Source organism: Xenopus laevis, chromosome 1L (assembly GCF_017654675.1).
Source record: "Xenopus laevis strain J_2021 chromosome 1L, Xenopus_laevis_v10.1, whole genome shotgun sequence".
NCBI classification, from domain to species: Eukaryota; Metazoa; Chordata; class Amphibia; order Anura; family Pipidae; genus Xenopus; species Xenopus laevis.
In genome coordinates, this window is record NC_054371.1 from 230,252,099 (window position 1) to 230,313,046 (window position 60,948).

At 43.8% G+C, this 60,948-nt stretch overlaps 1 protein-coding gene and 1 pseudogene across 1 annotated transcript; one reads left to right on the top strand and one right to left on the bottom strand.

The window, feature by feature from the left end:
• Positions 1-40,941: 40,941 nt before the first annotated feature.
• LOC108695920 lies at positions 40,942-42,843 on the bottom strand (annotated as a pseudogene).
• Positions 42,844-52,734: 9,891 nt separating this feature from the next.
• LOC108718863 lies at positions 52,735-60,474 on the top strand. Its single transcript, XM_018267367.2, has 6 exons — positions 52,735-53,120; positions 56,391-56,867; positions 57,588-57,731; positions 58,089-58,160; positions 59,467-59,557; positions 59,679-60,474. The coding sequence occupies exons 1-6, from the start codon at positions 53,066-53,068 to the stop codon at positions 59,872-59,874; spliced, it is 1,035 nt and encodes a 344-aa protein (XP_018122856.1). The 5' UTR covers positions 52,735-53,065; the 3' UTR covers positions 59,875-60,474.
• The last annotated feature ends 474 nt before the right edge of the window (positions 60,475-60,948 follow it).

Here is a 60,948-nt window from a genome sequence, read left to right on the forward strand (position 1 = left end):
AGGTCGGTAGCCTATGCAGATGATGTCACGGTAGCAGTCTCTTATCCGGAAGATGCGAGAGTGCTGTCCGAGAAAATCAGAAGTTACTCAGAGGCCTCCGGGTCTCTGGTCAACATGGATAAGTCTCAAGCTTTTTGATCATTAGACGAGGAGCCGGCTTTTCCACTCCAGGAATTTTCAACAGCCCAAACTCAGATTCAAATTTTGGGAATCAAATTTGGGAAGGGAGATGATGGTAGGCAAAACTGGGAAGAAAAGTTGGATGCTGGAAATGTTAAAGTACAGCGTTGGAAGCAGTATATGACATGTATAAGCAGTTCATTTAAACTCCTTCCCATACGCATACTGACCGGTCTGTTCTACACATTCTTCTAAAACAAATACAAGATTCTGTCCATTAAGGAAAGAATTTCGAGGGAAATTTAAAGTGCAATTATTACATCAGCACCTTATTTTATTGTGCTCACATGGACCAACACTTCTCTTTATTCATTGAATTAAAATGCTAAGAGGTAAGAACTATTGGATTGAAAAAACCCACTAAATTCAAGCAGAATGAGTTTTTACCAGTCAAGAAGTACTTGGAAACAACGCCGGGCTCCATTAGCCGTATTGTATTACAGAACAGCCGCAATGTAATTATAAGGGGAAAAAATGATACTATATCTCTGCAAAGACAAGATGCAATAAAGGCAGCCAAACGCTGAACTATATCCAATTTCCTCTAAGCCCGTTAGTCTCAAGCAGACTTGTAGCAGAACTGTATTATTGGAAAATGCATAGTTCGTTTAGCCTGATATATAGGATTTCTAACGTAACGGCTCATCTGCGTGATGTAAAGCCGGGGCCAGATTTAGGGCAAATCAGAAAAAGTACTTTTGCTTTGGCTGTTCGGGGGATGCTGGGAGTAGTAGTTGAACAATAGCTGGATGCCCAGTGTGCATTTTTGTCCCCTAAATCTCTGGATGCCACCCTGGCTTCTTTAATTCAGTTCTGGGTAGAAGCTATGAAAGGCCTCATATTATATATCATATCATTTCAGCCTATGGCACTTGGCAGCTGGTTGGTGCTGGTAGTTGTATTACTACAAATAAAAGGCGGCATGTTGTGCAACATTGATATACAGTGTAGCTGTCGGTATCTTCTGGTGTCCATCTTTTCCTATGTTTTCAACTATTCCAATGTGATCTTGGCTTATTGTCACCATCTTGGCTTATTGTCACCATTTCAGCTTTTTGTCACCCTCTTAGTCTATTGTTACAATATTGGCCAACTGTCACCATCTTACACTTCTACCACTATCTTAGTCTACTGTGACCATTTGCCCTTTTGTCACCATCTTGGCCTACTGTCACTATCTTGGCTTATTGTCACTATGTTGGCCTACTTTCACCTTCTTCACTTATTGTCACCATCTAAACCAACTGTTACAATATTGGCCAACTATCACCATCTTACACTTTTATCACCATCTTAGTCTACCATGACTATTTTGCCCTTTTGTCTAAGCCTACTGTTACAATCTTGGCCAACTGTCACCATCTTGCACTTTTATCACCATCTTAAGGCCCCCATACAGGAGCCGACAAAAGATGCCGACAGACTGAGACTGTGGGTCCATCCGACGGACTTCTCCTTTCGATATCTGGCATAAAGTCGGACAGATCTCGATTGGGCGGGTTTAAAAAATCTATGTGGACGCATCTATGTGTGTATGCGGTCTACTGTGATTTTGGACTACTGTGACCATCTTGACCTTTTGTCATCATCTTGGCTTATTGTCATCATCTTAGCCTAACTGTCACCATCTTGACCAACTGTCACCATCTTTGTAGCCTACTGTTACCATTTTGGCGAACTGCTGCCACCTTGCCCAGCTGTCACCGTCTTACCCTGTTGTCACTGTCTTATACTATTGCTTTCATCTTGCCCTAATGTCACCATTTTGCCACCATGTTGGCCTACTGTTGCCTTCTGGGAGACAATTACCTGCAGTATTAATATTAGTGCTATAGAGAGATGATGTAGTAGATTCTAGCACATACTCTTGCTGCCCATGAATGAAGTATTTATGGCTGTCAGTGGGATGATGAGATGTCTGAGGGTCTGTTGCTGATTTAAATATCCCTGAATGAATATTAAATGCTAAAGTTGGGGGCCCACCCTGGCTGCTGAGTTCCATGTAAAGACAGAATTCATTCCTGGCTGCCATCCAGTGTAGGCAAGGGACGCTGTGCCTGCTTCTGCCACTGTATATTGAGTTGTTGAAGGGGGAATAGGGAAATGTGTAATCAAACAAGGCTTTGCTCTGCTGGAAAATAATTATCACTGAATGTTGCTAAGGAAAAGTGTTGTCCGCAGAGTACAGGGAAATTATGCTGCAAGTATGAAGGGGTCTGGGGGTCTAGCCTTGGGGATATGTAGATGAGACTTAAGCAAAGTCTTGTCATTCCAATCACCAACTAGTCTGAACTTGTGTAAGTAATTGACTGGGGGGGGGTGATAGGGGTGCCAGGGTTTTTAAGTTTTTTATTGAAAACGTTGCAACAAAATATGAACATAATTTAGACTAACATTCCAATAACACGGTATTAGACTCATACAGAACCAAAATCTGGGTGACAAATGTGTGCTCTGCAGGGGCTCCAGGTAAGAGGCATAGCAATGCTAACGCAGAGAATTTGGGTATTGTCTGCACTTTTTATTGAGAAAAAAAAATATTCAGGGGGTAATGTAATAAATGGTCTTTGGCCAGCTGTTTGAAAACCATTGGTTGCCATGGGTTACTAGAATGGGGCAAACATAACACTTTTAATTACATTACCCAAATTCTATCCCATTCCTGTATACTGTACCTACTGCATGTAAACTGCTGGGGCTATGGGTGTAGGTTTTATAAGTCAAATCTCTCCTGTGCAGGACATCTAACTACTCCCCAACACTGGGGGATTTGCTTGTCCCATACGGCCCTGCAGCAGGGGCAGCAACGAGCTACAGACGTTATACGTAATATAATGTAACAGCCAACGTCTTTACTTGGGCTTATTTATAAACAAAAGGGCAACTTAGTGACAGACAGAGGCAGTATCGGGTGGGCACAGGTATTTCTCTGCTGGTGGAGGACCTGCACGCTTGCCCTTAGCCTTAGGTTCTACGGTGGGTAATCGATTACAGCAGGGGTGTAAACATAAATAACTTTTTGTATTTTACTGATTTCTTTCTGCAGAAATTGTAACGGATACTGTCATTAACTCCATCATTTTTTATCTCTTAAAGGGGACCCGTCACCCAAAAAAATTATTCGAAATCCTATTTTATCATATTAGCCAAGAAAAATGAATTTTAATTACACTATATAAATTATTTGCATCTTGTTTCCTTCAGTCTGGGAATTCATAATGATAACAAGCAGGCAGCAGTCATTTTGTGGTCACTGTTATTAAGGCAAGTCTTGTATCATCTCAGAATCTTGTTTGTGCACCAGAATGGGGGACCCAATGTCCATTCCCATGTCCTGGTTACACAATTAAATGGTGAAGAGAACGGGGGAATGTGGGGAGAGCAGTGACATGTAGGAAGTGCTGAATGGAAAGTGAAAGTAATTGCCTAAGGAATAGAGGAGGGGCAGACAATATTTGATTGACAGCTGAGATGTTTAAATGAGCTTACAACAGCTATGAATGCTTTAATAAAAAATAGAAATTGGATTTCATGTTTTATTTGAAAAGGACTTTTATTGTACAGATTTTTGTGTCTGGGTGACAGGTCCCCTTTAATCTCTGCACCACATGGATTTATTAGGGCAAATGTCCTATCACCCAAGTGGGTCAGAACATGGGGAGAGAGAAACTTGGCTCAGCTGTATCTTACGGATCTATATAATCTCTACGCACAATCTCTACGCACGGGCTGCTGGCTCTGCATGTGATTTTCAGGTGAAAGGTGTACAGTCTGTCACATACAGCAGCAGGCAGGGGTCCTGAGGGGGCTCCACTGTGGGATTGGGCTGTTAATGGTTTGTTTGTACCCAGAAGCACTTGCTCAGAAGGCCAGGTACAGAGCTTCCCAGCAGTGGGTTTAGCAGCCTGTACATGGGCATATGATTGTACAGCCGACATGTCTCCCTGGCACGTATATTTGGCACAGAATTCCTCTTGGCAAGGTCTTACAGCAGATGGCATGGCAGAAATATCACTCCTGTTTGGGGGGGCTATGTCTAGGTGGAATGTGCAAAAAAATGTTCCGTATTTCTATGAGACAAACAAACTCATTGATCAGTCAATGTTTATCATGATGTACTGCAGCCCTGCTTGGAGAATGTGTGATTGCATCACGGAGCTTACAATCTAACATACAGGAGAAGTAATGAAACAACATTCTGCCCCATAGTTTTGATTTTCAGCATGTTACAAGCAGAGGGCCTGTAGATGTGGAATAATGGGAATAATAAGGACCTTTCTAAACAGCCAATCCATTTTGTACCTGACATTAAAGGGGTGGCTCACCTTTAAGTTAACTTTTAGCATCTTATAGAATGGCCAATTCATTTAGTTTTCATTATTAATTTTTTATAGTTTTATAATTATTTGCCTCTTTCTTCTGACTCTTTCCAGCCTTCAAAAGGGGGCGTCGCTGACCCCCATCTAAAAAGCAAATGCTCTGTAAGGCTACAAATGCTTTGTTATCATTTCTCATCTTTCTCCTTTTCATAGCCTAGTCTCTTCTTCAAATTACTTCACGGTTGCTATGGCCATTTGAACCCTAGCTACCAGATTGCTTTAAATGCCAATTGAAGAGCCGCTGAATAAAAAAGCTAAATAACGCAAAAACGAAAAATGGAAAATAAAAACCAATTGCAAATTGTCTCAGAATATCCCTCTCTACATCATACTAAAAGTTAATTTAAAGGTGAACAGCCCCTTTTTAACACATTTTGGCCCCTGGAGGCTGACCCATAAACATGTCACTGCTATTAGTGCACTTACAGGTACTGACCCACATTACTGACATCCAAAGACAAAGCCAGACCAATAAAGTGTAAGGATGTAACTGGCAGAGACACGAGCCGTTAATCAAATTACTGCCATTGGTTCATTCAGGGGTTGAGAGGAACTGACCCATTAATGTCGCTCTCATTGGTACAGTACAAGGGGTCTCAGTGGAGTGGACCCATAAAGCTGTCGCAGGGGCTAGCAAGCACTGATCTATGGGTGAGGGGTTCTGGTGTAGTCCAAGCACAGCCGAGGTGAGAGGTAAAGTCCCATGAGCATCTCAGGATGAAGCTTTCACATATGGCAACATCTATCATCACAGGGAAAGTCCGGATTCACATTTCCACACTGCTTTCTGCACAATGAGGAAAACCAAAGCAAATCCCAGATGAGCAGAACAACCTCAGCATTTTTATTAAGGACAAGTACTGCCGGCACTGCTCAAAGCAACAAAATGCAAATCCCATTTGGAACATTGCAGAAACCAGATGGAACGCGCAGTAAATCAGCTCCAACTGGAAGACTCACAAAGAAATGCTCCATGTTAATCCTGCACTGCTGTCCTGCATGTGTTACCTGTCAGCACCCCGACCCGACCCGTCTGCTCCTGAGAGAAAAGCATCGCCAACGAGGGGCATCAGTGTGGGAACGTGCATGGTATACACACACATATATATATATATACTAATATTCACTGAATCTTTCATAAATGATATAGGGAAGTTACATAGAATTCTTCTTTCTCTGCCCTTATTCTTCTCCAACACCCCTTATACTCTATATCTATAGACTGACAGACACACACCTTATGTCTCACTTCCATTTTCTTTTGAGCGGGACTTTCTCCCTATTGTCTTTAACACTATGTTTATAATATTACAATGTGTGTCTGGGTCTCCATTAAGATGTCATTGTACATTGTCTCATTGTTATGTCTTGGGTTTGTGTCACATTACTTTGTAAAGTTCTGCCAGAGATGATGGAGCTGGAAATAATATTAATACCCTGATTGCTGTAGCCTGTATACACTCTAATAGTCTGATTGGCTGCCATTTGGTATAGCCATATATATGTTCTAATACTCGGACTGGCTGCAAGTTGGTCTAGCCCTATATAGACCCTAGTACTCTGATTGGTTGCAAGTTGGTCTAGGCCTATATAGACCCTAGTACTCGGATTGGTTGCAAGTTGGTCTAGCCCTATATAGACCCTAGTACTTTGATTGGTTGCAAGTTGGTCTAGCCCTATATAGACCCTAGTACTCGGATTGGTTGCAAGTTGGTCTAGCCCTATATAGACCCTAGTACTCTGATTGGTTGCAAGTTGGTCTAGCCCTATATAGACCCTAGTACTCTGATTGGTTGCAAGTTGGTCTAGGCCTATATAGACCCTAGTACTCTGATTGGTTGCAAGTTGGTCTAGGCCTATATAGACCCTAGTACTCTGATTGGTTGCAAGTTGGTCTAGGCCTATATAGACCCTAGTACTTTGATTGGTTGAAAGTTGGTCTAGCCTATATAGACCCTAGTACTCTGATTGGTTGCAAGTTGGTGTAGGCCTATATAGACCCTAGTACTCTTGGCTGCAAATTTGTCTAGCTATGTCAACATTCTCATGTTTTGATTGGATGTGGGTTGGCCAAGGGTAAAGTATGGTCTACCCATGTTTAAAAGGCAGTTCTCTGCCTGGCTATAGCTTGACTCAGTCATGTGAATATTCTGTTGGTCTGATTGGCTGCAAGTTGGCCTCACTCTGTGAATATCTGAATGGTCAAAGAAACTGCAATCAATCCGAGCATGATTATGTTCTTGGCCTCAGGTTGACCTGCCCCTGTAGTCTTCTATCACCGATGTCTAGTGGCACCTTCCTTTACGTCGCTGACTTAAATCTGTGGTTCTTCCTGGCTAATTGGAAAATAAGGGATGTGGAACTGAATGAAATTATATAAACCCTTTCTCTCCTCCCCAGCGTCGCTAATTCCCTACAGCTGCCGTTAGAAGTTGAACTTGACAATATTTCTGGATTAAATTATTTTCTCTTCCTTTTCTCTTTCCTGCGGTTGAGGGCTGGAATACATGTAAGGCTTTGCACATAATCCCCCTAGAATGGGCTTTCAAGTTGCCTCTAACTGGGTTATACTGGAAATCACAGCATGACTAATTGGGACAGAAATAGCCTCGAGTCAGAGCCTGAACATGATGTTTCAATGACAGTTCACATGATTTAAACAGGGCGGGATATGTGATCTACAGAGAGCTAAAGGCGCCATGTATATAGGGCGTCTGTATGATGTACGAAGGGGAACTCATTGAGATAAGATCAGAACGTTCAGCCTGGATCCAGAGCTTGAAAGAAAACCCAGCGGGCAACATAAAGAATATGGAGGGGCAATAATTCTGTTGCTAAAGCGCATCCATCTGCTTGGGATAAAAACAATGTCAAATGTTGGGTTGGTTTGGCAGGAGCAACCTCACATGGAAGAAGACATGGGCTCCTAGGCTGTGAATGAGACTCCGTGCAGATAAATGGAAGGTTATACGCAATATGCAGTCTAGTTATTCTCTTAATTGGAGTAAAGCATGCCAAGCCTCAATGGATCTGTTCATATTCACATACTCTAATTGGCAAATCACAAGGCTTTTTATTGGTTTACAGAGGTAACACTGGTATTCCAATTTGGCTTGTGTTGAGTCAACCTGCATCTTAACCAATGACTGCAGAGATAACCTTCTGGGATAGCCATCATTTCTTTGGGACAACTCTGGCTACAGCTGCATTTACCCAATTAAACAAAACAAATTGAAGTTAGGCAGGTCTCATTGGTCCTGGAGTAGAAAACAAGAATAAGCTTGGCTGTACCTAGTCACCGGATCATTGGCCACCACCTCTCTCCCACTCTATATTCAACATTAATGCTATGCTAAAATAACTAGTTTTATAAATATATAATTTATTTTTTCTTAAAGCATGGTTGATAAGAGAGCACACCGTTTCTGCAGCTGATAACAAAACATCTGAGCAAATCCAATACATCCAATGAACAGAAGCAGGTTATGCTTAAATAAAGTCACAATCAGATTTCCATCTAGAGAGTCAGGCCTGGGAAAGAGCTTTGCTGTGTCAGGCGTGAAGTCTCTTTACAGGAGAGGAAAAACCACCGCAAGTCAAGTCTGCAAAATGCTTATACACAGTGCTGGGCAGGACCACCATCAGAAATCACAACAACATTTCTGGGCCCCGCCCACCACCACAGACCCCAAACCAGCACCCCCTCCCCCACACCATAGTAAAAAAAACGCCACACAAACATGGGTGCTAAAACATGAACACTAAAAACCCATTGGTGGCCAGGGTCCCCCCTACAAGTTAAAAAACACAATTGGTGATCAGGGGCTCCCATGAAAGATAAAAAAAAAACTTCATTGTTGGTCAGAGCCTCCCTACAAGTTAATAACCCATTTTTGGCCAGGATGCCCCCTACAATTTAAAAAAAAAACATTGGTGGCCGGGGCTCCGCAGAAAATTGAAAAATAAAACTGGTGGTCAGGAGCCCCATAGAAAAATAAAATTAGTGGTCAGGGGCCCATAGAAAATGTTAAAAAACATTGGTGGCCAGAGGCCCATAGATGATTAAAATAAAACATTGGTGGCCAGAGGTTTAATTAAAAAAAAAACATTGTTCAGTGGAACTTACCTTCTGCGTCCTTGAGTTCCGTTATGGCAGCTTCTTCAGTTCAACTTTCGGATCCTTTTATGGCTTCGGCTCTGTTTGTAGCCTCAGGTCTTCGGCACTTCAGGTGTTTTGGTACATGGGGTCTTTGGCTCTTCAGGTCTTCATCGCTTTGTGTTTGGCTCTTCAGGTTCAGCTAACACGGCTCGCTCGGCTCTTAGGGGGGGGGCGGCTAATATGTAAACTACAGCACAGTCAGGCCCCCCTGTACCCTTAAATTCTGCCAGGCCTGGGGCCAGTAACGTAACTAGAGGGGGACGGGACCTGGTGCGGGATGCACAGCCGGGCCCCCCGCCCCCCACATGATTTTCGGCCCGCATTTCAGTGGCACGCGAGCTGCCGGGAGCCCTGGCCCACTCGCACCCCCTGCTCCCCCGGTAGTTACCACTGCCTGGGGCGACTGTCCCCTCTGTGCTCCCCTGATGGTGGCCCTGGTGCCGGATTACCTACTTTACACCTTAGTCGAGGGTCTGCCAAGTGTTCGAGGCCCAGTCCCAGGGGTTTAAATAAGAACAATGATATGAAGGATGGATGGTACCGAAGGACCCCGTCCGGGTTCTGAAGCGGCTGTAAATTTAGCATATTATTTGGGGGCGTCTCTAAAATGGTGGTCTGATGGAAGGTGGGGGCCCCAAAAGCACTACCTGGTTTAGGGCCCCATTTAGTCTTATTCCAGCTCTGCCAATATAGAGCATTGCCAACTGGAGCGCTGCTTCCTATGTAAACATAATGTACAATCAGGGTCAGACTAGTGGTTGCAGGGCCCACCAGGGCTACCACCAAGGGCCCCAACCTCCAAGGGGCCCCCACTGTGCCCCCACACCCAATCCAGGCAAATCAGCAGCCTGAGGGAGCACCAGCAAGGCCCACAAGGGCTGGAATTCACTGGGGTTTTTCCCAGTGTCCCGCCAGGCCAGTCCGACCCTGTGTACAATGGGAGCCACGAATCAACAGAAATTGCAATGGGCCCCAAAGGATCCCAGGCCTATAACTGCCTGTTATCATATGTCATGAACAAGAAATAAGGTGAGATATTCAGCAGACCCCGGCTCCCCAAAAGAACCACCAAGGGAACAGGTTGGACATACAGTATAGTATAGGGAGCATTGGTATATTGCTAACTACTGAGCAAATTCCATATAGGAAACACCAGGACCTCAGTAACTGGAATATATTACTCTTGGTCTTTACTGCCATCTACTGGCCTGTGTATATACTGAATCATGCATATGCCAAACACTAGAAAGGGTTAAGGACCCTATTAATATACCAGCAGCACAGGAATTCGGTAAAATAAGGTCAAGTTTTCCAATTTTAACTACTTCAACTATTTCTAAAAGTTCTATTTTGATAGAAAATATCGCATTCAACACATTTTCTGACACATTTCAATTCTCTATTGTGTTCTTCCTTCATATAAAGAACTTTGACTCCTTAACACAATTTTTAAATGAAAATCTCATCACCTTTCTCTCCAGCTCAGACACAATGACATCTATTATTTCTGGCTGCTGTAAAGATAATCTTTATTCTGCAGATACTGGTCCATAACAACCCAACCACTGCCCCAGCATATAGAGGGTAGCAGGTATAGTAGGGAGAGATGGTGTCTATAGTAACAGTGGATAATAGTCTCTGGGAAGGGAGTGTGACTGTGGGATAGCAGGTATAGTAGGGAGAGATGGTGCCTATAGTAACAGTGGATAATAGTCTCTGGGAAGGGAGTGTGACTGTGGGATAGCAGGTATAGTAGGGAGAGATGGTGCCTATAGTAACAGTGGATAATAGTCTCTGGGAAGGGAGTGTGACTGTGGGATAGCAGGTATAGTAGGGAGAGATGGTGCCTATAGTAACAGTGGATAATAGTCTCTGGGAAGGGAGTGTGACTGTGGGATAGCAGGTATAGTAGGGAGAGATGGTGCCTATAGTAAACAGTGGGATAATAGTCTCTGGGAAGGGAGTGTGACTGTGGGATAGCAGGTATAGTAGGGAGAGATGGTGCCTATAGTAACAGTGGGATAATAGTCTCTGGGAAGGGAGTGTGACTGTGGGATAGCAGGTATAGTAGGGAGAGATGGCGCCTATAGTAACAGTGGATAATAGTCTCTGGGAAGGGAGTGTGACTGTGGGATAGCAGGTATAGTAGGGAGAGATGGTGCCTATAGTAACAGTGGGATAATAGTCTCTGGGAAGGGAGTGTGACTGTGGGATAGCAGGTATAGTAGGGAGAGATGGTGTCTATAGTAACAGTGGATAATAGTCTCTGGGAAGGGAGTGTGACTGTGTGATAGCAGGTATAGTAGGGAGAGATGGTGTCTATAGTAACAGTGGATAATAGTCTCTGGGAAGGGAGTGTGACTGTGGGATAGCAGGTATAGTAGGGAGAGATGGTGTCTATAGTAACAGTGGATAATAGTCTCTGGGAAGGGAGTGTGATTGAGGGATAGCAGGTATAGTAGGGAGAGATGGTGTCTATAGTAACAGTGGATAATAGTCTCTGGGAAGGGAGTGTGACTGTGGGATAGCAGGTATAGTAGGGAGAGATGGTGCCTATAGTAACAGTGGGATAATAGTCTCTGGGAAGGGAGTGTGACTGTGGGATAGCAGGTATAGTAGGGAGAGATGGTGCCTATAGTAACAGTGGGATAATAGTCTCTGGGAAGGGAGTGTGACTGTGGGATAGCAGGTATAGTAGGGAGAGATGGTGCCTATAGTAACAGTGGATAATAGTCTCTGGGAAGGGAGTGTGACTGTGGGATAGCAGGTATAGTAGGGAGAGATGGTGCCTATAGTAACAGTGGGATAATAGTCTCTGGGAAGGGAGTGTGACTGTGGGATAGCAGGTATAGTAGGGAGAGATTGGTGTCTATAGTAACAGTGGAATAATAGTCTCTGGGAAGGGAGTGTGACTGTGTGATAGCAGGTATAGTAGGGAGAGATGGTGTCTATAGTAACAGTGGATAATAGTCTCTGGGAAGGGAGTGTGACTGTGGGATAGCAGGTATAGTAGGGAGAGATGGTGTCTATAGTAACAGTGGATAATAGTCTCTGGGAAGGGAGTGTGATTGAGGGATAGCAGGTATAGTAGGGAGAGATGGTGTCTATAGTAACAGTGGATAATAGTCTCTGGGAAGGGAGTGTGACTGTGGGATAGCAGGTATAGGTAGGGAGAGATGGTGCCTATAGTAACAGTTGGATAATAGTCCTCTGGGAAGGGAGTGTGACTGTGTGATAGCAGGTATGTAGGGAGAGATGGTGTCTATAGTAACAGTGGATAATAGTCTCTGGGAAGGGAGTGTGACTGTGGGATAGCAGGTATAGTAGGGAGAGATGGTGTCTATAGTAACAGTGGATAATAGTCTCTGGGAAGGGAGTGTGATTGAGGGATAGCAGGTATAGTAGGGAGAGATGGTGTCTATAGTAACAGTGGATAATAGTCTCTGGGAAGGGAGTGTGACTGTGGGATAGCAGGTATAGTAGGGAGAGATGGTGCCTATAGTAACAGTGGATAATAGTCTCTGGGAAGGGAGTGTGACTGTGGGATAGCAGGTATAGTAGGGAGAGATGGTGCCTATAGTAACAGTGGATAATAGTCTCTGGGAAGGGAGTGTGACTGTGGGATAGCAGGTATAGTAGGGAGAGATGGTGCCTATAGTAACAGTGGGATAATAGTCTCTGGGAAGGGAGTGTGACTGTGGGATAGCAGGTATAGTAGGGAGAGATGGTGCCTATAGTAACAGTGGGATAATAGTCTCTGGGAAGGGAGTGTGACTGTGGGATAGCAGGTATAGTAGGGAGAGATGGCGCCTATAGTAACAGTGGATAATAGTCTCTGGGAAGGGAGTGTGACTGTGGGATAGCAGGTATAGTAGGGAGAGATGGTGCCTATAGTAACAGTGGGATAATAGTCTCTGGGAAGGGAGTGTGACTGTGGGATAGCAGGTATAGTAGGGAGAGATGGTGTCTATAGTAACAGTGGATAATAGTCTCTGGGAAGGGAGTATGACTGTGGGATATCAGGTATAGTAGGGAGAGATGGTGTCTATAGTAACAGTGGATAATAGTCTCTGGGAAGGGAGTGTGACTGTGGGATAGCAGGTATAGTAGGGAGAGATGGTGTCTATAGTAACAGTGGATAATAGTCTCTGGGAAGGGAGTATGACTGTGGGATAGCAGGTATAGTAGGGAGAGATGGTGCATATAGAAACAGTGGATAATAGTCTCTGGGAAGGGAGTGTGACTGTGGGATAGCAGGTATAGTAGGGAGAGATGGTGTCTATAGTAACAGTGGATAATAGTCTCTGGGAAGGGAGTGTGACTGTGGGATAGCAGGTATAGTAGGGAGAGATGGTGTCTATAGTAACAGTGGATAATAGTCTCTGGGAAGGGAGTGTGACTGTGGGATAGCAGGTATAGTAGGGAGAGATGGTGTCTATAGTAACACTGGATAATGGACTCTGGGAAGGGAGTGTGACTGTGGGATAGCAGGTATAGTAGGGAGAGATGGTGTCTATAGTAACAGTGGATAATAGTCTCTGGGAAGGGAGTGTGACTGTGGGATAGCAGGTATAGTAAGGATTGATGGTTCCTATAGTAGCAGAGGGATAATAGTCTCTGGGAAGTGTAGGGTTGCTAGCAATTCCTCCAAGTCTTTCATGCATTGCTCCACACGTTGTCATTTACCAATTAGACATGTCCAGACCATTAACTTCATATTAGTGGAAATGATTTTTACAGAAGTGCATTGTGTTAATGGGCAACATGTCTCATAAAGAAGGAATTGAGTAGAACTGGGAGCTCCCTGATGCACAGGCAGAGGGATGAAGCATCTGGACGCGCCTGGTTATCAGATGGACTGGAACTTATATATTAAACATATGTGACACATACAGGACGCAGAAACCCTGCTTTGGGCTGTTTTTGGCAATGGATCAGTCATTTGAAGGGATAGTATTACCTTTTACCAAAATACATATTTTTTTTCCCAAAAACAGACAATTCTGAACTGTTCCTGCTGTACCAGAGGTCCATTTCTGGGAGGTTCTTCTTTCCCAAGTTACTGCTGTTGAAATATTCCTTTGATAACTTTGTCACTTGCAGTTCTTTGTTTCAGTTATTCCAACATGGGTTATAATTTATTATGCAGGTGCTGTGCTGACCCCCATTGGGAAGCCTTTGGTACTAGGAGGCCTAGAGTGAGAATGGGGAGAATGACCATTGGATCTTCTAGATACCTCTGGAAGCCCCAAATAGCAGTTAGGGTGAGATTTGGGCTAAATATGTATTTGCTCCCCTAGAAATTCATAACTATGGCCGAATGACTGATACACCAATATATCCCTATATCTGTTCTCATTTCATGAGCAAAGGGCCCTGATCAAAGGCAGGACCTTCAAGGGGAGCCCTGGCTGGAATTTTAACATCTTCCATGCATTCTTCTTAACTCTTCTTGCTCCATTACATCCCCCCATATTCTTCCTTCAAGGATAACATATACATTAGACATTTCTACACACTCTTCCTTATGTTTCCTTCCCACCACTTTCTATTCACTTTCTTCTTCCCCAACCCTACCCTTCTTTTTCCCCACCCCTACCCTCCTTTTTCCCCAACCCTGCCCTCTTTCTTCCCCAAACCTATCCTCCTTTTTTACCCAACCCTACCTTCCTTCTTCTCAGGTGTCCCCCACCATTATCCTTATTCCTATAATTCTTCTCTTTCTGGCCACTTAAAACTGAAGAAATCTGTCTTCCACCCATACCCTCTGTCTTAAAGGAACAGCAACACCAAAAAATGAAAGAGTTTTAAAGTAATTCACATTTAATACACCCAATCCTACATTCCTTTTCCCCAACCCTACCCTCCTTTATCCCCAACCCTAATTTCTTTCATCCCTAACCCTGCATTCCTTTTTTCCCAACCTTACCCTCCTTTTTCTCCAACCCTACCCTTCTTTTTCCCCAACCTTACCTTCCTTCTTCCCTAACCCTACACTCCTTCGTACCAAACCCTAACTTCCTTCTTCCACAACCCTACCCTCCTTTTTACCTACCCTTCTTCTTCCCAAACCCTACCCTTCTTCTTGCCCTGCCTTACCTTCCTTCTTCCCAAACCCTACCCTCCTTTATTCCCAACATGAACTTCCTTCATCCACAACCATTTCTTTTTTCTTACCCAACCCTACCTTCCTACTTCCCCAACCATACCTACCTGTGTACCAAACCCTAACTTCCTTCTTCCGCAACCCTACCCTCCTAGCAAACCTACTTTCATTTATCCCCAACCCTGCCCTACTTCTTACCAAACCATACCTTCCTTTTTCCCCAACCCTACCCTCCTTTTTCCCCAAACCTAACTTCCTTCTTCTCATGTGTCCTCCAAATGCCATCACTGCTATTTTCCTTTTCCAAGCATTCTTCTCTTTCTGACCCTTCAAAACTGATGAAATCTGTCTTCCACCCATTTCCCTCTTAAAGGAAAAGTAACACTAAAAAAATGAAAGTGTTTTAAAGTTATTTATATATAATACACTGTTAGCATGCCCTGGTAAAACTTCTGTGTTTGCTTCAGAAAGACTACTAGACTACTATAGTTTATATAACAAGCTGCTGTGTAGCCATGGGGGCAGCCATTCAAGCACAGGATACACCGTAGATAACAGATAAGTACTACTATAGTTTATATAAACAAGCTGCTGTGTAGACATGGGGGAAGCCATTCAAGCACAGGATACACAGTAGATAACAGATAAGTACTACTATAGTTTATATAAACAAGCTGCTGTGTAGCCATGGGGGCAGCCATTCAAGCACAGGATACACAGTAGATAACAGATAAGTACTACTATAGTTTATATAAACAAGCTGCTGTGTAGCCATGGGGGCAGCCATTCAAGCACAGGATACACAGTAGATAACAGATAAGTACTACTATAGTTTATATAAACAAGCTGCTGTGTAGCTATGGGGGCAGCCATTCAAGCACAGGATACACAGTAGATAACAGATAAGTACTACTATAGTTTATATAAACAAGCTGCTGTGTAGCCATGGGGGCAGCCATTCAAGCACAGGATACACCGTAGATAACAGATAAGTACTACTATAGTTTATATAAACAAGCTGCTGTGTAGACATGGGGGAAGCCTTTCAAGCACAGGATACACAGTAGATAACAGATAAGTACTACTATAGTTTATATAAACAAGCTGCTGTGTAGCCATGGGGGCAGCCATTCAAGCACAGGATACACAGTAGATAACAGATAAGTACTACTATAGTTTATATAAACAAGCTGCTGTGTAGCCATGGGGGCAGCCATTCAAGCATAGGATACACAGTAGATAACAGATAAGTACTACTATAGTTTATATAAACAAGCTGCTGTGTAGCCATGGGGGCAGCCATTCAAGCACAGGATACACCGTAGATAACAGATAAGTACTACTATAGTTTATATAAACAAGCTGCTGTGTAGCCATGGGGGCAGCCATTCAAGCACAGGATACACAGTAGATAACAGATAAGTACTACTATAGTTTTATATAAACAAGCTGCTGTGTAGCCATGGGGGCAGCCATTCAAGCATAGGATACACAGTAGATAACAGATAAGTACTACTATAGTTTATATAAACAAGCTGCTGTGTAGCCATGGGGGCAGCCATTCAAGCACAGGATACACCGTAGATAACAGATAAGTACTACTATAATTTATATAAACAAGCTGCTGTGTAGACATGGGGGAAGCCTTTCAAGCACAGGATACACAGTAGATAACAGATAAGTACTACTATAGTTTATATAAACAAGCTGCTGTGTAGCCATGGGGGCAGCCATTCAAGCACAGGATACACAGTAGATAACAGATAAGTACTACTATAGTTCATATAAACAAGCTGCTGTGTAGCCATGGGGGGAGCCATTCAAGCACAGGATACACAGTAGATAACAGATAAGTACTACTATAGTTTATATAAACAAGCTGCTGTGTAGCCATGGGGGCAGCCATTCAAGCACAGGATACACCGTAGATAACAGATAAGTACTACTATAGTTTATATAAACAAGCTGCTGTGTAGACGTGGGGGCAGCCATTCAAGCACAGGATACACAGTAGATAACAGATAAGTACTACTATAGTTTATATAAACAAGCTGCTGTGTAGCCATGGGGGCAGCCATTCAAGCATAGGATACACAGTAGATAACAGATAAGTACTACTATAGTTCATATAAACAAGCTGCTGTGTAGCCATGGGGGGAGCCATTCAAGCACAGGATACACAGTAGATAACAGATAAGTACTACTATAGTTTATATAAACAAGCTGCTGTGTAGCCATGGGGGCAGCCATTCAAGCACAGGATACACCGTAGATAACAGATAAGTACTACTATAGTTTATATAAACAAGCTGCTGTGTAGCCATGGGGGGAGCCATTCAAGCACAGGATACACAGTAGATAATACTTGTTTATATAAACTATAGTAGTCTTTCTGAAGCAAACACACAGCTTTTACCAGTGCAGAGCAACAGTATATTATAAATCAATTACTTTGATACATTTTTAGTTTTTGGTGCTACCGTTCCTCTAACAAAGCTTTTCTTCTTCCATAACTACCTTAGCACCATCATTATAAACCGTTCTTGAACCCAAGCTGCTGGGCAACTTTTAACTAAAGCAAAGTTTAGATCTGTAGTATCATATACCTTTATCTCACTTTCCATATGGGTAGGAGCTGCCATGTTGTTTCCTTTAGAGGGTGGGCAGAACATTCCCTATATATATATATATATACACACACACACACACACACACACAGTGGCCTGTCTTACAGTGCTTGGCTTGTTTGCCTCCAAGACTATGCGAGACTGACAAGTCAGTGCTGTGAAACATGTGCCGGGGAGAAGCCTCGTTAAATGTGATTATATTGATGTAACCAAGTAACACGGAACATGAAAAGGCCTCTGTTAGTGTAAATAGAGCCAATGTGCTGCAAACCGCAGGGCTTCCTTTATACTCCCATCCCCTCGACGCGCGGCAGATTAAATCCCTGTTAGTAACGTCTGTGAGCCAGAAGCTCTCGGCTTCCATAGCCCCGCAGGCTGATTTAACGAGACCACCAGAATAAGTGGGAATTGTCTGTGTTTATATACAATTAGCGGCCTAGGCTCCCCGCACCCTCCCGCCTTCCCTACAATAGAAAGGGGATCGGGGGCAACGGCACAAGACACCAAAATTGACAGATCGCTCTTTGGGGGGTGCAGAGAGAATGGAAGACCACCCCAGATCCTGTAATTTGTGAGGGCCCTTCCAAACTCTCCTTGCATGGATGGACAGTTGTACTGGGGATGAACGATGGACGATGTTACTGGGGATGGACGATGTTACTGGGGATGGACGATGTTACTGGGGATGGACGATGTTACTGGGGATGGAAGATGGTACTGGGGATGGACAATGTCACTGGGGATGGACAATGTTACTGGGGATGGACGATGGATGATGTTACTGGGGATGGAAGATGGTACTGGGGATGGACAATGTTACTGGGGATGGACAATGTTACTGGGGATGAACGATGGATGATGTTACTGGGGATGAAGATGGTACTTGGGGATGGACAATGTTACTGGGGATGGACTAATGTTCACTGGGATGGACAATGTTTTACTGGGATGGACAATGGTTACTGGGGATGCGACGATGTTACTTGGGGATGGAGCAAGTGTTACTGGGGATGGCCATGTTACTGGGGATGGCAGGATGTTACTGTGGATGGGACGATGTACTGGGGGATGGACAAGTTACTGGGATGGACAATGTTTACGGGATGGACGATGGTACTGTGGGGATGGACATGGTTACTTGGAGGGGATGGACGATGTTAACTGGGAATGGACAATGTTAACTGGGATGGACATATCCGTCTTGGGGTGAATACGGAACGATGTTACTGGGGATCGAGCGATGTTACTGGGAGATGGACAATGTTAACTGGGGATAGGATGCGATGTTACTTGGGAAGATGGTACATGTTACTGGGGATGGACGATGTTTACTGGGGATGGACCTATGTTACTGGGGTCGGACAATGTTCTTGAGGGATGGTTAAGGCATGTTACTGGGGATTGGGACAAGTTGTTACTGGGGGATGGCACAGTTACTGGGGATGGACACATGTTAGCTCGGGGATGGTACAATGTTAGCTTGGGGATGGACAATGTTTACTGGGGATGGACAATGTCAGCTAGTGGGGATAGGACAATGTTACTCGCGCGGGATGGGACAATGTTACTTGGGATGGACGATAGTTTACTGGGGATGGACAATGTTACTGGGGATGGACAATGTTACTGGGGATGGAAAGATGTTACTGGGGAATGGAGATGGTACTGGGGATGGACATGTTACTGGGGATGGACCGATGTTCTGGGGATGGACGTATGTTACTGGGATGGACAATGTTACTGGTGGATGCGCGGACGATTTACTCTGGGGAGGGACGATGTTACTGGAGATGGACAAATGTTACTGGGATGGATCGAGTTTACTGGAGTGGACAATGTTTACTCCTGGGATGGAGCGATGTTACTGGGGATAGGACTATGTTACTGGGGATGGACAAATGTTAGCTGGGGAGATGGAACGAATGTTACTGGGGATGGACCGATGGTACTAGGTGGGATGGGACAATTGTTTACTGGGGTGGACAATGTTTACTGGGGATTGGCCGATGTTACTTGGGGGATGGACAATGTTACTGGGGATGGAGATGTACTAGGGATGGACTATGTTACTGGGGATGGAGCAATGTTACTGGGGATGGACAATGTACTTGGGGATGGACGATGTTACTGGGGATGGACAATGTTACTGGGGAATGGGAAACAACTGTTACTGGGGATGGGACGATGTTAGCTGGGGGATGGACAATGTTACTGGGGATGGACGATGTTACTGGGGATGGACTATGTTACTGGGGATGGACAATGTTACTGGGGATTGACGATGTTATTGGGGATGGACGATGTTACTGGGGATGGCAAACTCTCCTTGCATGGATGGACAGTTGTACTAGGGATGAACGATGGACGATGGTACTGGGGATGGACAATGTTACTGGGGATGGACAATGTTACTGGGGATGGACGATTGGTTAGCTGGGGGATGGACCAATGTTTACTGGGATGGACGATGTTACTTAGGGGATGGAAGATGGGTACTGGGGATGGACAATGTTACTGGGAATTGGGACGATGTTACTGGGGGATGGTACGATGGTCTGGGGATGGAACAATGTTAACTGGGGATGGACGATGTTACTTCGGGGATGGACAATGTTACTAGGGGATGGACACTGTTACTGGGGTATGGGACGGATGTTTATCTTGGGAGATGGGACAATTTACTGGGAATGGACGTGTTACTGGGATGGACATGTTACTATGGGGATGGACAATGTTACTGGGGATTGACGATGTTTATTGGGGGTGGGACGATGTTACTCTGGGATGGCAACACTCTCCTTGCATGGATGGGACAGTTGTACTAGGGATGAACGATGGACGATGTACTGGGGAATGGACAATGTTACTGGGGATTGGACAATGTTACTTTGGGCGATGGACGTGGTACTCTCCGGGGATGGAGCAATGGTTATCTGTGGGATGGAGCGAGATGTTACTTTTTGGGAGATGGGACATGGTGACTATGGGATGGACAATGTTACTGGGGATTGACGATGTTACTGGGGATGGACGATGGTACTGGGGATGGACAATGTTACTGGGGATTGACGATGTTACTGGGGATGGAACTGATGTGTTACTACGGGGGATGGAACGATGTTACTTGGGGATGGACGAATGGCTATGGGGAATTGACGATGGTACTAGGGGATGGACAATGTTTACTGGGGATGGACAATTTAACTGGGATGGACAATGTTTACTGGGGAATGGAGCAATGTTACTGGGGAGGAAGATTGTTACTGTGGTATGGTCAATGTTACTGGGGATGGACATGTTACTGGGGAATGGACGATGGTACTGGGATGGACAATGTTACTTTGGGATTGACGATGTTACTGGGGGATGGGGAGTGTTACTTGGGGATGGACGATGTTACTGGGATGGACGATGTTTATCTGGGGATTGAACGATGGTACTGGGGATGGACAATGTTAACTGGGGATGGAAAATTTAACTGGGGATGGACATGTTACTGGGGAATGGACAGATGTTCTGGGGAATGTTACTGGGGGTTGGACAATGGTTACTGGGATGGACTAAACTGGGGATGGACATGTTTTATTGGGATGGACAATGTTACTGGGGGATGGACAATGTTACTGTGAATGGACCTGTACTGTGGGATGTGACAATGTTACTGTGGATGGACAATGTTACTGGGGATGGACAATGTTACTGTGGATGGACAATGTTACTGGGGATGGACAATGTTACTGGGGATGGACGATGGTACTGGGGATGGACAATGTTACTGGGGATGGACGATGTTACTGGGGATGGACAATGCTACTGGGGATGGACAATGTTACTGGGGATGGACAATGTTACTGGGGATGGACGATGGTACTGGGGATGGACAATGTTACTGGGGATGGACGATGTTACTGGGGATGGACAATGCTACTGGGGATGGACAATGTTACTGGGGATGGACGATGTTACTGGGGATGGACAATGTTACTGGGGATGGACAATTTTACTGGGGATGGACGATGTTACTGGAGATGGACAATGTTACTGGGGATGGACGATGTTACTGGGGATGGACAATGTTACTGGGGATGGACGATGTTACTGGGGATGGACTATGTTACTGGGGATGGACAATGTTACTGGGGATGGACAATGTTACTGGGGATGGACGATGTTACTAGGGGATGACAATGCCTACTGGGGATGGACATGTTACTGTGGGGATGGACAATGTTCTGGGGATGGACGAATGTTACTCCGGGGATGGACAATGCTACTGGGGATGGAGCAATGTTACTGGGGATGGACATGTTAACTGGGGATGGACGAGTGGTACTGGGTTTGGACAATGTTAGCTGGGGATGGACCGATGTTACTGGGGATGGACAATGCTACTGGGGATGGACAATGTACTGGGATGGAACGATGTTCACTGGTGACAATGTTAGCTGGGGGATGGACAATGTTACTGGGGATGGACAATGTTACTGGGGATGGACGATGTTACTGGGGATGGACAATGTTACTGGGGATGGACTATGTAACTGGGGATGGACAATGTTATTGGGGATGGACAATGTTACTGGGGATGGACAATGTTACTGTGGATGGACAATGTTACTGTGGATGGACAATGTTACTGTGGATGGACAATGTTACTGGGGATGGACAATGTTACTGTGGATGGACAATGTTATGGGGAATGGGACAATGTTACTTGGGTGATGACCGATGGTACTGGGGAATGGACAATGTTACTGGGATGGCGATGTTACTCGAGGGGATGGACAATGCCTACTGGGGATGGACGATGTTAGTGGGGATGGACAATTGTTAGCTGGGGATGGACGATGGTAGCTGGGATTGGACAATGTTACTGGGGCATGGGGACCAAGTGTTACTGGGGTGGACACATGGTAGCTTGGGGATGGTACATGTTACTGGGGATGGACGATGTTACTGGGATGGACAATGTTACTAGGGATGGACAATTTTACTTGGGGATGGACGATGGTTACTTGGGGGATGGACAATGTTAGCTGGGGATGGACGATGTACCGGGGAATGGACAATGTTACTGGGGAATTGGACTGACGTGTTACTGTGGGGATTGGACATGTTAACTGGGGATGGACATGTTACTGGGGCATTATGGACGAATGATTACTGGGGATGGACTATGTTACTGGGGATGGACAATGTTACTGGGGATGGACAATGTTACTGGGGATGGACGATGTTACTGGGGATGGACAATGCTACTGGGGATGGACAATGTTACTGGGGATGGACAATGTTACTGGGGATGGACGATGTTACTGGGGATGGACAATGCTACTGGGGATGGACAATGTTACTGGGGATGGACAATGTTACTGGGGATGGACGATGGTACTGGGGATGGACAATGTTACTGGGGATGGACGATGTTACTGGGGATGGACAATGCTACTGGGGATGGACAATGTTACTGGGGATGGACGATGTTACTGGGGATGGACAATGTTACTGGGGATGGAACAAATTTTACTGGGGATGGACGATGTTACTGGGGATGGACGATGTTACTGGGGATGGACAATTTTACTGGGGATGGACGATGTTACTGGGGATGGACGATGTTACTGGGGATGGACAATTTTACTGGGGATGGACGATGTTACTGGGGATGGACGATGGATGCACTGCTGGTTCTAAGGGTAGAACAACGCGGGTGTTTTGACATCCGATATCTTATGTTCTGACGTGAGGAAGCGCAGGCGTCACGTGGGATGTGCCAAATCTAAGGTAAGTAATAGGAATGCTGACAGTGGTTGCACCATGCATCCGACACTACACGACTGTAGGATATAGACGCAACATACATCCACCGGTCGTGTCCGACATTCCTATTACTTACCTTAGATTTGGCACATCCCACGTGACGCCTGCGCTTCCTCACGTCCGAACATAAGATATCGGATGTCAAAACACCCGCGTTGTTCTACCCTTACTGTTTACGCAATTTAGCAAACCCAACTGATTAACAGACCTGTGAAGAAACATGCGAGGTATTGTGGAGAAACAGAGTCTTTACTGTGTTATTCTATGCTATTTCAAGAGTCACAAGCAGCAGTGCAGAGAATAAAAAGGCAATTATATTCACACATACACTGAACTGTAATGTGGGGAGTTAGGCCCAAAATGCCATTTTACACAATGACTGAAAATGTTAATTGTATATTACTTTCCTATATATATATATATGTATATATATATATATATATATATATATATATATATATATATATTAATACAATTAACATTTTCAGTCATTGTGTATAATGGTATTTTGAGCCTTTAAAACAAGAGTCTGGCCCTGGAGATTCGCCATTTACACTCAATTCTCAGTAAAACCCAGAAATTTGGATGAAAGGGTTTGTGGCGTTTGACGCGGCTTTTGAACAATAATGAATGAACGACCTGCTTTAAGGGATTAATGAATTCCCATCACTGAGGGATCCTCCCCTTTTTACTCGCAGGCGTGCGCTGCCATATTGCTAAACTGCTGCCAAAACACGGAGCCTATTTTTGGTGAGTTACAGACTTTACTGTCTGTGTCATCTGCTGCCAATTGTATCTCTCTCTGACTTTGGGTGGGGGGCTCAGGAAGGAGGGAGAATGATCCCGTTTCTAATTAGTGCATAAAACTGCATCATTAGGGGCTTAACAGCTCATCATTAGCCGGCCTGGTGCTGTGTCCTTGCCCAGGTGCTTGCACTCCTCTCCCTCCCGTGCCGTCAGGTTCCCATTAAGGAGACATTTTTTTAATCTCTGCCCCGATCATAACGATTTCTCAATGAGTCAAAGATGTCTGAGAGAAAGATCCAAGGGGCCGAGGGCCAAATCTTTCATCACTCAGAATTCCGGCAAAGTGTCTGCTGCTCTTCCCTGTGCCAAGTCCAATGTAATAAACCCCCCGTGCCAAAAAGGAGGGTGCCGGGCATGTTGGACACTGTGTGCTCTACACTAACATGATTCCCAATCATTTCAATTCTAATGTGTTCCGTGTGTGCCCTCTGCTGGGGTGACTGCTTTTTGGGGTATAAAATAGATTTTATTACAATTTATAGGGCCAACTATGGATTTCATGCTGTGCAGGGAGAACATTAAAAAGTTATTAATGCTGATTGAATGGCAGAACTGGATAGAAAGACTAGTAACCCCGGGCCCCCAGCATCGCAGTGGCCCCTAAGGGGAAAAACACTCTCCCTACTATACCTGCTATCCTACAGTCACACTCCCTTCCCAGAGACTAATTTATCCACTTTACTACTAGACACCACTCTCCCTACTATTACCCTGCTTATCCTACAGTCAAACTCCCTTCCCAGAGACTATTGAGACCACTGTTACTATAGACACATTCTCTCCCTACGTATCAACCCTGCTCATCCCACAGTCACACTCACCGTTCCCCCAGAGGACTATTATCCACAGCTGTGGTACTAGTATGGCACCAGGTCTCTCCCTACTAATATACCTGGCTACTGACCACAGTCACAACCGTCCCTTCCCAAGAAGACTATGTATCAACCTGTTACTATATGGCACCATCTCTCCCTACTATACCTGCTATCCCACAGTCACACTCCCTTCCCAGAGGGACTATTATCAACTGTTTACTATAGGCACCATCTCTCCCTACTTAACCTGCTATCCCACAGTCACACCCCTTCCCAGAGACTATTATCCACTGTTACTATAGGCACCATCTCTCCCTTACTATACCTGCTATCCTACAGTCACACTCCCTTCCCAGAGACTATTATCCACTGTACTATAGGCAACCATCTCTCCCTACTATACCTGCTATCCTACAGTCAAACTCCCTTCCCAGAGACTATTAAACCACTGTTACTATAGACACATCTCTCCCTACTATACCTGCTATCCCAGTCACACTCCCTTCCCAGAGACTATTATCCCACTGTTACTATAGGCACCAATCTCTCCCTACTATTACCTGCTATCCACAGTCCACACTCCCTTCCCAGAGGACTATTATCAACTGTTACTATAGGCACCATCTCTCCCTACTATACCTGCTATCCCACAGTCACACTCCCCTTTCCCAGAGACTATTATCCACTGTACTATAGGCACCATCTCTCCTACTATACCTGCTATCCCACACGACTCCCTTCCCAGAGGACTATTATCCACTGTTACTATAGGTACCCATCTCTCCCCTACTATACCTGCTATCCCACAGTCACACTCCCTTCCCCAGAGACTATTATCCACTGTTACTATAGGCACCATCTCTCCCTACTATACCTACCATCCCACAGTCACACTCCCTTCCCAGAGACTATTATCCACTGTTACTATAGGCACCATCTCTCCCTACTATACCCGCTATCCCACAGTCACACTCCCTTCCCAGAGACTATTATCAACTGTTACTATAGGCACCATCTCTCCCTACTATACCTGCTATCCCACAGTCACACTCCCTTCCCAGAGACTATTATCCACTGTTACTATAGGCACCATCTCTCCCTACTATACCTGCTATCCTACAGTCACACTCCCTTCCCAGAGACTATTATCCACTGTTACTATAGGCACCATCTCTCCCTACTATACCTGCTATCCTACAGTCAAACTCCCTTCCCAGAGACTATTAACCACTGTTACTATAGACACATCTCTCCCTACTATACCTGCTATCCCACAGTCACACTCCCTTCCCAGAGACTATTATCCCACTGTTACTATAGGCACCATCTCTCCCTACTATACCTGCTATCCCACAGTCACACTCCCTTCCCAGAGACTATTATCAACTGTTACTATAGGCACCATCTCTCCCTACTATACCTGCTATCCCACAGTCACACTCCCTTCCCAGAGACTATTATCCACTGTTACTATAGGCACCATCTCTCCCTACTATACCTGCTATCCTACAGTCACACTCCCTTCCCAGAGACTATTATCCACTGTTACTATAGACACCATCTCTCCCTACTATACCTGCTATCCCACACACTCCCTTCCCAGAGACTATTATCCACTGTTACTATAGGTACCATCTCTCCCTACTATCCTGCTATCCACAGTCACACTCCCTTCCCAGAGACTATTATCACTGTTACTATAGGTACCATCTCTCCCCTACTATACCTGCTATCCCACAGTCACACTCCCTTCCCAGAGACTATTATCCACTGTTACTATAGGCACCATCTCTCCCTACTATACCTGCTATCCACAGTCACACTCCCTTCCCAGAGACTATTATCCACTGTTTACTATAGCACCATCTCTCCCTACTATACGCTGCTATCCCACAGTCACACTCCCTTCCCAGAGACTATTATCCACTGTTACTATAGGCACCATCTCTCCTACTATACCTGCTATCCCAACAGTCACACTCCCTTCCCAGAGACTATTATCCACTGTTACTATAGCACCAATCTCTCCCTACTATACCTGCTATCCCACAGTCACACTCCCTTCCCAGAGACTATTATCCACTGTTATCTATAGCACCATCTCTCCCTACTATACCTGCTATCCCACAGTCACAACTCCATTCCAGAGACTATTATTCCACTGTTATAATAGGCACCATCTCTCCCTACTATACCTGCTATCCCACAGTCACACTCCCTTTCCCAGAGACTATTATTCCACTGTTTTCCTATAGACACCAATCTCTCCTACTATAGCCTGCTATTCCACATTCACACTCCCTTCCGCAAGACTATTATCCCACTTTTACTATAGACACGCATCTCTCCCTACTATACCTGCTAATCCCACAGTCACACTCCTCCAGAGACTATTATCCACTGTTACTATAGACACCATCTCTCCCTACTATACCTGCTATCCCACAGTCACACTCCTTCCCAGAAGACTATTATCCACTGTTACTATAGACACCATCTCTCCCTACTTACCTGCTATCCCACAGTCACACTCCCTTCCCAGAGACTAATTATCCGCACTGTTACTATAGGCCACCATCTCTCCCTACTATAGCCTGTTATCCACAGTCCAACTCACCTTCCCAGAGACTATTATCCCACTGTTACTTAGGCACCATCTCCCCTACTATAGCCTACTATCCCACAGTCACACTCCCTTCCGAGAGACTATTATCACTGTTACTATAGGCACATCTCTCCCTACTATACCTGCTATCCCACAGTCACACTCCCTTCCCAGAGACTATTATCCACTGTTACTATAGGCAACCAATCTCTCCCTACTATACCTGCTATCCCACAGTCACACTCCCTTCCCAGAGACTATTTATCCACTGTTACCTATAGCACCATCTCTCCCTACTATACCCGCTATCCCACAGTCACACTCCCTTCCCAGAGACTATTATCCACTGTTTCTATAGGCACCATCTCTCCCTACTATACACAGCTATCCCACAGTCACACTCCTTTCCAGAGACTATTATCCACTGTTACTATAGCACCATCTCTCCCTACTATACCCGCTATCCACAGTCACACTCCATTTCCAGAGACTATTATCCACTGTTACTATAGAAACCATCTCTCCCTACTATACCTGCTATCCCACAGTCACACTCCCTTCCCAGAGACTATTATCCACTGTTACTATAGACACCATCCTCTCCCTACTATACCTGCTATCCCACATTCACACTCCCTTCCCAGAGACTATTATCCCACTGTTACTATAGACACCATCTCTCCCTACTATACCTGCTATCCCACAGTCACACTCCCTTCCCAGAGACTATTATCCACTGTTACTATAGACACCATCTCTTCCCTACTATACCTGCTATCCCACAGTCACACTCCCTTCCCAGAGACTATTATCCACTGTTACTATAGACACCATCTCTCCCTACTATACCTGCTATCCCACAGTCACACTCCCTTCCCAGAGACTATTATCCACTGTTACTATAGGCACCATCTCTCCCTACTATACCTGTTATCCCACAGTCACACTCCCTTCCAGAGACTATTATCCCACTGTTACTTTAGCACCATCTCTCCCTACTATACCTACTATCCCACAGTCACAATCCCTTCCCAGAGACTATTATCCACTGTTACTATAGGCACCCATCTCTCCCCTACTATACCTGCTATCCCACAGTCACACTCCCTTCCCAGAGACTATTATCCACTGTTACTATAGGCACCATCTCTCCCTACTATACCTGCTATCCCACAGTCACACTCCCTTCCCAGAGACTATTATCCACTGTTACTATAGGCACCATCTCTCCCTACTATACCTGCTATCCCACAGTCACACTCCCTTCCCAGAGACTATTATCCCACTGTTACTATAGACACCATCTCTCCCTACTATACCTGCTATCCCACAGTCACACTCCCTTCCCAGAGACTATTATCCACTGTTACTATAGGCACCATCTCTCCCTACTATACCTGCTATCCCACAGTCACACTCCCTTCCCAGAGACTATTATCCACTGTTACTATAGGCACCATCTCTCCCTACTATACCTGCTATCCCACAGTCACACTCCCTTCCCAGAGACTATTATCCACTGTTACTATAGGACACATCTCTCCCTACTATACCTGCTATCCCACAGTCACACTCCCTTCCCAGAGACTATTATCCACTGTTACTATAGGCACCATCTCTCCCTACTATACCCGCTATCCCACAGTCACACTCCATTTCCAGAGACTATTATCCACTGTTACTATAGAAACCATCTCTCCCTACTATACCTGCTATCCCACAGTCACACTCCCTTCCCAGAGACTATTATCCACTGTTACTATAGACACCATCTCTCCCTACTATACCTGCTATCCCACATTCACACTCCCTTCCCAGAGACTATTATCCCACTGTTACTATAGACACCATCTCTCCCTACTATACCTGCTATCCCACAGTCACACTCCCTTCCCAGAGACTATTATCCACTGTTACTATAGACACCATCTCTCCCTACTATACCTGCTATCCCACAGTCACACTCCCTTCCCAGAGACTATTATCCACTGTTACTATAGACACCATCTCTCCCTACTATACCTGCTATCCACAGTCACACTCCCTTCCCAGAGACTATTATCCACTGTTACTATAGGCACCATCTCTCCCTACTATACCTGTTATCCCACAGTCACACTCCCTTCCCAGAGACTATTATCCCACTGTTACTTTAGGCACCATCTCTCCCTACTATACCTACTATCCCACAGTCACACTCCCTTCCCAGAGACTATTATCCACTGTTACTATAGGCACCATCTCTCCCTACTATACCTGCTATCCCACAGTCACACTCCCTTCCCAGAGACTATTATCCACTGTTACTATAGGCACCATCTCTCCCTACTATACCTGCTATCCCACAGTCACACTCCCTTCCCAGAGACTATTATCCACTGTTACTATAGGCACCATCTCTCCCTACTATACCCGCTATCCACAGTCACACTCCCTTCCCAGAGACTATATCCACTGTTTCTATAGGCACCATCTCTCCCTACTATACATGCTATCCCACAGTCACACTCCATTTCCAGAGACTATTATCCACTGTTACTATAGGCACCATCTCTCCCTACTATACCCGCTATCCCACAGTCACACTCCATTTCCAGAGACTATTATCCACTGTTACTATAGAAACCATCTCTCCCTACTATACCTGCTATCCCACAGTCACACTCCCTTCCCAGAGACTATTATCCACTGTTACTATAGACACCATCTCTCCCTACTATACCTGCTATCCCACATTCACACTCCCTTCCCAGAGACTATTATCCCACTGTTACTATAGACACCATCTCTCCCTACTATAACCTGCTATCCCACAGTCACACTCCCTTCCCAGAGACTATTATCCACTGTTACTATAGACACCATCTCTCCCTACTATACCTGCTATCCCACAGTCACACTCCCTTCCCAGAGACTATTATCCACTGTTACTATAGACACCATCTCTCCCTACTATACCTGCTATCCCACAGTCACACTCCCTTCCCAGAGACTATTATCCACTGTTACTATAGGCACCATCTCTCCCTACTATACCTGTTATCCCACAGTCACACTCCCTTCCCAGAGACTATTATCCCACTGTTACTTTAGGCACCATCTCTCCCTACTATACCTACTATCCCACAGTCACACTCCCTTCCCAGAGACTATTATCCACTGTTACTATAGGCACCATCTCTCCCTACTATACCTGCTATCCCACAGTCACACTCCCTTCCCAGAGACTATTATCCACTGTTACTATAGGCACCATCTCTCCCTACTATACCTGCTATCCCACAGTCACACTCCCTTCCCAGAGACTATTATCCACTGTTACTATAGGCACCATCTCTCCCTACTATACCCGCTATCCCACAGTCACACTCCCTTCCCAGAGACTATTATCCACTGTTTCTATAGGCACCATCTCTCCCTACTATACATGCTATCCCACAGTCACACTCCATTTCCAGAGACTATTATCCACTGTTACTATAGGCACCATCTCTCCCTACTATACCCGCTATCCCACAGTCACACTCCATTTCCAGAGACTATTATCCACTGTTACTATAGAAACCATCTCTCCCTACTATACCTGCTATCCCACAGTCCACACTCCCTTCCCAGAGACTATTATCCACTGTTACTATAGACACCATCTCTCCCTACTATACCTGCTATCCCACATTCACACTCCCTTCCCAGAGACTATTATCCCACTGTTACTATAGACACCATCTCTCCCTACTATACCTGCTATCCCACAGTCACACTCCCTTCCCAGAGACTATTATCCACTGTTACTATAGACACCATCTCTCCCTACTATACCTGCTATCCCACAGTCACACTCCCTTCCCAGAGACTATTATCCACTGTTACTATAGACACCATCTCTCCCTACTATACCTGCTATCCCACAGTCACACTCCCTTCCCAGAGACTATTATCCACTGTTACTATAGGCACCATCTCTCCCTACTATACCTGTTATCCCACAGTCACACTCCCTTCCCAGAGACTATTATCCCACTGTTACTTTAGGCACCATCTCTCCCTACTATACCTACTATCCCACAGTCACAATCCCTTCCCAGAGACTATTATCCACTGTTACTATAGGCACCATCTCTCCCTACTATACCTGCTATCCCACAGTCACACTCCCTTCCCAGAGACTATTATCCACTGTTACTATAGGCACCATCTCTCCCTACTATACCTGCTATCCCACAGTCACACTCCCTTCCCAGAGACTATTATCCCACTGTTACTATAGACACCATCTCTCCCTACTATACCTGCTATCCCACAGTCACACTCCCTTCCCAGAGACTATTATCCACTGTTACTATAGGCACCATCTCTCCCTACTATACCTGCTATCCCACAGTCACCACTCCCTTCCCAGAGACTATTATCCACTGTTACTATAGGCACCATCTCTCCCTACTATACCTGCTATCCCACAGTCACACTCCCTTCCCAGAGACTATTATCCACTGTTACTATAGACACATCTCTCCCTACTATACCTGCTATCCCACAGTCACACTCCCTTCCCAGAGACTATTATCCACTGTTACTATAGGCACCATCTCTCCCTACTATACCTGCTATCCCACAGTCACACTCCCTTCCCAGAGACTATTATCCACTGTTACTATAGGCACCATCTCTCCCTACTATACCTGCTATCCCACAGTCACACTCCCTTCCCAGAGACTATTATCCACTGTTACTATATACATCATCTCTCCATACTTTTACTACTAATACTGGGTATGTTTCTGGGCAATTATTACCTGCATTAATTAGAAACTCTTTACATGTTAGTGTAACACCCCAAACCACCTTTCATCAGGAATGTAGATGAAGCTGAGCACTTATAGCTAATTACAGACATGAGTGTCACTGCAGAGGGTGTGAGTTAAACTGCTGTGTTACTTTAGTACAGATAATAATAGAATGATATATTGCCTATATATGAAAAGATAAGTCTCAGTTTTAACATAAGATTCAATTTATTAAGCATTAAAGTAAAAAAATCTTAAAGGTGAAATCCACTTAGAAAAAGATTTTTCACAATGTAACTGAGGGCAACTTATATTTATATTCAATATATATTTATTCCTTATCTCTTTGTATTCCTTGTGGAACTGGTGATAAAATGCAGCAGTAGCCGGATGATTAACAGAGAAATACTGAATGGAGAGTAAAAGTGAAATAAGAAAATATTAAAAACAGAACTACCGTATATACTCGAGTATAAGCCGACCGGAGTATAAACCGAGGTACCTAATTTTACCTACGAAAATTGGGAAAACTTATTGACTCGAGTATAAGCCTAGACACAACTACAGCCCTGTCTCCCAGCAGCGCACATTCTGCCAAAGCGACCCCCCCCCAGCGATCAACCGGACTTCTTTGCAAAGTTGATGGTGACAGAGAATTGCCAAACGGATTACTGTGTGCATTGTCCCACTGTCCCACTACCATGTGCAGAGGGTGCTGTGTGATATTGCCATTACTGTTAATCCTTCATATAACCAACAGAGGGCGCTGTGTGATATTGCAGTCACTGTTATTCTTTCATATAACCAACAGAGGGCATTGTGGGATATTGCAGTCTCTCCCCAATCGAACTGTTGGTATAGGAATGATTAAAAGTGACTGCAATCTCAGCTACTGCCCACTGACTTGAGTATAAGCCGAGGTAGACTTTTTCAGCACATTTTGGATGCTGAAAAACTCGGTTTGTACTCGAGTATCTACGGTATTTAATGAATGGATGACAATAGTTATTCCTCTGTATATAAACTAAGACTAATTTAAAGATAAACATCGCAGGGGTATATTCTTTGTTTAAACCACGTGGCCATATTGTATCTAGTTTCTATTACTTGAAATGTAGGTTGGCTCATGGAATGTTTGGCCTGACGGAAGTGATATGGGACTGGTAAAGTGGTCAATTGTTTACGTATCGTAGACTTGTGTTTTCAAATCTGATCTTGGATTTTTTGAGTAGTCTCCCCAATATAAAGTAAACGGCACTTCAGTAAGTAAATAACAGAAGATGATTCACAAGGGAAGTGGAGATTGATTGTATATTGTTTGTGTGGATGGTAAAATGCTTCCCCTTTGTTACTGAATTACACCGGGTACAGAACAAACAAGGAAAGGTGCCAAATTTCGGATGTTGTAAAACGTTGGGTACCCTTCTTCTGGGGACTGATATCTGCTTTGACTCGCTGATCACGTATATTCTTACTTCTCTGATAAGCTATAAGAGGAGGTGCTTGGCGTTTTTCATGTTTGACCAATGTCTCAATTGGATTGAGGTCTAGACTTTGACTGGGCCATTCCAACTCGACCACTCGAGTGTTGCAGTTTAGCAGTATACTTCATTGTCCTGCTGGAAGGTGAACCTCCGTCCCAGTCTAAAATCACAGGCAGACTGATACAGGTTTTGCTCAAGAATATCCCTGTATTTAGCACCATCTTTCCTTCAACTCAGACCAGTTTCCCAGTCCCTTCTGTTGAACAACCTTCCCAGCACAGCCTGATGCTGCCCCACCATGTTTCACTGTGGCCGTGGTGTTCTTGGGGTGATGGGATGTGTTGGGTTTGCACCAGATACAGCATTTTCCTTGGTGGCCGAAAAGTTATATTTTAGTCTCATCTGACCAGAGCACCTTCCTCCATACATTTGGGGAGTGGCCCACATGGCAAACTCAAAACGTGCCTTCTTATTTTTAACTTTAATTAATGGCTTTTTTCTGATCACTCTTCCATAAAGCCCAGCTCTACGGAGTGTACGGCTTATTGTGCTCCTATGGACAGATACTCCAGTCTCTGCTGTGGAACTCTGCAACTCCTTCAGGGTTACCTTTGGTCTCTGTGCTTCCTCTCTAATAATTGCCCTCCTTGCCCAGTCTGTTTTGGTGGGCGACCCTCTCTTGGCAGGTTTGTTGTGGTACCATGTCAGAAAAGGTGTGTTTATACTGACAGATCATGTGACACTTGGGGGGCAAAAATCATGAAAAATTCGTGATTTTTTTTTAAATAAAATCAGACTTTTATTTTAAGGAATTTATTAAACCCTGAGGATGGTAAAGTCCGAATCTGAAAATCCGGCATCTCAGACCTGTCGAGGTTGTATATAAGTCAATGGTAGAAGTCCCAATGATTTTTGTATATGCGCTGGGTTTCGTGCAATACCCCGAAGTTTTCAGAGTTTTCGGGTGAAAATTCCAAAAACAATCGTAAAATATGTGAAAATCGGATGATAAAATCGGAAAAAAACACGGTGAAACTTTGATTTTTTCCCGCAAAGCTACTTTTTGGGAAAATGTTATCATAATTATGGGGCACATTTACTATTGGTCGAATACCGAGGGTTAATTAACCCTCGATATTTGACCGTCTAAGTAAAATCTTTCGACTTCGATTATCGAAGTCGAAGGATTTACCGCAATTCCTGCAATCGAACGATCGAAGGAAAAATAGTTCGATCGAACGATTAAATCCTTCGAATCGAACGATTTGAAGGATTTTAATCCATCGATCGAACGATTTTCCTTCGATCAGAAATTGCTAGGAAAGCCTATGGGAACCTTCCCCATAGGCTAACATTGGTGCTCAGTAGGTTTTAGGTGGTGAAGTAGGTGGTCGAAGTTTTTTTTAAAGAGACAGTACTCTCAAATGGTCGAATAGTCGAACGATTCTTAGTTCAAAATGGTCGATTCATAAGTATTCAAAGTATTTTTTATTCTAATCCTTCACTCGAGCGAAGTAAATGTGCCCCCCATGTGTAAAAAAACCGAAGCGGAGTTTGTAGCAGAAAATATTGAGATAAATTCAGACTTTGATAAATAACTCCCTTAGATTACACACAGGTGGACTTCATTTCACTAATTATGTGACTTTTGAAGGTAATTGGCTGCACCAGGATTTTTTAGGGGCTTCACGGCAAAGGGGGTGAATACATATGCACATGCCAATTTTTTTTTTTTATTTCTTTTTTATATATATATTTTTCTTATTTCACTTCACCAACTTAGACAATTTTGTACGGATCCATCACATAAAATGAGATTAAGAAACATTAAATGACAGGTTGGAATATAACAAAATAAATACTTTTACAAGGCAGTGTATGGGGAAGGTCATTTTGAAGTAAGTGCCAGTGTCTCGGCACAATCTTTGACACTTGTCACTTGATGTTGTAAATTTGTTTACGAAAACCATTCTCTCTCCTTCTTTCCTAGTCATACTACTATAGTGTAAATGAAGGTTTCTATCTATATTTTTAACTTTTTCAAAGCCTTCCTCAAGTACTCTATCAGGGTAGCCCCTTTTGTTAAAAACAGTCAGCCAGTTCTTTGAGTCTAGTGTCACATAAAGAATTCTAATACACAAAAGCCATGAATATCTTGGAAATTACATCCTTACAAACGATGAGTAGTGATGTCATCAGTTATAAACAATGAGTAGTGATGTCATCAGTTATAAACGGTGAGTAGTGATGTCATCAGTTATAAGCGGTGAGTAGTGATGTCATCAATTATAAATGGTGACTTGTGATATCATCAGTTATAAACGCTGAGTAGTGATGTCATCAGTTATAAATGGTGAGTAGTGATATCATCAGTTAAAAACGGTGAGTAGTGATGTCATCAGTTATAAACGGTGAGTAGTGATGTCATCAGTTATAAATGGTGAGTAGTGATATCATCAGTTAAAAACGGTGAGTAGTGATGTCATCAGTTATAAACGGTGAGTAGTGATGTCATCAGTTATAAATGGTGAGTAGTGATATCATCAGTTAAAAACGGTGAGTAGTGATGTCATCAGTTATAAACGGTGAGTAGTGATGTCATTTCGGTCACGTGACTCACTAAAACGTGTGTATTATAATAAATAAAGTTCCCCTTGTTGGAAAATATGAGGATATTAGAAGTTACCTCGGAGTTCCATGACCTGTATAAAAACACTCTGCCTTCTGCCTCGTGTTTTCATATGGCCATGAAATTCCTCAGTAACTTATAATATTCTTATATTTTACAATAGGGGGTACTTTATTCACTATATTACTTACAATTCATTTCACCCTTGTATATTGCATTGATGGTAATGATTTCTTTAAAGAGGGTGGATGGAAACTTTAGAAGTGTAATAGGTTATTCTTGTCAGTTTCCTTCCTGAACAAGTCTGACACTAGTTTCGTGGCATTTCTAGATATTTTTTTTTATAAAATCGGGCTTTGAAAAATTCACAAATTTTTTAGAATTTATTAAACCCCGAGGCTTGAAAACTCAGAATCTGAAATCCCAGCATCTCAGACCTGTCGAGATTGCATATATGTCAATGGGAGAAGTCCCAATGAGTTTATTGATGTGCGCTGGGTCTTGTGCCATAACCCGAAGTTTTCAGAGGTTTCGGGCAAAAATCTGAGGTTTCGGGTTTCTAGCAGCCAATATTGAGATAATTTCGAACCTTGATAAATAACCCCCGGAGTGTTTGTCACGGTCGGCACCCAACACCAGAACAAATGCCAAACACCCTGGTCTCGGCTCCTGCTTCCCCTGTAGTGTGACCCCCGTTGGCCTCGGGAGGAGCCTCAGCTACTTGGATGCCATCTGGACTTAACGAGAGATGCAAGACTAGAGGTTCTGGATAGGCAGAGGGGCAAGACGTTTAGCGAGAGTCTTTGGGCAGAAGGTCGAAGTACAAGGTGTTAGGCAATAGAGTAGTCAGATCAGGCCAGGTCAGGGCAGGCAGGGAATAAACGTAGTCAGGCAGGCAAGGGTCAAACCAGGAAGTCAATCAGAGGGTTAAGCAGAAGAGGTAGTTGGTATTCAGGCAGGGGTCAGGATCCAGAAGTTAGAATAGTCAAAGCCAGGCAGGGGTCACAACAGGAATCAAAATCAGTTCAAGAACATGAATAGCAAACGCACAGAAGCACCAGGAACAACTCCTATTATGGCCAAGGTCCTGTGGCTTTAATAGGCTTTTTATACTTTTCAAATTTGGCACCATTGCGCACTGGCGTCATCACGCCAGCGCGCCTGCGCCTTTAAATAACAAGGAGGCGCACGCGCGCCCTTAGTAATCAAAGATGGCGTCCCCGCCGCACCACTGGACCACCAGGGTAAGGATTCACTACAGTGTTGCATCAATATTGTTCATAAAATCTTTAAACATATTCAGACTTTCGGGGTCCCCATTGCACAAGATTAATAGATCATCTATATAACGTAGATATAACAGACAGTACTTTTGAAACAGTGACTTCATATAGATATTTCCTATTTTTACTAAAGGGAACTTAACTTAGCAACTCATAGGAATCTATTGGTCGCTCTCTGACAGCAGAACAACTGACAATGATACAGCTGGGAAAATTCCAAAGGGCTTTCTGGGAAATTTTCAAGGAAATATGGCAAAAAACAGAAAGCAAATGTCTCCATAGATAAAAGGGTAATTCTTATGTTTGGAGGATTTTTCTAAGGGAGATATGATCACTATATATAAATATATAAGTGGATATGATCACTATATATAAATATATAAGGGGATATGATCACTATATATAAATATATAAGGGGATATGATCACTATATATAAATATATAAGTGGATATGATCACTATATATAAATATATAAGGGGATATGATCACTATATATAAATATATAAGTGGATATGATCACTATATATAAATATATAAGGGGATATGATCACTATATATAAATATATAAGGGGATATGATCACTATATATAAATATATAAGTGGATATGATCACTATATATAAATATATAAGGGGGATATGATCACTATATATAAATATATAAGGGCGGTATGATCACTATATATAACTATATAAGGGGATATGATCACTATATATAAATATATAAGGGGATATGATCACTATATATAAATATATAAGGGGATATGATCACTATATATAAATATATAAGAGGGATATGATCACTATACTGTATATAAATGTATAAGGGGGTATGATCACTATATATAAATATATAAGGGGGATATGATCACTATATATAAATATATAAGGGGATATGATCACTATATATAAATATATAAGGGGATCATAAAATAAACTCAGAAGCTTTATTCGCTAGTAGCTCCTCCCAACATACACAAGGGAGCCAATCAGATTAAAAGAAAGGAGGCTCCATGTTTAGGTGGGGAAAGGGTTATTATAGTGGGAACTGGAAGGTTGTGGGATTCTCGCTGTACTGACAGATCCATGGAACTGACAGAAAATGAGTTTTTGGGGTCAGGAAGGAATTACTCTGAAGCAAATTGGAGTCTGAGAAACATTAATTGAGTTAAGGTGAAAGTGCTGGGAGTAGGTAAATCACCCGTTGGGCCCCAAGACTTATGGGTGTCAGGAATGACTGCAGGTTGGACCCTTTCCAGAACAGTGAGGGGCAAATCCGACTTCCAACAGTGATGTCACAATGGGTGAGAGAAAGAACAGATGTGCAGCAGATGAGATGTGAGACGCACAATGGGGAAGCCTGTAGATCATCCCCAATGAGATGTCAGGAGTCCAACAGTAAATCCAGGCAAGAGATCTGAGGGGAAGATCTGAGCCCAGTGTGAGATTAGGGTGCCAGGGGCTTCCAGAAATCTCCCCCTCTCTTTATTCCCCCTCTCTTTATTCTCCTTCTCTTTATTCTCCTTCTCTATTCTTCCAGCTTCTCGTCTTTATATCCATCTGTCCTTCCCTCTCATCTGTCCTTTGGCCAAGTAATATTAGGGCACCTACAGAACATGGGCCCCCTGTGTTCCTTGTGACAAAATAACGCCCCCTACTTACTTCTTGGCTAATTCAAAGGTCGTTTCATGAGCCCCAGATTGAGTTCAAATGCCTCCGTGGCCTAAAAAAATCATATCAATATCTGGTACCAATTTACTACTCCGTGCTGTACTCTATAGGCCACTTCCAGTTATACTGTAAAACCAGTGTTATGTAAGGGCAGAGTGAGTGTTTTATGTGCCGGGCAACTCCCTGCAACCCTTTAGGATCCTGACATACATTTATACCTGGTTCCTTCTCACTGTCATCTCACTTAGCTCTGTTACTAATTGCAGTTCCTTCCTGACCCAGCTCATTCCTTGTTTCTCTCTGTAACAATGAGAAGGTCTCTAGGCCGAGGCAATTATTCCCGGATCTGGGGGTGGGGGAGGCTATAAAGCAGCTTTTAAGGACTCGACATGAAGGAGACGCTTGTCCTGGGCTCGTTTCCTTCTGTCATTTAATAAAGTTAATAAGTATAGGGAATTGGCAAGTTTTATCCTGCAGCGCCCCCTGCTGGGAAAGTACAGGAACTGCTTATTCCTTATAGTTACAGCCTATAGTTTTGTTTTCCAATTTCTCTATTAAGATTATCTGTATGTTTCTTTATTTATCCTTTTATTACAGCGTAGGGATGCACCAAATCCAGGATTCAGTTTGGGGTACAGCCAAGATTCTGCCTTTTTCAGCAGGATTCGACCAAATCTGCTCAAACTGAACCTGAATCCAAAAAATCACGTGACTTTTCGTCACACAAATACCAAAGTCAAAAACGTTTCTTTCCCCCTCGTTTCGCTAATTTACATATGGAAATGAGGGTTCAGATGGGGTTCAGTATACAGCCGGGATTTGGCTGAATCCTAAAATAGTGGATTTGGTGCATCCCAATAATAGAGTGTCACCTGCTAATAATTCTACCCCTCACTTGCCATTCTCTACTCCCTGCACTTGGCATCAGTCAAACAGGGAAACTAAAAACAAAAGGCTTTTAAGGGGTGGTTCACCTTTGAGTATGTCATAGAATTGCTGATAAAAAGGGCTAATTGATGACAATATTCCTTAGGTCTCTATCATTATTCCAGACACCTGATACTACCTGTGCCAACCCCATAGTGGCAACTCCATAACAGGACATTTATTGCCAAGGAAATTCTGGGATTGTGATGATATATTGTATCAATTATTGGAAACATGTAGCTGCTATGTGTCTGACTTGTATCTACATAAAGATTTATTGTTAAACCTTTGAAATAAGTGAATATAAATTTGGGGGGCTAATCTAAGCACTTTTATAATGTACATTCATTAATTATTTATTTTAATTGCAAGATATTAAGGGATACATGTGCTGTTAATATGAATGAATTTTGTTCCAACAGCGCCACCTGCTGGTCAGTTTCCCACCAGTCTGACCAGCAAGTAGTCAAGGAAGTTGTCAGGAGAAAGAAAGAGGCTGATGTTCTTCTACTTAGGAATAAAATTAGAAACCTTTCTCACATCTTTCCTAAGCAGAAGAACATCACAGGGAGTGAGTAAAATTAACTGCATGTTGCACTTCAACAAGGAAGGGACCAGAATGCTTTGCTGGGAATACACAACATTTCCTTATCCCATGGGGCATTTTCAATTTACTGTTTGCTTCTGCACAGTGCTCTGCCCCAGTGCATTCTGGGTGAGTCGAACTGGAACTTGTAACCTGCACAAATGGGAGAAGAACAGGAGAATAAGTGTGTGGAATGTCAGGAGGAATTCTGGGTACAAGATTCTGGGGGGAAGGTTGGTTTAGAGCATGGGGCATTGAGGAGAGGGAACCAGTACAGTAATTACCCGGGACTTATCCAGTGTAACGGGGCAACAAGCCGAGCTCCTCCAGATAGATGTGCCCCTGCTCTGTGTATGGATTGCCCCCTTCCTTGTGCCCCTGCTGATCGCTGAATCACACCCCCGTCTTTTGGTTCATTTGGGCAAACTCCACCATCGCTTGCATTGTAGTGATGGGGTACAGTGCTACGCAATATGTTGGCGCTATATAAATACATGTTAATAATAAATACCCACTGCCGATAAGGAAACGGGACCGGGGCACATACCCCGTGTAGCCTGAAAGACAATGTTAGGGTTCATCATATGAAAGGGGTGAGATTTAGATTTGTGTGGCACAGCTCCCTCATGGACACGCGGGCTCACAAGCCAGAGGTTGGCACCACAGATCTACTGGATGGCACCAGCCATGAGACTTACCCGAGATGAAGAACTTATTGGGGTTTTCCTCCTCCATGTAATAAGGGGATCCCTGTGGCTGGAACCCGCAGAGGGACATAAAGGGAGCAGGTTCCTTAGAAAAGGCCGGCAGGGGAGTGCGGTGCCTGGACATCAGCAGCTGAAATGTATAAAGAATTGCTGGAGTTTGATCACCCCATTATTCCACTCATAGTGTACCCCATTCTCTGCACTGCGGCAACGCCCACATACCTTCCCACAGACTTTCTAACCTCCTATGTGAAGCACGACACACCGTTCCTTTCACCTACCTACAAAGGGAACCCTGTAATCAGCACCCACTGTGCAACCACCACATGGAGATCCCGGAGATGCGCATAACACAGCCTGGCACTACATACCTCAACTCAAACCCCACCCAAGCCCCAACTGGAACCCAACCCAAAGCCGCACCTGGAACCCAACAAACTCCACCTGGAACCCAACCTAAGCCCCACCTGGAACCCAACCCAAGCTCTACCTGGAACCCAACCAAACCCCACCTGGAACCCAACCCAAGCCCCACCTGGAGGCTGGAACCCAATTCAAGCCCCACCTGGAACCCAAGCCCCACCTGGAACTTAACCCAAACACCACCTGAAACCCAACCCAAGCCCCACCTGGAACCTAACCGAAACACCACCTGGAACCCAACTCAAGCCCCACCCGGAACCTAAACCAAACACCACCTGGAACCCAACCGAAGGCCCACCTGGAACCCAACCAAAGCCCCACCTGGAACCAACCCAAACCACACCCGGACCCAACCCAAGCCCCACCTGGAACCTAAGCCAGAACAGACCAGCTCTGTAACCCACCTGCTTCTTGTGCTTGGTCTGGGGCTGTTGGCCCTCCTGCAATTTGGACACAAGAAGCATCTCCTGCCTCTGTGACTCCTCCTCCAGCAGCTCATTGTGAAAGTCGCTCAGTGCGTCCCGGTTGGTCTCTGCGTAGGTCTTGGCAAAGAATTTCTGGGATCTGGGGATGAACCCTGATGGAAAATCACAAGGGCAACTTAAGCCAAATATTGTCTTTTTTATATCAGTGCAATAATAAAGTCTATCCCACAAGCTGCTCAGGCCCCCATTCTGTCTGTTTGTGACATCACAAGGGGTGTCTGGGAAAGTCCTCATGAGGTGACACAATAAGAGCAGCTGCACCTACTCCCTGCCCCTGACACTAGGATGGTGAATCCAACACATCATTCATTTTTGGACTCATTTCTAGGTTCTTACGTGCCCAAATGTCCTTAATTATATGGGGCATGTCTAGAGGGGACACCCTATTGTCATGTATATTGGGAGCTGGATGTGACAGCACCTCGGAATGTTATAGAATGGCTAATTCTAAGCAACTTTTCTTTTCTTTTTTTTTAATCATATGCCTTCTTCTTCTGACTCTTTCTAGTTTTCAAATGGGGGTCACTGACCCCTTCTAAAAACAAAGGCTCTGTAAGGCTACAAATGTATTGTTATTGCTACTTCTTATTCCTCATCTTTCTATTCAGGCCTCTTCTATTCATATTCCAGTCTCTTATTGCATGGTTGCTATGGGAATTTGGACCATAGCAACCAGATGGCTGAACTTGCAAACTGGAGAGCTGCTGAAGAAAAAGCTAAATAACTCAAAAACCACAAATAATAAAAAATGAAAACCAATTGCAAATTGTTTTAGAATATCCCTCTCATCATCGTACTAAACATTAATTTAAAGGGGAAAACCCCATTTAAAGTGGTTGTTGGCCTTTAAATTAATAATACAGGTATGGGATCTGCTATCCACGATGATTTTATGGATAACAGATATTTCTGTAATTTGGATCTTCCTACCTTAAGTCTACTAGAAAATCATATAAACATTAAATAAACCCAATAGGCTCGTTTGGCTTCCAATAAGGATTATTTATATTTTAGTTGGGATCAAGTACAAGTTTTATTATTACACAGAAAAGGAAATCAGTTGTAAAATTTGGATTATTTGGATAAAATTGAGTCTCTGGCAGGAAGCCTTTCCGTAATTCGGAACTTTCTGGAAAACAGGTTTCTTAGATGGGGTCAGTGACCCTCAATTGGAAAGCTGGAAAGTGTCAGAAGAAAAGGCCTAATAAAGAAAAAAAATGAAGACCAATTGAAAGGTTTGTTAGAATTATAGCCGTTCTATCTCATTGCTCTCTCCACCTTATTAATGAAACAAATCAGCACTAATTGAAGCCACTCATAAGCCCCTAGTCTTCCAGCAACGAATTTATAAATTTTATTCTGTACTGTCTTCAACCAGCAGAGGAAGTGCTAATCTCACTAGAGGCAGGTCAATAGGAAATCGCTACACTCGATAGGCCAATTATTTGCTAGATGTTTGAGGCTATTGGATATGAGGCTATTCTGAGAATTTGGCTTCTTCTGTAATTCACATACAGCTTAGAATGGAGGAAGCTGAAGCAGTAGGTGGGTTTCCCTATTTATTATGATTCTGTAATATCGCTTTAAATCTAATATAATATCTAATCTAATATAATATCTAGTCTAATATACCTTTTAGTGTGTTATAGAATGGCCAGTATCTAGCAACCTTGCAACGGGTCTTCATTATTTATTTTTTTATAGTTTTGGAGTTATAGGCCATCATCTTTTGCCTCTATCCAGCTTTGAAATGGGGGTCACTGACCCCAGCAGCTAAAAACGATTGCTCTGTGATGTTACAATTTTACAGTTAGTTACATATTCTCATTTATCTAACTATTCGGTTCCTCTCCTATTCACATAGGCTAAGCCTCCCCAAACCTGTTTGCCTAAGGATGGTGTTTGTGCTGGGGATCAGGGCCAATCATCCACCTGTCTGGTATTTGGGGATTGTTTCATACTTACATTGCACAAAAAATAAATTCCACCAATGGCAGTTCTTGATCTATTCAGGTAGGTGTTAGCTGAAACTGTGATGGATTGATGCAGTTGTGTCACGGTCGGCACCCTAAATCAAGAACCAATGCTAAGCGCCCTGTTCATGGCTCTTGGGAGGATCCCTGGGCTAATTGGATGCCGCCAGGTCTTAATAAGAGAGGAGCTAAGGGTTCTGGACGAGCAAAGGGGCACGACGGTAAAGCAAAGTCTTTTAGGCTGAAGGTGGCAGTACAAGGCGTAGACAAAAGGCGTAGTCAATCAGGCTGAGGTTAAACCAGGAGATTAATCAGAAGGGAGACGGATACAGCAGAGTCGGTTACCAGGCAGGGTCAGGATTACAGAAGTGAGGATCACAACAGGTATCAGATATCAGACAGAATACAGGCACCACAAAATCACTAGAAATGATCCTATAACGGGCAGTAAGAAAATACAAAATGTGCCTTTAAATACATTTGAATTTTGCGCCATTGCGCACTGGCGTCACCACGCCTATAAATACAAAAGAAGTGGGATGCGCGCGCCCTAGTTACCGGCTCACACAGAAGAGGAGCGGCGTGGCAGGCTTTCCCGCGCACCACTAGACCACCAGGGGGAGTTGTGACAAGTTGTTATAGGACAGTTCAGTCTCAGCCAACACCTGCCTTAATAGTTCAATGGAATCATTGTGATTGGATATTGGTGACTGTTAAAGGGGTTGTTCACCTTCCAAACACTTTTCTCAGTTGACTTATTTTCAGATCGTTCACCATAAACAAAGACTTTTTTTCAATGACTTTTCATCTTTTACGTTTTAATGTTTTCCCCAAATTAAAGTTTCATGTCGGTGTCCCTGGTGTTTCAGTCTGGCAGCTCCGTGATCGAGGAGCATCTGAACCGTTACAATTTGCGACATTCAGCAATTAGTGAAAACATTTCTTATCAGCAGAATATGGGGGATATCAGCAACTATTGTATCAATTCAATTCCTCTGGATCAGCTAACAGACCCGTTTGGCGACTTTCACTTACACACAAATGTTGTGCTGATGGCTAGGGATGTTGTTTCGCCAAAAAAATGACGCCCATAGACTTTAATGCGGCAAAATAAAAAAGACGCGCATCAAAAAAATTTTGACTCCCATAGACTTTAATGGGCGTCGGCGACATTTCTCCGGCGCCAAATTTTTGGCGAAACAAAACGGGTAAAATTCGCCCATCCCTACTGATGGCTGAATGCAAGTTTTTTTCCCAACCTCATCTACTGTTATATTGTATTACATTGAAACTGCAGTAAAAAGGCAGATATTGTTTTTTGCAAGGTGGCCAAAATATATATAATATATCTGCATTATACTTCCTATATATAAGATCTCTCGTAAATGAGAGTTCACATATCCCTTGTGTTTCATGTGACCAATAAACATGCTTTAATGTTAAATAAACCAATCACTGGCCTGCATTTCCAGTAATCTGGATGAACTGAACTTTTTCTATAATTTTGATAATAAAAGAGTGAAATGAATATTATTTTCAAAATAGTCTGAGCTTTGTCCACGTCAAGTGAAAATGACTTAGTACTTAATCAATGCAGCGTTGGCCCATCAGTTAGTAGCACATAATTCAGCCCATGTAGGGGACAGATCTCCGATTGTAAAGAATTTTAAGACAAAAATCCTCCCTGTTTGCTCAGGTGAATTATAATTTATAATATGGGCCTGAATCAGCTGTTTCCCCACCAGTGGAAAATCATAGGTGAAGAAACTGTTGATGTAACATTAGACTTACCTACAAATAAATCACCTTCCGCCTGTGCCTATTCATATTCCAGTCTCTCCCTCAAGTCACTGGCTGGTTGCTATAGAAAACAAGGCCCTAGCAACCAGACAGCTGCTGAAATACCAAATTGGGGAGCTGCTGTGCAACATTGAAAATAACTGAAAAGTCATTAAAAAAAGGAAAACCAATCGCAAACTGACACCGAATATCACTCTACATCATACTAAATGTTAATTTAAAGGGGAACTACTCTTTAAGGATAAAGTTAATTTTTATATTTGAACTGGTCCTTCCTTTTTGTGTCTCTGTGCAGTGTGCTACAGTATTACTAGTGGGTGTGTGTGTTGGTTTCCATGAGTACACAGGGACACACAGCCTACACTACTTACTCCAGCCTGGGGCAAATCATACACAACTGGGAGCCAGTGGCTATTTTTGGCCCCTGAGTGTGCCCAGGCCTCACATACATATACATTGTGTTGTTTAAGGGCAACAATGGGGCAGGGGTGCTGGAGGATTGTGGGAAATGTAGTTCAACAGCAGCAGTGGGCTGAAAAACTGTTTGTTTTTTTTTACTCATCAAATGAGATGCAGGTTACTGGTCTGTTCCATGAGCCTGTAAAGGGGAAGTGCATGTGTGTGTGGGGGGGGGTATACAAATTATTAATGGGGTGGTTCACCTTTAAGTTAACTGTCAGTATGTTCAAGAATGGTGAATTTTAAGCAACTTTTCAATAGGTCTTCATTATTTATTTTTTATAGGGATGCACCGAATCCAGGATTCAGTTCAGGATTCAGCCAGAATTCGGCCATTTTATCCACTGGATTCGGATTCGGCCGAATCCTTCTGCTCAGCCGAACCAAATTCTAATTTGCATATGCAAATTAGGATTTGGATTCGGTTCGGCCATGCAGAAGGATTCGGCCGAATCCAGCGGATAAAATGGCCGAATCCTGGCTGAATCCTGAACTGAATCCTGGATTCGGTGCATCCCTATAAAAAATAAATAATGAAGACCTTTTGAAAAGTTGCTTAAAATTCACTATTCTTTAGAATATGCAAATTAGAGGTGTGGAGGGAAATCACATGACTTTGTCTCAAAACAAGGAAGTAAAAAATCTTTTCCACTTCCCACCCATAATTTGCAATACCAAACCGAATCCTAATTTGCATTTGCAAATTAGCATTCGGATTTGGTTCGGTATTCAGGCGAATCTTTCGCGAAGGATTCTGGGGTTCGGACGAATCCAAAATAGTGGATTTGTGCATCACAAATTTTTTTTTATAGTTTCTGAATTATTTCCCCTCTTCTTCTGACTCTTTCCAGCTTTCAAATGGGGGTCGCTGACCCCAACTAAAAAACAAATGCTCTGTATTGTTATTGTTACTTTCTATTGAGGCCTCTCCTATTCCTATTCCAATCTCTCATTAAAATCAGTGCCTGGTTGCTAGGGTAGATTCTCACTCTCATCATCCTAAAAGTTCATTTAAATCTGAACACCCCATTAATGAAACATTCAGTAGCAGGAGGGGACACAGGGGAGGAGCTAATCAGGACTTCGCCTACCTCCTCACATCTCCCCCTAAATGAGCCCCTGGGACAATGAGCCCTGCCAGCTGTGTAATATAGAACCAGTGTTACAAAATCCATGCCCCCATTATTGTATGCTACTTGGGGTTATTGTGTCTTTCTGCCCCCCCCCCATTGTTACAGGGCCGCTGATTGGACTCCCACCTGTCCCCCCCAATCACAGGCCTGTATTTTATTTATGGGCCTATTCTAAGCAACCTGATCGTTTATTCTGTAAAAGGGTTTTTAATTATTTAATTATGAGCCTGTCTATTCTGCAAATGAGAATAATCTCTGTTCATGGGGGTCACTGACCCCGGCACCCAAAAGATCAAATCAACTATGATGGTTGGGTTCTATTGTTATTCTTATTTCAAGCTGCTCCTCTTTCTTCTCTGACCTTTTTCCTATTGATCTAACATTCTGACTTCCAAGCTTGGTCTCTATGATAATCAAGCCCTAGCAACCAGACAGCAGCTCAAACTTCAGCCTTAGCTCCGCAAAACAGAAAATGTAAATACTCCAAAACCACCAAAAAAAATAAAAAGTAAGTACAATATAAATATATTACAATAATATCAGGTATCTTGTAACTGATGATGCAGCCACATTGGCTTTGCCCCTGAATATTATTATGTTTTGGGACCCAAAATCCACTGTTTTCAACTAAAAAGGAAACTATTTTGGATGTTTTTCCTGCAATTAAAGGGAATGGATTCTGTATTGTTTTTCCCTGTAATCTAAAAATACCAATAGCAAGTGATTTGGGTTTTCTCCTGTATTTCTGCCATATGAATGAAGCCTTTCCTCCCAAATAATATTCCCCATTATTGTGAATTGTGTTAGTTATAGTACAACATCCTCATGATTTATTCCCTGTACTTAATCAGCGCCCCCTAGTGACACAATGTGACTTTGCTACTAATGCTATTAAATTCATTTCCTACCTGTAATTTCCACAACCTGTTTTTGGCTGATGACTTAATTGCCCCCGGCAGTCATGTGACTGATCTAATCATACCTCCCAACATTTTGGAAATAAAAAGAGGGACAAAAAAGTTGGCGCACAGTGCCCCCTAATTACCATATTCATTTTACAAAATTTGGCAGGTTATGAAAGTTTGAACATATTTCTGTGTTTTTTTTCAGTTATTACAGTTTTGCTAATGAAGGAGAATTGCCCTTTAAGCTGTGAGTCTAACTTCTTCCAAGGGACCTGTTATCTTATATTGTTACAATTACTTATTTGCTTATCTTGAAAATGTTACAAAACTATCTTATCTGCAGCTGTGGCTGTTCTGGGCTCTCTGCCAAAAGCCAATTAAGTCATTTTTTCTGGCTGTTCAGTGCAGAGAAAATCGGGACTTTCCGATACAAACAAGGGACTGTGGGTTGAGCTGTCAAAAGAGGGACTGTCCCTCTAAAAACAGGACAGTTGGGAGGTATGCTCTAATCATTCTGTTAGGGTGGGTCCAGAGGTGCCGCATACACAAAGCTGCATCTAAATCTGAGCAGGTTCCATTGTCAATACAGTTGTCATTCTGCCCACTGTTACCCTGTTTTATCCTGCTCTGCAGAAGGTTTACATGTTATTTTTACAGAAAACTAACTGGGGGGGGGGGGCGGGGATTCTGTAAGCACATTTAACATTTTCATCCAGAAAAGCAGTCCATCTTGCCATAATGTCTCTTTTTCTACTGTCCATTTTACCCTACTGTCTCCATCTTTCTCTGTTGTCTTCATATTTCCCAGCTGTCTTCATCTTGCACTACTGTCTACAACATCAACTTGACTTGTGACTTGAACAGACAAGTTTGAGAAACACTGCAATAGGGCAAGATGGAGACAGTAGGGCAAGATGGAGACAGTAGGACAAGATGGAGACAGTAGGACAAGATGGAGACAGTAGGCAAGAAGGAGACAGTAGGACAAGATGGAGACAGATGGGCAAGTTGGAGAAAGTAGGACAAGATGGAGACAGTAGGACAAGATGGAGACAGTAGGACAAGTTAGAGATAGTAGGACAAGATGGAGACAGTAGGACAAGATGGAGACAGTAGGACAAGTTAGAGATAGTAGGGCAAGATGGAGACAGTAGGGCAATATGGAGACAGTAGGACAACATGGAGACAGTAGGGCAATATAGAAACAGTAAGACAAGATGAAGACAGTAGGAGAAGATGGAGACAGTAGGACTATATGGAGAGAGTAGGACAAGATGGTGACAGTAGGACAAGATGGAGAAAGTAGGGCAAGATGGAGACAGTAAGACAAGATGGAGACAGTGGGACAAGATGGAGACAGTAGGACAAGATGGAGACAGTTGGACAAGATGGTCACAGTAGGACTAGATGGAGACAGTAGGGCAAGATGAAGACAGAAGGACTAGATTGAGACAGTAGGACTAGATGGAGACAGTAGGACAAGATGGAGACATTAGAACAAGATGGAGACAGTAGGACAAGATGGAGACAGTAGGACTAGATGGAGACAGTAGGACAAGATGGAGACATTAGAACAAGATGGAGACAGTAGGACTAGATGGAGACAGTAGGACAGAATGGAGACAGAAGAACTAGATGGAGACAGTAGGACAAGATGGAGACATTAGAACAAGATGGAGACAGTAGGACTAGATGGAGACAGTAGGACAAAATGGAGACAGTAGGACAAGATGGAGACAGTAGGACAAGATGGAGACAGTAGGACTAGATGTAGACAGTAGGACAAGATGGAGACAGAAGAACTAGATGGAGACAGTAGGACAAGATGGAGACAGTAGGACAAGATGGAGACAGTAGGACTAGATGGAGACAGTAGGACAAGATGGAGACAGAAGAACTAGATGGAGACAGTAGGACTAGATGGAGACAGTAGGACAAAATGGAGACAGAAGAACTAGATGGAGACAGTAGGACAAGATGGAGAAATTAGAACAAGATGGAGACAGAAGGACTAGATGGAGACAGTAGGACAAAATGGAGACAGAAGAACTAGATGGAGACAGTAGGACAAGATGGAGAAATTAGAACAAGATGGAGACAGTAGGACAAGATGGAGACAGTAGGACAAGATGGAGACAGTAGGACTAGATGGAGACAGTAGGACAAGATGGAGACATTAGAACAAGATGGAGACAGTAGGACTAGATGGAGACAGTAGGACAAAATGGAGACAGAAGAACTAGATGGAGACAGTAGGACAAGATGGAGACATTAGAACAAGATGGAGACAGTAGGACTAGATGGAGACAGTAGGACAAAATGGAGACAGTAGGACAAGATGGAGACAGTAGGACAAGATGGAGACAGTAGGACTAGATGTAGACAGTAGGACAAGATGGAGACAGAAGAACTAGATGGAGACAGTAGGACAAGATGGAGACAGTAGGACAAGATGGAGACAGTAGGACTAGATGGAGACAGTAGGACAAGATGGAGACAGAAGAACTAGATGGAGACAGTAGGACTAGATGGAGACAGTAGGACAAAATGGAGACAGAAGAACTAGATGGAGACAGTAGGACAAGATGGAGAAATTAGAACAAGATGGAGACAGTAGGACAAGATGGAGACAGTAGGACAAGATGGAGACAGTAGGACAAGATCGAGACAGTAGGACTAGATGGAGACAGTAGGACAAGATGGAGACATTAGAACAAGATGGAGACAGTAGGACAAGATGGAGACAGTAGGACAAGATTCCAACTCTCTATATGTGCCATAATAAAAGCATGTCTATTCAAATGATTAGAGCATTCCTATACAGAGTGTCAGCCTTTGCATCCCAGAATCTCTAGGTGCAAGTGTCAGTGGGCAGAATTGCTATGTACTGTATGTTCCTATAGTCCTGGAATGTTCCTGTAGCCGAGCTTTTCTGTTATTCAGGAAGAAGGGAAATAAGTAAGGGCCGGTACCTGAGCCTTTCTGCACTTAGGGGCCATGTCCATCTGTTTCCTGCCATTTTCCAAACTGCCTGTTTAAAACACCCTGCTGTGTTGCTCCGGATATTGTATCCTCACTAAGCAGCACCGTCCCCAAGATACCTTACATTCATTTAAAGGAAAAGTTAACCTTGCTGACAAACTCCAGGCAGTTACAAGAAGGGGCACCTATAACTAAAGGTGGTTTAGGACATAAAGGTGAAAAGATCAATTTCAACTTCAGGCAGGTAAGTACAAAAGGCCAAAGTAAGTAGTACTTAGTGATCCCTGCCTGACACAAGCTCATTTACTATTTATTTCAATGGGAAGCGCCTGCACTCAGGCAGGTAAGGGACCATTGACTATTGTGGACTCTGTAGCACTGGTCTGGCCAAGGTAGGAGAAAGCAAAATGGGACCATGAAAGAATTGATTTATTATAAAATGTATAATAATTATATATTTAATTTATGCACGATCGGGGGAGGGGCGGGTGGGTTGGCCCCTGTAGGGGGTGTGGCAGGTGGGTTGTGGGGTGTGGGGGACCCTGGTGGGCCCTGCACCCACCAGTCTGATCCAGGTTTTACTGTACATTGTAAATAGTAAAGTCTGAATTAAACAGGGGAGTGAGTAGAACTGGTATCTCTGCAGTGGGATCAGGTTTTACAGTAAAGATGACTATAAATATATAAATTGCTTTGCTGATAATGAACAGTAATAGTGTTTGGAACAAAGGGAGGGACTTTTCCTACAGGAACACGGGGGGGGTGACCCAAAGAACAATGACCCCCCCCATGCTACACAAAACTATATTCCACATCCTTTAACCCCGACTCATGTTCTCGTTAATGTGACAAAGAAGCTAAATATGAATGTTGTTTTCTCATTGTTGGTGTTAGTATCACTTTAAGAGTGAGCAGGTTGGACCCCCATAGCAGGTCGCCCTGATCAGAACTAACAGACTCCTCCTCCCTTTCGATTGTGTGGGGGGGGTGTAAGGATTAGCGACACACAGGCCCCGGGTTGGTTAGAAAGTAAAAGGGGGGTGAATATTTAGTGGGAAGCGTCTGCTGTGTCCCCTCATTATTATTCTCCCCTCAGAGTCAGGGACTCACTGCAGCTCCTCTCACTACAATAGGGGACCCTCCTGCTAAACTCCCCCTGCAGCCCACCAGTTACATCACCTGCACCCACTTTCCTTCCTCGGGATTCACAGGGGGAGAGACTTTATATTTTCCCTTTTCTCACTTAATTTTGAGCTTTGAAGAGTTTTGTAGAATTTTGGATTTTTCGTCTCCATTTGGATTTCTCCCAGAAACTGAATTTCTGCCCCCGAGACAACATGGACCTGAGCAAGTTGTGTGCTGGCGGCTTGTGGATGTGCTTTCTGCTGGGGGGTGAGTCTCTTGCTCTAAATAAACACATGGGGGGACTTTCCGTATTGGCTTTGGGTTTCTATTCCATATTCTAAAGGGCAACTTGTCCCTTCTTATACTAAATCAACAAGTGCTGCTTCATATCAGGGCATCATGGACTTGACCACCTGCAGTACCACCCCCTGCCTGTATCACTAGAATGGATGGACCAGGACCAGGTATAAGGGTGGGAACAATATCATTCAGGAATATATTACTTGCCGACCCCCCTGGATTTGCTGGATGAAGTTGTATGAGCTGCAGTTATGCCTAGCAACCAATCAGCACTTAATACCCAATATTTAACTATTACAAATAGATTAGAAGAGTTCACATGGGGTTAAATAAAGGCCATTTCCCATTAAAGCTGAATTGGTCTGGGGTATAGTAATATTATAGCCATGTTGTAGTTCTGCAATATCCTGCAGCTGCTTTTAGGGAGATTCTGGGATTCCGCAGGCTGTAACTTGTCAGAGACGCAGCTGCACAACCACAAGCTTTACAGATAAATATCTCACTAGTTTTATTGTAGATTTGTAACCAATTCATTACTACCAGACCAAGGGCTTCCTCTCCCCCTCTCCCCTATCATGGAAGAACCTGCAATGGAAAACATCTGAAAGAGGGCAATCTAAGAGCTTGCAATCTAATACATTATTAAGAAAATACCTCATAACAAGGTTACAAATATATACGTACAGTGGGGCTACAGTCACCCTTCTATAGTTCCAGGGGTACCCAGGATACAAATAAGCTCTCACCCCAAATCTCCCCCTAACTGACCTTCAGACTGGGCCCCCTTAGCTCATAACAAGGTTACAGATATATAGAAACATTGGGGTAACAGTCACCCTGCTATAGTTCCAGGGGTACCCAGGGTACAAATAAGCTCTCACCCCAAATCTCCCCCTAACTGACCTTCAGACTGGGCCCCCTTAGCTCATAACAAGGTTACAGATATATAGAAACATTGGGGTGTCACCCTGCTATAGTTCCAGGGGTACCCAGGACACAAATAAACACTCACCCCAAATCTCCCCCTAACTGACCTTCAGGCTGGGCCCCCTTAGCTCATAACAAGGTTACAGATATATAGAAACATTGGGGTGACAGTCACCCTGCTATAGTTCCAGGGGTACCCAGGGCACAAATAAACGCTCACCCCAAATCTCCCCCTAACTGACCTTCAGACTGGGCCCTCTTAGGTCATAACAAGGTTACAGATATATAGAAACATTGGGGTGTCAACCTGCTATAGTTCCAGGGGTACCCAGGGTACAAATAAACACTCACCCCCAAATCTCCCCCTAACTGGCCTTCAGACTGGGCCCCCTTAGCTGATAACAAGGTTACAGATATATAGAAACATTGGGGTGTCACCCTGCTATAGTTCCAGGGGTACCCAGGGTACAAATAAGCACTCACCCCAAATCTCCCCCTAACTGACCTTCAGACTGGGCCCCCTTAGCTCATAACAAGGTTACAGATATATAGAAACATTGGGGTAACAGTCACCCTGCTATAGTTCCAGGGGTACCCAGGGTACAAATAAGCACTCACCCCAAATCTCCCCCTAACTGACCTTCAGACTGGGCCCCCTTAGCTCATAACACGGTTACAGATACATAGAAACATTGGGGTAACAGTCACCCTGCTATAGTTCCAGGGGTACCCAGGACACAAATAAACACTCACCCCAAATCTCCCCCTAACTGGCCTTCAGACTGGGCCCCTTAGCTCATAACAAGGATACAGATATATAGAAACATTGGGGTGTCACCCTGCTATAGTTCCAGGGGTACCCAGGACACAAATAAACACTCACCCCAAATCTCCCCCTAACTGGCCTTCAGACTGGGCCCCCTTAGCTCATAACAAGGTTACAGATATATAGAAACATTGGGGTGTCACCCTGCTATAGTTCCAGGGGTACCCAGGGTACAAATAAGCACTCACCCCAAATCTCCCCCTAACTGGCCTTCAGGCTGGGCCCCCTTAGCTCATAACAAGGATACAGATATATAGAAACATTGGGGTGTCACCCTGCTATAGTTCCAGGGGTACCCAGGGTACAAATAAATACTCACCCCAAATCTCCCCCTAACTGACCTTCAGACTGGGCCCCCTTAGCTCATAACAAGGTTACAGATATATAGAAACATTGGGGTGTCACCCTGCTATAGTTCCAGGGGTACCCAGGGTACAAATAAGCACTCACCCCAAATCTCCCCCTAACTGACCTTCAGACTGGGCCCCCTTAGCTCATAACAAGGTTACAGATATATAGAAACATTGGGGTGTCACCCTGCTACAGTTCCAGGCAGCTAAACCCCCATACAATTCCTGATGGTATTTGAGAAGTCACAGATGATGTACCTGGCGCTGCACAAACTCATTGTAGTTTCCTTGTGTTTATAGCCCCAGGGGATCCTTTTTCCCAAAAAAACGTTTCCTATTGTAGAAGTTCAGACAATGCATTTCCTTTCCCTGCCTGGTGATTGGCTGTAACTGTCTGTGGGTCTGCATTTTGCTCATTCTAATGCCGAAACTTGCAGGTTCTCCGGCGACAGGGGGGGGGGAATAGAAACCAGAGAGATGAAAGAGTCCAACAGAGAGAGACCCTTACACTGAGCTTCCTCTGTATGAAATTCCCATTGTCTCCATCAGCTTACACTTTAGTGCAGTGATTCCCAACCAGTAGCTCATGAGTAACATGTTGCTCCCCAACCCTTTGGATGTTGCTCCCAGTGGCCTCAAAGCAGGAGATTATTTTTTAATTCCAGGCTTGGAGGCAAGTTTTGGTTGTATAAAAACCAGTTGTACTGCCAAACAAAGCCTCAATATAGGTTGACAATTCGCATAGGGGCTACTAAATGGCCAATCACATCCCTAATTTGGCACCCCAATAACATTTTTAATGCTAGTGTTGCTCCCCAACTCCTTTTACTACTGAATGTTGCTCACAGGTTCTAAAGGTTGGGGATCCCTGCTTTAGTGCTTTGTGGGGCCATTGTATCAGTCACTATAATGTTCCTGCTGGATTGTATTTGGTACAGGGGGTAGTCACTGGATTTCTTTATAGGTATGTTGCCTGTTACCCCCTGTCTGGAGGGATATTCCTGTGCCCCTCTCAACCTCCTGTCTTGACCCCATTGTCACTATAGATTTAGTCCATCCTATTAGTAGGCCCTTGAGTTGTTCCTTAATAGTACCTATGTCTCATTCAAATTGCCTTCTTTCCCCTTTCCACAGTTACAGAGGCCCAGGGCTTCATGATAAGGAATGTCCAGCTGGAGAAATGCATCCGTCTGGATCAGGACAGTGGGCAGGTCTCCATAGCTAAGTGCAAGCATACAAGCAAGCACCACTCACTACACCAGCAGTGGTGTTGGGACCCTGAGAAAAGCTTTATACTGAGTGTAAAAAGCAATGAATGTCTAACCGTCCCAGAAATACAAGAGTTCTCCACCCTGAAAATGGAGCCTTGTGAAAGCAAAGAGAGTCAAGCCTGGACCCTGGATAAAATGGGCCACTTGATTCTCCAGCCCCACGGACTCTATTTAACCGCAAAGTCCAAGAAGGTATTTGTGTCCAAGGGCAAGAATAAGTTCAGCATATGGAAGATACCATTGGATGCTCCAGTCTGCAAGAGCTTCATGAAACCTTCTGAGCCCACTGAGCTCAGCAAGACTCAAGAAATGGACACCATCACACAACTGCCACATGAAGGTAAGGAAAAACTGCTCTTCCATGATTGTTTCCTCACACAGGTGTCCATGTAAAATATGATAGGCACCATCATTGTTCTAAAAGCACATGACTAGTCTTGTTCTTTAAGACCAATCACAAGTGTTGATGCCCCTGGTCTTGTCTCAGACTTATTTGCACATAATTTTGCTTTGGACTCTGGCTAATTGTTTTGCTTACAAGACCAGGCAAGATGGAAATATAAAATTTTTTATAAACTTTGGCAACTGTTATTTTTCTGGTAATATGTAACACAGTTTCCATAATGGTTCATGAAGTTGACTTCACAGTTGAAGTTGACTTGCCATTCTGTCATCAATTTCTGTCTTGACTTATACATGAACTCTTCCCATCTCATCATAATTGGGGCTCGAGGTTGACTTGCCAATTTGATCTCATAGTCATCGATATTAGTCTTGACTCATGCATGACCACCTCCAGTCGTGGACTTGAAGTTGACTTTCTAGTGTGCCATCATAGTCATCAATATTATTCTTGATTCATACATGGCACCTCCAGTCTCCACCTCAATTTGTACTTGAAGTTGTGTTGCTGTACAATGACTGCTAGATTCCTGTAGATCAAGAATATCTGTTACCCTCCAGCTGTGAATGAACTACTATTGCGTGCAACAAGTGGAAGAGGCTTGTTGCGGTATTTTCAGTTTTCTGTAATACTTACCCATTTTTCTGTTGTTCCAAGTTAAATATGACAGCACCAGAGCAGAAGTAAGGAGGTTCCCTTCGAGCCCTGACCTAATCCAGACCAGTTACACCACTCAGTCTCCTGGGCATACCACTACACTGAATTCTACTGACACTTGGAAGTTCTCTCCAAGACACAATGGTAGGTCATCTCCTAATCCAGCGTATGTCAAGAGATTCTTCAAGCATGTCAGACTTGTGGGTCTATCTATTGCAGAGAGCAACTCCCAGTATACTTGGCTAGCCATTGCTGAGATCTTAGATTAAACAATGATTTGCTAAGAAAACCAAAGGTCTGTAAATTCCCTATCACCTCAAAGCATTGAACAGACTCTTGAGATGTGATTGGCCCAACAAAGTAGACCAGGCTACTGCTTCTCCTGGCAAATGCTACTCTATTTAAGATTGAACTGGATTCCTAACATGTGAACGTTGACTACAGTACCCAGCATGCCTCAACAGCCGAGATTCCTCCATGATTGTTGTTTTTATCTTTCAGGTGAAGTTGGGCAGCAGTTGGTCAGCGGCAGGGAAAACACGGTGGAGACACAGTATCAGTACAGACAGGGAAGTAAGTGTCTCATTCTCTGAGTCTCATTCAGATCCACCAAAGAAAACATGGGGCCCACTGGGGCTGACTGTCCCCACCACAACTCCTACTAATGGCCACATATTATACACACAGTGTAAGAATTTGCTTGAAATTTCACATGGGTTTTAAAGAAAATAGTTTGGAGAGAGATTGGATTACATTCACTTTGCCCCTTACCTTTATCTCAGCCCTGTGCCCTAAATCAACGATTGTTGACCAAGTTCCCTCTTGGGTGGAAAGGGGTTTAAATCCAAATACGCATTTGTGACCTTGACACACTCACTTGCCTGTTGCTGATTGGCTGGATGCAGTTGGATCTCCTATGCTGAAAGCATGTTACCGACTGTATAAATCCCTGTGTATAAGGAATCCCTGGTGGAGGGGTGCTGGCTAACAACCTCCCTCTGCCCCCCCCCATGCGTTCCTTATTTTATCTTGGGGAGGTGAGGGTGCAGTGCCCAGGGTGGGGAGCAGGTCTGGTTCTATGGGGCCCACCAGGCTTTTTCCTGATGTCCCCCTGGTCTAGTCCGACCCTGGGTGCAAAGTTTGTTCCTGGCCTAATAACTCCAGCAGCACATTCAGCAGCACATAGAGATCACCCTCCTGGCAGTTTTGACACCTCGGGTGCCTCATGAGAGACATGAAATCTGCCAGGAGGGAGGAGCTGCAAATTTTATAATAAGGGGCACATTTACTAAGTTCGAGTGAATGATTAAAAAAAAAAAAACTTCGAATTTCGAAGGTTTTTTTTGGCTACTTCGACCATCGAATTGGCTACTTCGACCTTCGACTACGACTTTGAATCAAACGATTCGAACAAAAAATCGTTCGACAATTCGACCATTCGATAGTTGAAGTACTGTCTCTTTAAAAAAAACATCGACCTCCTACTTCGCCACCTAAAACCTACCGAGGTACAATGTTAGCCTATGGGGAAGGTCCCCATAGGCTTTCTAGGCAATTTCTGATTGAAGGAAAATCGTTTGATCGTTGGATTAAAACCGATTTTTCCTACGATTGTTCGAACAAACAAATTGCGGTAAATCCTTCGACTTCGATATTCGAAGTCGAAGGATTTTACTTCGACGGCCGAATATAGAGGGTTAATTAACCCTCGATATTCGACCAATAGTAAATGTGCCCCCAACTGTACAAACTCCAGATAAATCATTTGCTTCACAATTCTTCACACTCCACACGGATACAATGTAACAAAGTAACAATTAAAGTAAAAGTGCTGCACAGAGAATGCCTAACCCTAAGAGTCAGACTCCTCCCCTTGCAGATAACAACTGGAAGGTAGCCATGTTGGTCCTGAGCCCACTGACCTTCATCCTGGGGATGATCATTTTGGCAATGAATGTCCGCATGAACAAGTAAGTCAGACTTGGGGTATAGTGGTGCATGAATGGTTTCACTCCGGGGAAAAAGTAAACTTTTAGGTGTAGTTGACCTTTAAATACAAATAACTAACAAGATTTGGTTTTCCCATTGCAGAAAGAGGAAACTCCAATCCCATTACCCCAAACCCATCCATAAACTGGCTTCCGCTCATGAGCAGTGTCCCCTCACAGCATCAGGAGGTACGACAGGCTGCTCGAGACAAGGTTCTCCAACCATGAAACACGGGGAGATCCTGATTGAATGGAAGGACGGTACAATCACCCCTCTGTTTGACCAGCAAACAATATGACTGGATGCTCCTCAGGGGCAAAACCTAACTCCACCCATTCCTTCCTTGTGCATCATTATTAACTGCAGCTTCCAACAAAGGCAAAATATTAGGAGTCTTAGTCAATTTTAATTGAGGGCATTGTCTTGGTGATTGTGGTGGGCACGGTAGACCCCAGAAATAATCAATATTATTCTAATGACTGGAATCCTTGGGATATAACCCAACGGGCTTCTTTTCTATCCTGACAGTAAGTTGGCCTACTCCAGCTACATTGGCTGCTCCAACAGAATTCAGTGGCTCTGGGGGGGGGCTACACATGGATTTCAATTATTTTTCTACAGAGTCTTTATTCCCAAAAATCTCAAGCACATGGGAGTGGGATCCAAACATGTGGAGGCCATTGACCAAGAACAATATGAATGGAGAGCGTAGCCCAAGAAATAAAATGGAATGGAAACCCTCAAAACAAATTCATGCACATTTGCTCTTCTGAGCATGTTTTTTTCTAGTTTTCAAGATATTAGCATTTCTAAATGATGAAGCTCCACCTGCTGGCTGTTCTGGGCATAACATGCGGGTGATCCATGTTGCCTTAGAAAGTTTAAAAACTGTTGGAAATGTTGTTAATTTGTTTTGAGGATTTACTTTTCCTACAAAATAGAAACTAAAAGTTTGTCAGAATTAAATTGCACAATGCTATTCCTGCTTCAGAGCTTCTTGACTTGCTATAAATGTGTTACTGGAAGGTTCAGTTTTGTCTTGTCTGGGCCAAAGTTTATTGTCTATTGTCTTGTCTCCTATTCCAAAAGATCTTTTCTCAGTCAGAGGGGCCGATCGCTAGGCCCTAGGACAGGTCTTAGAGGGGGGCAGGTGAAATGATAAAAAACAGTTTTTTCCAACAAATACCAGATACGTGCTGCTCTCCAGAGAGACATTTATCAAGCTGAGAGAGTGCACTGCTATCAACTTCTGGCAGAGAGATGTTTTGGCTTGGAAGTGAGCTGCTGAAGCCTGAAGACTTTACAGGACCCATAGTATGTTTCAGATATGCCCACACGGCAGTGCCAGTAAGAGACAGTGAAGAATGATACA

Excerpts from the sequence above, each read along its gene's own strand:
- LOC108718863 (XM_018267367.2), top strand. The coding sequence starts at position 53,066 with ATGGACCTGAGCAAGTTGTGTGCTGGCGGCTTGTGGATGTGCTTTCTG. Across the intron at positions 53,121-56,390 it reads GATGTGCTTTCTGCTGGGGG|TTACAGAGGCCCAGGGCTTC; the intron begins GTGAGTCTCTTG and ends CCCTTTCCACAG. Across the intron at positions 57,732-58,088 it reads GTTCTCTCCAAGACACAATG|GTGAAGTTGGGCAGCAGTTG; the intron begins GTAGGTCATCTC and ends TTTATCTTTCAG.